The 72,089-nt window shown below is 34.7% G+C and overlaps 6 protein-coding genes across 15 annotated transcripts; 4 read left to right on the top strand and 2 right to left on the bottom strand.

Moving 5' to 3' along the window:
* The first annotated feature begins 2,097 nt into the window (after positions 1–2,097).
* On the top strand, positions 2,098–4,590 carry LOC110691444 (zinc finger A20 and AN1 domain-containing stress-associated protein 8-like). 2 transcript variants are annotated; one of them, XM_021868381.1, is made up of 3 exons: positions 2,098–2,279; positions 2,554–2,642; positions 3,827–4,590. In XM_021868381.1, exon 3 carries the CDS (start codon positions 3,841–3,843, stop codon positions 4,351–4,353), a length of 513 nt encoding a protein of 170 aa, XP_021724073.1. In that variant the 5' UTR covers positions 2,098–2,279; positions 2,554–2,642; positions 3,827–3,840; the 3' UTR covers positions 4,354–4,590. The 2 variants fall into 2 exon arrangements, with proteins under 2 accessions (XP_021724073.1, XP_021724072.1); XM_021868380.1 differs by lacking the exon at positions 2,554–2,642 and having other exon boundaries at positions 2,103–2,279.
* A 9,031-nt stretch (positions 4,591–13,621) lies between these two features.
* On the top strand, positions 13,622–16,865 carry LOC110691443 (probably inactive leucine-rich repeat receptor-like protein kinase At5g06940). Its single transcript, XM_021868379.1, has 2 exons — positions 13,622–16,142; positions 16,273–16,865. The coding sequence occupies exons 1-2, from the start codon at positions 13,859–13,861 to the stop codon at positions 16,653–16,655; spliced, it is 2,667 nt and encodes an 888-aa protein (XP_021724071.1). The 5' UTR covers positions 13,622–13,858; the 3' UTR covers positions 16,656–16,865.
* A 5,808-nt stretch (positions 16,866–22,673) lies between these two features.
* LOC110691441 lies at positions 22,674–28,733 on the bottom strand. Of its 9 annotated transcripts, none has more exons than XM_021868378.1 (9): positions 28,337–28,356; positions 26,714–26,768; positions 25,589–26,344; positions 25,192–25,480; positions 24,826–25,035; positions 24,511–24,684; positions 23,686–23,877; positions 23,473–23,586; positions 22,674–23,249 (listed from the first exon to the last, which is right to left on the bottom strand). In XM_021868378.1, exons 3-9 carry the CDS (start codon positions 26,302–26,304, stop codon positions 22,911–22,913), a joined length of 2,034 nt encoding a protein of 677 aa, XP_021724070.1. In that variant the 5' UTR covers positions 26,305–26,344; positions 26,714–26,768; positions 28,337–28,356; the 3' UTR covers positions 22,674–22,910. The 9 variants fall into 9 exon arrangements, with proteins under 9 accessions (XP_021724070.1, XP_021724067.1, XP_021724068.1 ...); XM_021868375.1 differs by lacking the exon at positions 28,337–28,356 and adding an exon at positions 28,139–28,300; XM_021868376.1 differs by lacking the exon at positions 28,337–28,356 and adding an exon at positions 27,404–27,563.
* A 16,214-nt stretch (positions 28,734–44,947) lies between these two features.
* On the bottom strand, positions 44,948–45,572 carry LOC110691440. The gene has a single exon (XM_021868368.1). The coding sequence runs from the start codon at positions 45,486–45,488 to the stop codon at positions 45,150–45,152; it is 339 nt and encodes a 112-aa protein (XP_021724060.1). The 5' UTR covers positions 45,489–45,572; the 3' UTR covers positions 44,948–45,149.
* A 19,571-nt stretch (positions 45,573–65,143) lies between these two features.
* On the top strand, positions 65,144–69,343 carry LOC110691439 ((-)-germacrene D synthase-like). The gene is made up of 7 exons (XM_021868367.1): positions 65,144–65,335; positions 66,001–66,274; positions 66,422–66,794; positions 66,892–67,110; positions 67,195–67,333; positions 67,410–67,658; positions 68,644–69,343. Exons 1-7 carry the CDS (start codon positions 65,234–65,236, stop codon positions 69,010–69,012), a joined length of 1,725 nt encoding a protein of 574 aa, XP_021724059.1. The 5' UTR covers positions 65,144–65,233; the 3' UTR covers positions 69,013–69,343.
* A 1,492-nt stretch (positions 69,344–70,835) lies between these two features.
* On the top strand, positions 70,836–71,222 carry LOC110691356. The gene has a single exon (XM_021868274.1). It carries the CDS (start codon positions 70,836–70,838, stop codon positions 71,220–71,222), a length of 387 nt encoding a protein of 128 aa, XP_021723966.1.
* Positions 71,223–72,089: the final 867 nt, after the last annotated feature.

Genomic DNA, 72,089 nt, shown 5'->3' with positions numbered 1-72,089 from the left:
TTAGGGTAATCCTATTGATTGCATGTTAATTAAAAAGCGCATATGAATACGATTAGAATAAAGTAGAGGCCTATTATTAGGGCAGGTTCAATCTCTTTTAGGTTGGATTTGTACCTTTATCCCCGAACCCTTATTTGGTTCAAGACCTTATGGAGTTGACGATCTCTTGGATCGTTAAGGGGTGTAACCTTCACCCTGTGAACGGTTTACAAGTTCCTAAAAAAACTTGTTGGCGCCTCTTTTGCTCTATCTTCTTCCCTTTTGAACGCCACCGTACTTTAGTGTATGATCACAGTGGGGTTCAAGCTAGGGGATTAACGTTTGAAATTTATTCCATACACCTCCCCTACATCATTATATCATGTGAACCCCACATTTCTTAAATACCGTGAAAAAATGTGTGTTGCATCTAAAAGAAAACGGAGGAAGTACAACCTACAATAAATTAGTGGGAAGCCGGGATACAATCTGGGCCCCCCACTCTTCTAGCTATAACAAAGCCTACCATAATGCATTTGGTGGGCCATAAATTGAAAATAACATTAATTAATTAATATACTTTAAAAAGTTTCACCATTGGAAAATTAGACTTCTCATAAGTTGCTAAATTGAACAGTAGATTGGGATATCACCCTTAGAAGTAAAAAACACCTCATCTTCAATTTCAATACTCAAAGTTGAGTCTTTCACCAATAAAGATGATACTCCCTCCGTTTTTAAATCTGTGCTCCACTTTTCTTTTCGACCGTTTTAAATACTTGCTCCATTTTCGTATTTGGAAAGTTTTTACAATATTTAATTCAATTTTCTTTTCACTTAGTCGACCCAATATAAATCATATTTTATTAATATCATATTTTCTCTCCTTCAATTCTCTCCACTAGTTTTGCTTTTTACAATTTTTTATTATTCCACCTATTCCACTACCTCTATATTTTATTACTTTTTTCAATTTTCCTTAAAATCCCGCACATGAAAAAATGGAGCAAATATTTAAAAACAAAGAGAATAACAGAATAAACCTGATAATAAAAAATCAAAATCATCAAAACAATGGGACTATGAGAGGAGGTAATTCGAGAAGCTAAATCATCACAATTAACAATCACAGGTAGGGGTGTACAAAAATTGGCCCGGACCTGAAACCGGACCTGAACCAACCTGAACCGGACCGGACCTGATCCGGACCTGTTGATTCAGGTCCGGTCCCGGTTCTTAAAAATCCAGGTTCCCGGTCCCGGTCCGGACCCGGTCCAAACCCGGGGTTTTCAGGTCCGGACCTGAAACCCGGGAAAATCGTAATTAAAAAAAAAAAAAAGAAGAAAACCAAACTCTGAAAAATTGAAACTGAGTTTTCGTGGACTTATTTGTATTTTCGGTGGACTCATTTGTATTTTTGGTGTTTGAGAATCGAGACTTTATAGACTTTATGTAGTTTTGTAATTGATAATTTTGGTTTGTATCTAATTATTAAATTATGCAACAGGTCTAAAAATCACAAAACAGGTCCATATGCAGGTCCAACAGGTTTTGTATTAAAAAAAAAACGAAAAAGACACAAAACATGTCCATTCAGGTCCAAACCCGGACCGGACCTGATTTTTCAGGTCTGGCCCGGAACCGAACCTGTTAATTCAGGTCCGGTCCCCGGTCCTCATAATTACCCAATTCAGGTCCCCGATCCAAAAAGGTCCGGTCTGATTTTGGACCGGTGTACACCCTAATCACAGGTCCCCAACTATCTCATGCCTACCCCTAACATCGTTCAAGGCTCATGAAATCGTATCCCTTACGAAAACCACCCACCAATTTTAAAAAAATCGGTCAAATGAGTCGGCGAGTTGCCGACTAACTCAAACACTAGGCTCACGCTAACTCGGCACCAAAACCAACCACAACAATACAATATTTTCTCTCTCCTTAAACTTTACTCTTATCATCATCCTTTTCCCCGAAATGTCCCTATCATTCTTAATCATCTTCCACTTGTGAGATTTTTCTTATGTTTTTTTAAGATTTTTCCATTTTCATCTACTAATACTACTCCCAACTACCTTTTTCTTTTTATTTATACGTTTTATAATAAAGGATTCTACTCTTTTTTTTTTTCATCAATTTTAATACCACTTCTATTATTAATTATAACTACCAATATTATTATTAATATTTACCTTATTTTTCTTTCTTTCTTTCAAATTTTGAAATTATTAGTTTCCTAGATTATCTCGATCGTCCCCAAACCCTAATTATTTTCCCCCTTTTCCAGATCTTATAACCAGGTTAATTCTCCCCTTTTTTCCTTTTTTTTTTTAATCATTATAAGTCTCCGATCTATATGTTGGTTGATTTTTGTAAAATTTTATTTTATTTTCTGGGTATGTTTTTAATTTTAATTTGATTATATGTTGGGATTTATGTTGATTGTCTATAATTTTGATGGATGTTTTGATTTACAGTTGAATATGGACTGTTTGTATTATTAGATGTGTTGAGATTTTTATATTTTTTTTATTTGTTTGTTGTTTGATTGGGTATTTTTTGTGGTGTTTTCAGTATTATTTAATGGATTTTTGGTTAGGTTCAAGTTTACTGGATTTATCATGGGTTCAAGCTTAATAACTGCTGATGCTTCAAATTCAACTGTATGTTGATCTGGGTTTTCAGAAACCCTTTGTAATTTTTTATTTTTATTTTTTGTAATTTATTATCCTTTTTAGAGGGTGAGGGGTTATAATTATTTTAATTTTTTTTATTCCCTATAGTGAAATTATTTATCTTGTGTATTCGAAGAAGAGGGATTTTAATTAGTTTTTTTTAATTTGGTTTTAAATTTTTATTCTTAAATAGTGAAATTATAATTTTATGTATATTTGAAAGAGGAGTTTTAATTAACTTATTTTTATTCCTTATAGTGTAATTATGAATTTTGTGTATTAGCATAAGTGGAAGTTAAAGCCTTCTACAGTCTTAATTAAGTTATTAAGATACATATGCTGATATGTTGAAGTTCATTTGGTTTAGAACATGCTTTGTAATTTTATTTTTGGCAAACGAGGAATCTCTATGCGTTAATTGAGTTTCGTATGCTGATTTGTTAAAGTTCTTAAGTTTAGAGGATGCTTAGTTAACTTTTTGGGGCTATTAAGAGCTAGGAATCTTCGTGGCTTAATTTTGATTCACATAATGATATGTTGAAGATTTTAGGTTTAGTACATGCCTTGTAGCTTGTAAGCTTATTTGCTACAAATTTTGATAATATTTATGGCTCACGTAATAAGATTCTTATGCTGATATACTGAAGTTTCTTTGGTTTCGATCATTCTTTGTACACTTTTGTGGCTATTATAACTATTACTTAATATTTATATGCTGAGATGTTGAAGTTCTTTGCTTCCAAACATGCTTTGTAACCTTTATTGGCTACTGGGATTGACAAGAGCTAGGGATTTTTGTTGTTTATTAAGATTCTTATGGTGATGAGTTGTAAGTCTTTAGGTTTAAATATACTCCGTACTAGTCGGCAGCCAGGATTGTTAAGAGCCGGGAATTTTCATGGTTATTAAAATATATGTGCTTATATGTAGAAGTTCTTTGGTTTTGAACATGCTTTGTAGCATTTTGGTATATTGGGGTTGACAAGAGCTTGTAGGTTGGTTTCTAATACTCTGTATTTATCAGCCCAATCAAGCTCATGTAGCTTCTTAAGCACCAGTTTTTAAATTCAGCTGCTGGTGTTTGATTAATGGTGTTAGATTCTGGCAGGTTTAAGATTGTTGGGTGTTCTGAAATCTGAATTTGATTGGTGTTGAATGTTCTTTCTCAACAGGAAAAAATAAAAAGATGGATCATGATGAGACAGGATGCCAAGCACCAGAACGCCCAACTTTGTGCATCAATAATTGTGGCTTCTTTGGACATGCAGCCACAAGGAATATGTGTTCCAAATGTCACCGAGAAACAGTGCTCAAGGATGAACAGGCAAGATTTGCAGCCTCTTCCATTGAAAACATAGTGAACGGGAACAACAAGGGCAAAGATGCTATTGTTGTGCCTGCTGCTTCTGTTGATTTAAAGTCCGGAGAAGTAGAGACAAAAGTCGTAAATGTTCAAGCTGCTACTGAGTCAGTTGTTGGACAGCCTTCTGAGGAAAAGAAAGCGGGTCCAAGTAGATGTTTAACTTGCCGTAAGCGTGTTGGTTTGACTGGTTTTAGTTGCAGGTGCGGTAACCTGTTTTGTGCCGCTCACCGGTACTCTGACAAGCATGATTGTCAATTCGATTACCAGTCTGCTGCTCAAAATGCCATAGCTAAAGCTAATCCGATCATCAAGGCTGACAAGCTCGATAAGATCTAGAAGCATGATGACAAGTCACCAGTTTCTTTCTATCGTTGTTTTTTCGCTTTTAGTATTGCTGCTTTCCTTGTTAGAAACTATTATGTCTATAAATGTATGGCAGGGGGCAGTCACAGGGGTGCACTCACCTTGTTTGCCAACAGGGTTGGCCACCTCTGCACCAGTTTGTAAGTACTTATTTGCTGGTTTGTGGCACTTTGATAATTAATTTGCGAGTTTGGGTATTGTCTCTACGATCACTTTTGCATTTCTTTTGATTTCACAAAATTTGACGTGTTGTTTGGGTTATTGTTTTTTTCTTTCTTTTTTCAATACTTGAGATCACCATCATTGCCGATTTTGAAAGTGTTGTGATGAAGAGAAATTTGAAGCTCCATTCAGAAGGTAGAACGTGATCAATAACTTTTGGTTCAAATAAGGTAACTGATTGTTGGGGGGTGGGGGTAGAGTTTATATCTGCAGGGGAAGTCTGACAATGCCTGTGGTAATGCTACTCTATCTCCAAGTTTGTGCTGATATATATTTTTAATATAAGTATATATTGCCACATTACCATAGTGGGATTGATCATAGGTTAGCATCACCACAGTCATTGTCATGGTACTTGCAAAACTGCATGGAGAATAATTACATTACTGCCACTTATTATCATCTCCTTAGTTTTTTAGTCATCTAAACAGGCCTCGAGTGTTTTCATCTATTGATATGAGTTGTTTAGCTGTCAGTACTCAGTACGCCAGCCTTGCCAGGAACTGTAATTTTAGAAAGAATAGGTTTTGTTTTTATGAAATTGCAGGTGTGTTGATATTCAGTGTACACAACCTTCAACAACGATTTCGTTCTCTTTTTTTTTTTTTTTTTTTTTTTTTTATTATTATTATTTTTTTTATTTTTAATTATGATACAAAATTCACTTTCTTCATTATGTTATTTTTACAGTTGCAACTGCTCTTGCTATTGGGGTCTATGGGCTTAGCTCATAAATTAGTGTGGAAGGGAATTCTGTCTTGTTGCATTCTATGTTCTTAAGAGCAGAAGTAATTGACCAATTGATTTAGGATTCCCTAAAGGCTGTTGACACCTTTGACAGATGCTAATTTGTGATGTCGTTTGTGTAGTAGGGTATCGTGTATCTCTTTTGTGTGGAGGTTTAGTTTTAGAAATACTTCAGTTATACTGAAGTCTGAGGATTTGATGGTTAAGCTCTTGTAGTTCTGTTTATCCAGGATTGTGGTTTTGCCATTTTATTAGGTGCTGAGCAGGCTGACAAATGATAAGGCTATCAGGGGTGAGGATATATATATGGATGTGAAAGGAGGAACAAGTGATGTGGATTGTTGAAATTGTAAATGCCGATTCTTTTCTGGGGTTATTCTTATTGTGGGCAGGAATGCTGTAAGTTGAGTCGTTTGGGTGTTGGTGAAGAGGGGAAGGACTACCCGTAGCTTTAGGAAGATGGTTATTATTTAAGAATGATATGGAGAATTTGAAGTCTAAACTGGCTTGTGATGATGTGGGAAAATAACATGCTGTTGCTTCTGGTTTCCTTAATACAGGGTATCAAAGTTGAGTAGTGTGTTTTTCCCTTATTTTGGACTAATTCCGGTGAGGCCGTGACAGGTAGGTAGTAGGTTGATCCTGTTTATAGCGGTGGTTTATGCAATCATTTAGCATTTTGCTCTTGGTGTTTCTTGTGTGTGCACATAATACATCGGAAAGGTGTTCCTTTTGGCTTGTGGTTTACTTGTCTATGACTCTAATTCTGCAAGGTTAGAATCTTGCATTTGGCAGTCTTGTATTCATTTTTTTTGGATGTTTTGGTATTTATCACATTTTTTTTTTTTTTTTTTTTTTGTTTCCTGTGACCGTTGATCACTGCTAATCACCACGAGGGTGAAACCTATATCTTCAGTCCCTTCATATGGTTTTTTTTTACTGACGATCATTGCTCATCACCCGCAAGGGTGAAGCGTAGATCTTCGGTCGTAATATTTTCCCAATTTTGTTAGCTGGTTGATATTTTCTGCTCTGGCTACAGTAGTTTAGGAAAGCATAGAATGGAAACCATAGCAATGTTGTTCTTGTCTGTCATAGGTTTGTAGTGATCTACGTGGAGTCGTTGTGCAGTGATTCACAGGATGGTGAGACGAAATATCCATAGTGTGCAAGTTTTGGGGTATGCTACATGTAGAAATGATTCATGCTGTAGTATGCAGACGTCATGAAATGAAGAGGTCAGTGTGTTCCTTCATTTGTGTACTGCTGATCAATGACACTTCTGAGTTCTAACTGACCTAGTTGGATCAGGAATTGACTATTAATGTTTGAAAAATGCTACTTCCGTTAAATATTAGTTGCAACTTTGGGGTATTATTTGCGAGATGTAAAATATTCAAAAGTCACAACTAATGGAGGTAGCACAAATTTTAAATAAGATGCATTGCCATGATAAAACTACATGTATGGTTTGGAAACAAGCTAACGCAATTACCACCTAAGTTAAGGGAAGATCTATTGAGATTAAATATAACATGTTTTTGTTTTGACCATTGATTACAAACTATACAAGTACTTTTGCCAGATTTCCTCAAAAAGAAAAGAAAAAAGTGCTTTTGGCAGATGTATTGATGTAACTTTGAATTTCATGTAACTATGAGGTTACAAGTTCAAGTCTTTTCATTTACATTTACATGTGTTTCGAGTATAGGATATTATATTATCTTGCCCTCTTAATATGTTTATACTTGTCTTCAATGTGATGTACCGGTGAATACACTATTATATATTATCTCCGTTACAGGTTATGTGCAACGATTTGACATAAAGCTGAGAGGGAAAATGTCTAATTGTTGCACATAACCTGTAGCGGAGGTTGTAAATATTATGGCAAATTGTTGGACGTAACTATGATTTTTTTTTATTTTTTTTTTGTGAAGGAAAGACGACTAAATTAAATCAAAGGAGTGAAAAAAGAGTTTGTAAACAAAATAAGATTATTTAAGGATAAATGTTATTTTATGCTTTAAGTATGGACAATTACAAAATAACTTAACACTAAATCTTGAACAAACGAGATTAATGAATGGAGACGAAGTTGAGGCAACAATGGACAAAATTAAACTCAATGGATGCTTCACTGGACCCATACCCTCTGGTGTTGACCATACCCTTAATTTCTTTATTTTTCATAAGGGTTTAGTTTTAATTCGGTGGCGAAGTTGCGATCATCGTTGGTGGAGGGTGGTGTCCAAAATGTTTGAAAATGTAAACAACGGTGGTAATTGTGATGTTGGTGGAAGGTGGAAGGTGGAAGGAGATATCTTTGATGGAGGCCGAAGCATTTGACGGAGGACGATATATGTCGTATATATTGTCACTTGAAATCAAAATATTGATGTAAAACACTAACTTGAGCAACAACAACATATTGTACTGCCAAGTTATTTACAAAAATGATTATTAGATGAACAAGATATGTTTATTATTATAATCAATGGTTGTGGCCTCTATCCTAAGTCACAAGTTCGAATCTTTCCATTGACCTATGTTTTAGAGTAAGAGATTTCCCTATACGCGTTCTTTATTATCAATCTATTGTGTACTTGTCTGGATCCTATAAGAGGTGTTAGTTTAAACGAGCTACAGTAAAAAAAAACTTTGTACACAGAAATTTGAAATCCATTGACCTATTGATGTTTGTTTTTGTATCCCTATTTAATTAGTTTGCACGAGCTCAAAAATTTAGGCATATTATTTAACTGTAGTACTCCCTCCGTTTTTAAGTACTGCTCCATGCGTGGAGTTGTTGTTCATATTACACCACCTCCCAATTACATCAACATCAATGGTCCAGAAGCTTCTTCAGTAAACTGCACTCGGATTGCTAGCTCAGCTTAATCATAACATAATTATGTTATAGATTCTTTGTAACAAACTTTATTTTTAGAAGCTTTGTTTGTAATATATAAGAAGACGTTTGAGGTTGTTAGAAACTAATCATCAAATTCTATTTTGTGAAATGAAATCTAAGCTTCTCTTTTCTCTCTATTATTCTCTTCCTTCTTCTGCATTTTTTGATGAACTTAATTCATGAATTTTATTAGGGTGGTTTGGCAGGGTTTTGATGTGGGATCGAGTTGGTTAGATGGGGTTCGCAGGCATGGGTTTGGGTAAGGTGGGGTCGCCGGCTAGGGGTAGGGGGTGGGGCGCGGATATGGGATGGGGAGGGAGTGGTTATTTTCGGTAGGGTGGGAATGGGCTAGGAAGGGGAGGGAGGGTCCGAGGAGTTTTAGTGGTTTTTTTTTAGACTATTTAAAGTGTAACAAGTTGCAATTTACAAAAAAAAAAAAAAAAAAAATCATATTGCTTTTCATCATTGGTCATTTAGACTTTTTTAAGAAAATGTTTCTCAAAATTGGGATTATTTAGGAATAATCTACTTTAGTTGGGATAAATGACTAAAATTAAAGTTGGGATTATTAAATCAATTTTTCCAATTAAAAATTCCATAGAAATTACAAGTTTCAATTTAAGAACTTCTCAAAATTAAGGAAGGATATTAGGGATTTGGAGTTTCTAGTGTCCCTTTTTCTGTTCTATCTCTAATTTCCATGAAAATGTAGACATTAGAGCATGAAGTTGACCACATTGGAGCATGAAAAACAGCTAATATCAAATTCTTCAGTAGAGGTTTTTCATTTTTCTAGACTAGAATTAGTACAGCTTAAGAATAAAATAATGCTTAACATTCCAAAATTAGATGATAAACCATGTTTCGAGAATTGAACACGTACGTTCTTGACATGTACAAATTCCTCATACAATGCTAATGTTATGGATTAGGAACTCCGTATTACTTTTTTTTTTGAAGGGAGGAACTCCGTATTACTTAGATTATTGTTTGTTCAAAGAATAATATACACAATTTTTTTGAAGAATTACGCAAAGCCAGCAAAAGCTACTGTTTGGACGGCTAATAGGAAGACTGGGGTTAAGTGTACAAATGCACTACTAATGAAGATCAAACCTTTTTCTGTTTCCCTTAATTTTTTGGTCATTCATAAATTAGAGAAAGTACTAAATGGATTGATTATTGATTGGTTTATATAATATTGATCTTAATATCCGTACTCATGTTTCTTGTTTAATCATGTTAAAATATATGTAAAGAGGTTTTGATTCAAGTTATAAATTCAAAATTTATTATAACAAATTTGGTTGATGGAGATAGTGGAGAATACGCCCTAAAATTACAAGATGATAAAAATAAAAGATATTCGTAATCAAAATAATACCAGTAAAAGACATTTGGATAGTCTCCTCAGTCCTCACAAAAGGAGCTTCTAATGCATAATACTCCCTCCGTTTTTAAATACTTGCTCCATTTCTATTACAAACAATTTTTTTTAAAAGTTTACTACGAGTAGAGAACTAGAGGCAATTACAGACAAATTTTTTTTTGGTGTTTAGAGAACCACAAGAGCGGGGGGAAAATCGATCTTAGGATCTTCTGAATCGAAAGTAAACCTCTAACCACTTGACCTATCCCTCAATCTCTTAAATATATGACTTATGTAAGACCTAGAATAGGAGCAGCATTTTTAAGTTTATAGAGCGACGTGACATAAGTTGATTCAGTTGTTAGTTTACTTAGATACGTCTAGAGAGACGTGACGGAGGAAAAATGAATAGGATTATAGGAGTGCTGTAATGTCTGTAAATAAATGCTTTTTAAAAAAAAATAAATAAAACGGAGTACTGTATAACAAAAACACGGGAAAAAGTGAGTAAAAAGTTTAAATATTGAAGGTCAACTACTGTATAGAGAAACTTTCTTTATTTAGGCTTTTACTCTGATGAATATCTGAAAGGTAAAAGGAGCATCTATCAGTTTGCTGCTCTCACTCAGACTGTTTATATGCCTTTTCAGCTGTCAAAATTTTATTTTATTTTATTTTATTTTAATTTTTTTTTTTGCATTAATCAGATTTCATATTAACTCTTTCACATGTTGTTTAAGGTTGAAATTAGAGTAAGTAAATTCCTAGAGTAATTAAGTTTATTTTGTCTGAATATTTGAACTTGCAACGCGTAATCTGTCCTGCTGAGAGCTTGTTCAATTTATCTTAATTTTAGTTTAGTTCAATTCTATTCAGTTTCAATAAGTTCAATTTCTAATTTCCTTCTACCATCAACAATTCATTTCAGCTATATCCAGTTCAGTTAGGTTGTTTTTAGTAAATTGGAACTAACCTTGGCACACACTAAAATACTGATCGGATAATTCCTGATAGAGTTACCTTGACTAATCGAGTAACCGCTTATTAAATAACCATTAGATATTTTAAACTCATATTTTGTGTCAAATCGTTGCAAATAATATAAAACGGAGAGAAGTTAAAAACAAATCAACCGATTTCCGATATAAATTGTTGGAACAACAAGTGTGTAGTGTGTGAATTTTGTGAAAAAACTCAAAGTCCCACATTGGTGGGAAATGAGAGTTTTACTCTCTTTATAATATAGAGAGTGGGCTAAAAGGGTGTGGCCCTTGGGCTACCAACATTTTGTGGAGAGGGAGGACCTATATGGTAAACCATATATCACACACGCGCGCCGAACCGAACCGAGCCGGGCTGGGTCGGGTTTGGGTTATTAAACAAACTTAATTTTTGTTACCGGTTTGATTAATATTCAGTTACAAAACGTTTTACTGTTTTGGTTTAAATTTTTCCGTTACATTGCTTGATTCTCGTTGCTGTTTTACTGCTAAACGTTGCACCGTTACACTGATTTCATGCCTTGATTCTTGCTTAACGGATACACTAATTGCAGTAAACGTTGCTAATCTTTCTCCCGTTTTCATGCTTAAGCTGTTACGTATCTTTACCTATAAAAGGACGGTTCCAGCTTTGTTTTTAAATACACGAAAAAAATACAAAAAACCACTTTTGCAAAATATATTTTCTCTTCCTCTCAAAACAGTCGAGCAGTTTCTTTCTGATTTTCTGGTGTTCCGTTGTCCGGTGGTTCGGTGCAAAACCGCCGGTATTTTATACTTGTGAAAGACTGTTTTATCCTGGGGGCATCCGGTTTGGTACGAGCTGCTTGCACAAGTTTGAGGCAGTGCCGCGAATGTTCTAAAGAGAGCGACATAGTCCGCGACTCAGTCTTATTCTCGGTAACATTGTTCTTACTATTTTATTTGTGCAATTCCGTTTATAACATAAATGGTCTGTAGAAGAAGACATGTAATTTGCCTTTAATCAAGTCAATTTCCTTTGTCATTTAGCAGTAGGTTTACTCACGGGTTTGTCTTCAATAAAGCCGATGGAATCTCTTCAATTCGTCCACATATACATACTTCACATTGTTTATACAGTGTTGTAAACAGACCCTTAAATCATTAATTGTATTACAAATTTACAATAAAACTCAAAATGGGTGCACTAGTTGACAGTTACTTAGGATTCTTATGCAAAAATCAAAGAATTGAAGCAATATGTATGAAATAGAATTAGAGATGAGAAAAAGATAGTAAAGTCTCTCCGGTAATGATGAAGCAAAAGAAAGGAAAAATAAAGGTGTACGACAATACACAAAGTCACTGGTGGGGCCCGGGAGGATTAAGTTGTTTGAAACAAAAATGGACAAAATCTAAACCCAATTCCAATTTTTCTGTTTTATGGAGTCTTGTCTACAACTACTCCGAAGCTCACTCCCATCTCTTTCTTGGCAAGTGGAATCACTATACTGTATGCAAATACTAACAATGGGTTTTCAAGCAAATACTTATTGCCTGTTCTAATAGACTGAAATCAGCTGAATTGAACTGAAATGAACTGAAATAAACTGAACTGAAATAAATATTTTATAAGAGAAGGAAATTAGGAGCTAAACTGAACTGAAAATAAATGTATGAGAATAGGCCCTAACACTTTGACATACTAAGGGTCTGATCTCTTCAGATTATTTTCAGTTCAGTTCAGCTCTAATAAGTCCACTTTAGTTCTTAATTTCCTCATCTCATAAAATATCCAGTTCAGTTCCAATAAGTTCAATTCAGTTAAGTTCAGTTTCAATAAGAAGTTCAGTTCAGTTCAATTCCGATAAGAAGTTCATTTCGGTTCAGCTCATTTCAGTCAATCAGAACAAGCCCTAACAATTACTTCGTATACAGTTTAGAAGTTGTCGTAAAATATGCCGATTTAAGTATAATAATTACGAAGTATAAAATATGTTACTACTAAATGTAATGAATGTAAAACTTAGGGGGACGATTGTGCTAATAACTTTACATTCCTAAATACACACTACTTATAACAGTTTGATTGACACATTTTTCAATACATAAGTTTGACCATATATGATTTTTATTTGTTGTGTAAAAAGTCAAATTATTGCATTGATACAATCTAATAATAACATACTCTATTTTACAATAACTTTTATATCAAATTTAAAAGAAATAAAATGTCGTTAGAAATTAACTCTATGTATATAAATATTTTATGCAGTATAAATGTCAAAGTGTTGCAGTATTAAGAAACGGAGAGATTTTACAAAATTCACCCCGCCATGATTTCTCAAATTTATTTTTTTTCATTTAAGTGCCAAAAATCTACGTTTGAAGTCGAAACATTACGTCGGAGTTCATAATTACGGTGTAATAATTATACTTTCTCCCCGAATACTTGCACCATTTACTCTTTACACCTGATTTAAAGTTTTTTTTTTTTTTTAACTACTTACACGTTACATGTCCTCTAAAAAAACACTACTTACAACATGTAGCATTGGATCACTTTTTTTTCCTTTTTTTTTTTTCAATTTTTACGGAGTACTATTTTTCTCTCACATTTACAACTCTTCTTAAAACTTTGCATAAACTTATATTGTTGCTGCTAGGAAATAAGGGTGCAATTGTGTTTGATTAATTCGGAACAAGTCAATGAAATTAAGAACAAGTCAATGAAATTAATATATATATTCTTTTGATGATATAAATTAACACTTGTTAAGTGTCATACTTGTTTAAACATAATAACTTAGTTTGTATATTTTATATATTAATAAAATATATTATCAAGTTGCTCAGGAGCTTATCAAGTCGAGTCGAGTGGAGCTATAACTTGAGTCAAATTTTAACCATGCGTTAATCGAGTCGAGTTCGAGTTGCTCGCGAGCTGCTCTACTCAATTAGCACCCCTAATACAAGTACTTCTTATAACAAGAGAGTAATCTCTATGTTGGTTCTTTAAACATGTCACATGTGCTAGCATTTTGTCAATATCTCAATACATATTACATTCTCCAAAGTCCTTAAAAAAATGTCAAACAAATGAACAATAGTAGACATTGGACCCATCAATACCTCTCTTTACTTTACACTCCCTCCTAAAACAAATTTCAACATATTTATCTACCTCTCCTACTACTTCTAGCACTACTATAACCAAACCAAACACTTACTGCCAAGCTCACTCATTTCACTCACTACCCTCCAATGGCTACCTTCTTCTGCAACTTCATCACCATTTTCTCTCTCCTCTTCACCATCATTAACTCCTCTTCAACATCCTCTGAATCTGACATTCTTCTCTCTTTCAAATCCACCATTAAAGACCCTTCCAATTTCCTTGCTTCTTGGTCCAATACTTCACTTTCTCATTACTGCAACTGGACTGGCATCATTTGCTCCAATAATAGTCCCTCTGTCACTTCAATCAATCTTCAAAGTTTCAATCTTTCTGGTGAACTTTCCCCTGTAATCTGTCAACTTCCTAGTCTTTCTTCCTTTAATCTTGCTGATAATCTCTTTAATCAACCAATCCCACTTCACTTTTCTGACTGTGATTCTTTGGTAAGCCTTAATCTTAGCAGTAATCTCATTTGGGGTACTATCCCAGAACAGATTTCCCAGTTCTCTTCTTTGGAAGAGATTGATTTTAGCAAGAATCATATTGAGGGTAAAATCCCAGAAAATATTGGGTTGTTAAAAAAGTTGCAAGTTCTTAACTTTGGTAACAATTTACTCTCTGGTAATCTTCCTGGTGTTTTTGGGAACTTCAGTAATCTTGTTGTTCTTGATTTGTCTGAGAATCCCTTTTTAGTGAGTAAGATTCCTAGTGAAATTGGTGATCTGAAAAGGCTTGAGCAGATTCTTCTGCAAAATTCTGGGTTTTTTGGTGACTTTCCTGAAACCTTTTTAGGATTAAGTAGCTTAAAAGTGCTTGATCTTTCTCAAAATAATCTAACAGGTGAGCTTCCCAAGAAACTTGGTGCTTCATTTGTAAATTTGGTGTCTTTTGATGTTTCAGTAAACAAGCTTAGTGGGCCATTTCCAAATGGGATATGTAGTGGAAAAACCCTAACAAGCCTTAGTCTTCACACTAATCACTTTACTGGGTTATTGCCTGAAAGTGTCAACCAATGCATTAATCTTGAAAGATTTCAAGTGCAGAATAATGGGTTTTCTGGGAATTTCCCAAATGGGTTATGGTCATTGCCTAAGATTATGCTAATTAGAGGTGAAAATAATAGATTTTCTGGTGAAATTCCTGAGATTATATCAACTGCTATCAAATTAGAGCAAGTTCAGATTGATAATAACAGTTTTACTGGTAGTATTCCTAAAGGTCTTGGGTCAGTAAAGAGTTTGTACAGATTTTCTGCTTCAAATAACCATTTATTTGGTGGACTTCCTCATAATTTTTGTGATTCTCCTGTTATGAGTATTATAAATCTTTCTCAGAATTTGCTTTCTGGTAAAATTCCTGAGGTGAAGAAGTGTAGGAAGCTTGTATCATTGTCTCTTGCTGATAACAGTTTCGTTGGCGAAATCCCACATTCACTTGGGCAATTACCTGTGTTAACTTACCTTGATCTTTCTGGTAATAATCTCACTGGTTCAATCCCAGAAGAGCTTCAGAACTTGAAGCTGGCATTGTTCAATGTTTCCTATAATCGATTGTCGGGGAGGGTACCTTTCTTGTTAGTAACAGGCCTCCCTGCATCATATTTGCAAGGAAATCCTGGTCTTTGTGGTCCGGGGTTGCCTAAATCTTGTTCAGATGAAGGGGAAAAGCACCGAAATGCCGGTCTTACTAGAATGGGTTATGCTCTTGTATCTGTAGCTCTAGCAAGTGCTGTGATCATGGCTGTTTTCGCGCTTTTCTTGATTCATCGTCGTGCTAAAAACAAATCTGAAATGGGTGTTTGGCATTCGGTTTTCTTCTATCCTTTGAGGATTTCTGAACAGGATTTGGTTATGTCAATCAATGAGAAAACTGCAGTAGGCAGTGGTGGAACTTTTGGGACAGTTCATATCATAAGCTTACCAAGTAGTGAGCTTATTGCTGTGAAAAAGCTGGTAAATTCTGGTAGCCAATCAACAAAATCTTTGAAAGGCGAAATCAAAACATTAGCAAAAATCAGGCATAAGAACATTGTGAAAATCCTTGGCTTCTGTTGCACAGAAGATTCAATCTTTCTCATTTATGAGTACTTGTCAAAGGGAAGCTTAGGCGATATACTTGGCAGGCCGAACTTACAGATGCAGTGGAATGTTAGGTTGAGAATTGCAATTGGGGTTGCTCAAGGATTAGCATATCTTCACAATGATTACTCTCCTCATCTACTGCACAGAGATGTGAAATCAGCCAATATTCTTTTGGATGCTGATTTCGAGCCCAAGATTACAGATTTCGCTCTTGACAGGATCGTGGGTGATTCTTTATTCCAGTCTACTTTGTCCTTTGAATCTCCATTTTCATGTCATGTAGCACCAGGTAATTATACTAATCATGGTAAATTTAGTCTCCAAGTATTTGTCTTACAAAATTCTATACTATTGACTGTTTGAGAGCTGCTTGATTAACCTTGCACATTATGCTCATTATACTGCTGTTTTGTTTGCAGAATGTAAATACAACAAGAAAGCGACTGAACAAATGGATGTGTACAATTTCGGCGTGGTGCTGTTAGAACTAGTGACTGGAAGGCAAGCAGCAGGATTAATAGATTCAGAAGAATCATCACTTGATATAGTGAAGTGGGTTCGAAGGAAGATCAACATTGCTAATGGGTCTGATCATGTTCTTGACCCTAGAATATCAGTTACCTCCAAAGAAGAGATGCTTGGTGCTCTAGACCTTGGTATCCAATGCACTAGTGTAATGCCTGAAAAAAGGCCCTCAATGACTGAGGTTGTAAGGGCCCTTCAAACTCTTGGCTCCAAATCTAGCTCTCGACGTCTACCATTTACCTCATCCTCCTCTACTGACGGGTCACTTCCAGTTTGAGAAATTAACAGCAGCTATGACAAAGTGTCAAATTTTAAGTAATGTTATGTAAATCGAGCTCGATTTACTTGCTGCTTTCTTTAGTACTTCTTGCTAAGCTCCTCACTTTTCTGATTTTGGAGGGGTGCTCTGTATGAGCTTGTACCTATAGTAGTATATACTGGTTTGCGATTTTTTGATGGGTTTGAATACAAGTTACAGTTATACCTATGCTGCTGGTTCTACTTAGAAACAAAAAACCTATATTATGCTTTTAATCTGCATAATTTTTTTTGACTATTGAAGTAATTAATGATCTTCTTTAGGGTGAACTAAATCTTTCAGAAAGAATTCATCAATACCTTCTGAATGCACTAACATCGGGTCTAATAACCACAAGCTTTATGTTACTTATTGTTTTGACAAATATTGATAAATGATAATGCTTGAGAAATATTAAATGAGAATATAGGAGCATCAGAGTATTATGAATATTGAATAAGATTATTTAATCGTGTTAGGAATATAGGAAAATATATTATTCTGATATATTTTCCATATAGATTTCATAATATTATATTTAGGATAATAATATATCTTAGTGATATTCTAAGATAGATTTATGGAAGCTTATATGATAGAGTTTATATTGTGTAGGTTATCTTTTGTAGGCTATAAATAATAGCCAAGATCATCAATACAACTCAAGCTATTCTCTCATAAATAATTTGTCATGGTATCAAGAGCAGGTTAAATTTTGGGACCGTTCACACAAATACTCCCCCTGCCGGTGGGTTAGAATATTAAACCCACCGGTGGGATTCATAAATTTGCTTCCGCTATGCAATAGTATTGCTCTTTGAAATTTCTATTTTTTTATTTAATCCTTTTTTTTTTGGAATAACCATGTGATACGTGGGTTATTATTGGTGTACGTGATCAATATGAATGATCATATGTGATTTGGTTAGGTTGTAGCGTTTGAGTGTGCTTCCTCCATTATTGCATCTCCATGGAGATGAAGAAAAGCCACGTTTGGCGTATTATTTATTATTTAAAAAAAAAATGCAAAAGACCACGGACACCAGCGAAGGGCCTGGCAAAGAAGATCACGGACACCAGCAAAGGGCCGTGGCAAAGAAGACCACGGACACCAGCAAAGGGCCGTGAAAGAAGACCATGGACACCAGCAAAGGGCCGTGGTAGCAAAAGTTCGTTTTTTTTTTAAATAAAAAAAATTGAAGGCGACATCAACATAGTAGTGCAACTCAATCGACTTCAACAAAGTGCGACTTTCCAATCGTAACGTTCGTGTTACTGCCGTTACGATTGCGGGAGGGTGTTAGGAATATAGGAAAATATATTATTCTGATATATTTTCCATATAGATTTCATAATATTATATTTAGGATAATAATATATCTTAGTGATATTCTAAGATAGATTTATGGAAGCTTATATGATAGAGTTTATATTGTGTAGGTTATCTTTTGTAGGCTATAAATAATAGCCAAGATCATCAATACAATTCAAGCTATTCTCTCATAAATAATTTGTCAAATCGGGATGATAAAAAGAACATGTTGTACATGAAAAGGAACATTAATTAATCGGGATTACATAAATAATCTTAAGCGCAACAACAAGTGCAATTTTGATTAGTTTCACGAAATCCCTTGATACATGAATAATAACATAATCAAAGGAACTTTCAAACAATACAACAACTCATATTATATAACGATCAACTTGCTTTAACTTGATACATCTCGAAGCTACTAAGTACATAGTGTATCAAAATCAGTCTTAACAACCTTGGAATTATCCAAAGCCCTCTTCTTAGAAAGCTCCCAATTACAACGACATCTTGATACATTCGGCAACTGAAACCGGCATAGAGGACAAGTATCATGACCACAATCCTTCACCCATCGATCAATACAAGTCTTGTGGAACATATGATGACATGACACTGATCTCACTACTCGATTATTTGCACAACAATCCGGTTCCTCTTCTTGTCGCGCCACTTCTTGGTCATCATCATTTGATCTCTTCCTCTTCTTCCCCTTATTTTTTACCCCATCGAGACAAATAGCACACGTAAAACCCTCACCCTCCGTAGGCAAACCCGCTTCCTTAACCACCTCCATTGCGCGCCGTGGTTGAGGTTGGTAATCAACCCAAGTGATCAACCGCTCTTTGTTACGTGACTTACAATGTCTCAATATTGTTCACAATTTCATACACGGCATAAGTCCCGCACACTTTTTTCGACGTACCAAGCCTACGTACAAGACTCGAAACCTTGTCGTATATGTCTTGTAGCACTTTATTAGGGTTAGGGTGAAACATGATCGATGTAAGATAATTCGATAAAAAAACTTTTGCATGATTCACAATCTACGGGATTATAATTCCCTAGTAACTCTTCCGTAGTTTTGACATACGGAGACTTTGTTTCATCTTGTTGTTCATCACACTTAACCATACGTTCCCACTCTTCGTATCGTACGAAAATCTCCATATCTTTACAATTTTTAGGCTTTCGTGTTGTTGCTTGACGATGCTCACAGTCGATCACAACGTTGTTTACTCGTACCTTCCCCATTTACACAATCAAAGTATTTTCACTCTATAAAACTTGCCTTCAATTTTGTAATTTTTGTTAACAACAATTTTAGAATAAACTAATTAACCTAAACTATAATATAATGGGACCATGATTCCTTAGCTTGAGGATTAAGCTACACTAAGGCCCTGTTTGATTCACCTTAATTTGGCTGAACTAAAATTATTTTTACTGAACTGAACTTATTTTTACTGAACTGAACTTAATTTTACTGAATTGAAATTATTTTTACTGAACTTAAATTATTTTTACTGAACTGAAATTATTTTTACTGATTTTCTATTATAATTCTTCTTTAAGAAAACTGAATTTTACTGAACTGGACTTATTTTTACTGAACTGAAATTAATTTTACTGAACTAAACTTATTTTTACTGAACTGAAATGATTTTTACTTAATATTATTTTTTTAAGGTGAAGAGAACAGGCCCTAAATCGGCAATTGCAATTTTTGTAAATTATTTTATTTTTGAATTTTAATTGATGAAACTTTCCTAAACATAAAACTTGTACTCCGTATTTGGGGTTTTTTTGGGAGAGTACCAATCTAATTTAGAATTTCATTAAATTTGTTTGTACTTTTGAGTTTCGGCACAATTTATGTGTCCATTAAAAAAAAGGGTATTTGCGTCATATAATTTGTATTCCACTTGCCCTTAAAAAAAAATTGTACTCCGTATTACACTTCAACTAGATGAAACCCGTGCGATGCACGGTCTGTTTGAATTTTTTAAAATAATTTTTTAAAATAATTTTTTTACATATATATTTATGTGCTAAAAATTGTTAAATATTTAGATAAAATTCCTGATATTAAAAGATAATATTTTATATTTAATTAATTTAAACTGGATAATCTCATTCGCCAATTTGCTTACGTGTCAGTTAAATTATTTAATTCTAAAAGAAATTAATAATCTCTTATTTGATTGGCTACCACTAATATTTATTATCCTACGTGGCGCGCTGAAAAAATTAAATCCTTCGTGGCTCTCTAAAAACTCGTGAAAAAACTCCCCTTTATATATATATATTTGATTGATAGTCCCAAATGACCAAATCTTAAAAAGAAAATACTGTATTTTTCACAAAATAAAAATAGGGGAATATGGATTATGGAGTGATATTCAGTTTAAAAATTGTAAAAACAAATTGCTAGCTTGTTATAGTTTATTATCCTTTATTCTCATGCTTTATGATAGTATAAATTAAATGAGATAAAAAAAATACTACAATTTTGAATTTGTAGTGAAATTTCAAGAAATGGATTATATGAAATTATCAACAATAATCAAGCAAATCAGTATTAATCTAGCACGTATATGTGTTAAGTATATCAGTTTGAATTTCTATATAAAAAATTCCACATAAATATTGAGTTTGAGCGCATAAAATTGACAATTATTATCATTAAGACATAAACTAATTTGTGGCTCAGGCGATGCCCCAGTATTGAAATAACATTAAGGGCATGTTCTGATTTACTGAACTGTGCTGATTGGAGCTGAACTGAATAGAGTTAAAATGAATTATTTATGAGAGAAGAAAATTAGGAGCTGATTGATTGAAACTAAAATGAAATTAAGCTGAATAGAGCAGGCCCCTAGATTAAAATAATATTTTGAAAATATTACCTTTAAGTCTAAAATAAATTTTAAAAATAGAAATTAAAAACAACATATAAGAAAGAGGAATGCAATTGTATACTTGTAAATATTACTATGCATAATTGCTTAATTGGTATTGAATATAGAAAAATAGCATCCAAGGAAATATCATTAATATGTGATTGATTTCTTACAAATTAAACTGTAGTTTAATATGCAATTATTTAAAAGTTACATTTTAATGAAAAATTAAATAGGAGAGTTACAAATATGAATAGTTTTGAGTAAAAACTACATAAGGTGACATATAACAATGATGTGGCGCCAAATTACATTGAGGAAGCAGTGACACATAACGATAGCATGTTGTTAGGGGTGTCAATCGGGTTTTCGGTTCAGTTTTAGGTTCGGTTTATCGGTTTTCGGTTTGTAATGGGTCGGTTTTAAATAATTTCGGGTCGATTCGGTTTGGTTTATTTTTATTACAGTTTCTTTTTGGGTCGGATTCTAATCGGGTCGGGTTATAATTGGTTCGGGTCATAATTGATTCGGGTTAAATTCAGTCGGTTTAAAAATGGGGTTTGTCAGTTTAAAGCGGGTTTTGGATCAACACATATCGGGTCCTAATCGGGTCGGGTTGTAATCGGTTCAGGTTGTAATCGGTTCAAGTTGAACTTAGTCGGTTTGACAACTAGTTTTGCCAGTTTTAAACGGGTTTCGTTAATGTATATCATCTATTATATCCTTTTTTTTAATTAGTTATTCAGTAGATCATATGGAGATGTCCCTTTTTGTATAATGATTTTAAGGATCAAATAATAATAACATATCTAGAGCTAGCCATTGATTTAGATTTTTGATTTTTTTAATACAATATAGTGTTCCATAAGTCATTACTCGTTAGAGGACGATAATATTGTAGCATAAGAGTTTCAATGACATCAAAATTCCAAACCTTTACAATATAAATACTTTATAATTCAAATTAAACCCTTTTGTTTTACTATTGATAAAATATACCAAAAAAAGAGAAAAAAAAATATTCTACGATCATAACGGGTTACGGACTTACGGATTATAAACGGTTCGGTTATAACCGATTACGGTTTGTAAACGGTTCGTTCATAACTTATAACGGATTATAAACGGTTCAATCCTAACCAATTACAGGTTGTAAACGATTTGGGTTTATCAGGTTTTTGTTGGGTTTAAACGGTTTCAGTTTACAATGGGTCAGGTTGCTATTGGGTTCAAAAGTACTCGGTTCGGTTGTTCTCGATTTCGGGTTGTATCAGTTCGGCTTGATATCGGGTACGGTTCATTAACGGTTCTCAAACATTCGGATCGGTTCAGTTTCAGGTTTTTAAAAATCAGGTCGGGTCGGTTTACGATTTTAAAATAATAGGTTCTTAGCGGTTCGGTTCCTTTTCGGAACACTTCAAAACGGTTCGGACTCACCGGTTCGGGTCGGTTTTTGACAGCTTTACATGTTGTCCTTTGTGTTTTAATAATACTATAGATGAATTTTGCCTCCATTCAACTAATAAATAATGATTTCGCTCCTCCCCTCCAGTTAAGTGGATCTAATGGTTTAGAAATTCATGCTTAGATCCACCTCCTAAAACACTGTCACAGAGTCTGGAGCCTTTAACTTGTCGGGCTGAGCAACTGATATTTACTTTGTCAATAGATATTGTGCCTCGTCTATTGATATTCTCTCAATAGACGAGACACAATTGTGTTCAGAAACAAAATCTGCGTTGCAGCTCCTAATAATGATCAAAATACCGAGACAAGCTATGAAAAACTAATTGATTCCGATATAACAACTTCTCTTTACTGAATTTCCCAGGTAAATTTATTTTCTTTACAAGAAAGTAAAGCTAGAATGCTTCTAAACTTACAGTGTAACATACATTATATGTTGCAGATTCAGAACTTTTTAGCTTCTATCATTTCAGATCATTACATTACATTACGTATATAACTAAAAATGAAAAGAAAAAAGGAGGGGTGGACATAAAGCACCAACGGAATCTACAAAGACCAAACTTCGCGGAGAAGCTCATACCTTGAGTTCCCTCCGCAGCCTGTTGGCTCCATAGATTTCAGACCTGCATTCCCATTTTGCATTGTACGAGGTGATGATTGCTCGATGAAGGATGTTAGTGGGGAATCTAGATCGTCTAATTCTTCATCACTCATATAACCTTTCTTCTGTACCATAGATGCATTCCTTTCAATTTGAGGTTTCCCTCCTGCCTCAGCTACTTTCTCTGAGACTTCACCCGATGATGGAGGGAAATATGAAACAACAGGAGCTGCATATGGGAAGCTTCCAAAAGCATCTCCAGCTATTTTCCGCTCAACGAAACTCTGCACAGACAAATTGTAATAGGTGATTTAGATACTAAGTTGTTTTTCAATACAAAATCTTCAAACAGCAATCCATCCATTTTTAATGAAGAGGCTTAGCTTTCCCAGCATTTAAGAATACAATTATTATGGTAGTAAATAGTAGTTGTATTCTGACTCTATTGTTTAAGATATCTCGGATCATCCAATGTTGTCTACTAAAAAGAAACGGAAGGAATTTTACCTCAGCGTTCAGTGCCTCCAAGACTTCTCCAGGAACTGGATCTGGACAAAACTCATCTGGAGTGAAGTAGCACAATATCCGTTTAATAACATCCAGATTAACTGAAGGGCATACCTGCAGAAGTAAGATAAATCAGATTTGATGAACAAATAATACTAGGTGGTATGAATGTCATGTAGTATGTCATAACTCATAAGTGTACTGAAATTGTACCTCATTCCTAATTGAACGGTCCATAAGCATATCTTTCGGAAGCATCAAGAGATCACTCAATTCATTAAGGAGGAAAAAACACTTAGTTTGTGTAGTTTGGGGATCATCATTGTAGGTTTCAGCATCATCGTCTGGGACAGAGTCCGTCTCCATGCCAAGCTGATTAGAAAACCACATAGACCAATTGCCAACCTGAAAAAATAATAAATTTGCCAAATATTTACCACAACTAGAGAATTTTCTCAAAAATAATACTAAGGGTCTGTTCTCATTGAATGAACTGAGCTTAACTGAAATGAATAATTTATGAGAGAAAGAAATTAGAAGCTGACTGAACTTATTAGAGCTGAACTAAACTAAACTGAAATGAAAATAATCTAATCAGATTAGAGCCTAAGTAGGTGCAAAATCTTTCTAGGATGAACAATTGACATTCTAGTAAGTTGTATTGAATTAATTTACTTGTTCAGAAAAATAACAGAAACTAATGCTATCATCTCTAAGCCATTGTACGAAATCAAATACGAATTAATGCTCACTTTTGGAAATAAGTATACTGTTAGAATTTTAGGTCAAACTTGAGAAATATTATAAAAAGACACATTAGTCCTTTTTTTTAAATAGATAAGTTTCATTGAAAGAAAATAAATTTTGGTGCTTAGAGATAATATTCAAGTATTAATCATTATCATACACAATTACACATTGTTAAAAAAAATACAAAAAAAATAAAATAAAATAAAATTGTGAGCACAGAAATCAATCCCGAAACATGACTTTTTCCAACTGGCAGAAGTAAAAATAAGAGTTAAATGTGAAGCATACAGTATTCTTTAGTTGTGCACCAGCGCCAAAGCTGAAATCTCCAGCTGGAATTGGTAGAACTCTTGAGTCTACTATAGGATCTGAAACTGGATCAGTGGGAATCTGATGTGCAGATTCCCTTAATATGGCATTGAACATAGCCACATCTAACCTTCCAACACATTGTTCCATCACCTATTCAAGAATTCAAGAACAAAATCTTGCTTAGTAAACAAAAACGTTTAAATATAAGAACACAAGAATATATCTCATGAGATGCACTAAAAGAGAAGAAACAAAGCAACAAGCAAAAAAGATGCTGCATTAATCACATACCATCCTTGCCAATACTGGCAGACAACCACATTCATGCCCTGCAGCACGAACAGGACAAAGCCTCTCGAAAGCACCCTGGAATGCATTTCTCCACAGTTCAATGGAGAAAGTTCCTTGCTGCTGATCTCCCAAGGAGGGACCTAACAATTTTCCTATTTTCTTTTGGCTGATCAGGTCCTCAACAGGCGTTTGCATATTTGGCGTTAGTGCCTAAAGGAAAAAAGAAAATGAAATTCGGGAAAACATTAAATTACTGCAAACTGTCCCATAAGCTAGAAAAGAAAATATAATTCTGAAACTAATTGCACACGCGAAATATACTCGTGAATCCAGAACTTTAAAAAGCTAAGCCAATAGTTTAACTACCTGCCACCACACTGACTCGACAACCCTAGAGAAGATCCACGACTCTATTTTTTCTAAAGCAGAAGTGAATGTACTAGTCTCTTCCCAATCTTCAAACAGCTGGGTAGTCATATTTACTTGATTCCCATTAGAATGTCCTTTCAATTTCAAAGAGAAAGCATTTCCCTCGCTACTTTTTCTACTACCATTTGATGCACCAAACCTTGCTGGGCTTGTTTGGCTAGAGATGCCAAATACTTGTGAGATAATTTCTCTCAGAACAACAGTATTTGAGAGCCAAAAGGTTAACCTTGAGCATCATAAATGAAAATTTTCATCAGAATACAAGTTAACACAATATATAAATGACAAACAAAATATCCTCAATTACGCAGAGAATCCACATTTCAGCACTCACCTTGCAACATCATTTCCGCAAGTTCTGCTAACCAAAATAAGCCCTGAAACAGTATTTTTAGCAATAGTTGCTCTCTTACTTCTAGTCCAATGTTTGCATGCATGTATATAAAGCCTAGAAAGACGTCGAGCAGGTGTATGTACTTTGTGAGCGGAGCTCCCATGCTCTGGTATCACAGAATAGAGCGATACTTCAAGAGCAGCAACCACTCTAAGCTCATCCTCTAATTTCTCAATCCTATTTTCCATGACATCAGCTTTCTGTTTCAAGGCAGCTCTTTGCTGCTCTGAGTATGCATTACCTTCAGGCCCAACAGTATCATCATCACTTCTTATACTTTTTATGTCACTTGAGGCCTCATCAAATATTTCTTGGTTTGTTTCCTCAATAGGCTTATCCTCAGTTCCTTCAGAACATTCAGATGATGAATCTTTTGGAGCTACTTTAGAGCCACCGGATTTCATGGTCTCTCTTGGTGAGGAACGAGCTTGTTTTATACCTGAGTTACTCTTTTCATGAGTAACCCTTGCCTTTGATACACCCTTGTTCGCAATTTTCTTGGAAACATTTGTAGCTCCTATTTTCACATCATCAGCAGCCTGGATATCATCCTGAGAAGATGTTGAGCCTTTTAAAGATTCATAATCAGAATCATCTCCCTTCTTACCCAACTCACTAGAACAATCCTCTAGATCGTCATCCTTGTCTCCAGTCATGGTATCCTGCTCTTTAGGACCTTGACCTGCATCCCCTGACCTGTATGCATCATCCACATAATGTATAACCACGTTTTCATAAACTTCAGGGGCCTCTGCACCCACATTTGTATCACTTAAAGCACTATTAGACGCTGGCTTGGCACGTGAAGCCTTAGATTGAGATTCTTTTGCATTTGATGGTTTACGGACATTCTCTTGAACCGGTTTACTCTCTCTTCTAGGTGTTCTCACAGATGGTTTAGTTTGAACGTTTTTTTGAACCTTTTTCTTCTCTGCCTCCCTCATATTGTATCACCTTACCTCACTCGTTCAGTAGTATATACAGAAATATTGTGCAATCAAAATATGACTTATAAGTTCCTTGGAAACAGAAGAGTAATTCCAGACACAAAAGAAGGTTTTGCACCTTTAATGTAGATTATCAGGCAAGTCTTCCAGCACAAGTCAGGTCTATATTTAATCTGCAAAAGAGGTATAACTTATGATCAGCCAACAAACTCAGAAGGTTGAATAAAAGGCATAAAATGCACCAACTAAATATTCACATACTATCAATTAATAGACGCGATGATAGGACATAATATCATCAAGACAAAGGAATCACATAGAAGAAAAAAAAAACAACATACATGTAAGTCAGAAATTTCATAACACAATGTGAGAGCTGTGAAGCTGTGCATGTTCAAAATGAGCATTATACACGACCGATTTCTAAAAATAGCAAAGAGAATACACTCAACAAACTTCGGAACGCTAAGTTGTCAAAAAAGAAATTTGATAAAGGTGGAGGTAAACCAAATGAATCCAACCACAGAAGATGAAAAATAGAAAAGGACAAACATATGTGGTCTTATGGAACAACTTCTTCTAGTCCCCCACAAAAGGGAATGTATTCTTCAAAACAATATCAAACTTTTACCACATTCAAAACAAGACATAAGATTTACAAAGTACAAACTACATGTGATTCAAGCCCCTTGATTCACTTCCTACAAAGTGCATAGCAAGATTGCAATAAAAGTAACTATCAAGTTTCGACATCATGACTCGAAAAAGGGACTACTCGATCAACTACTGTACTTTTCAAATAACGTACTTATGAATGATGATATGTAAGCAAAGATTAGCACCATTGGACTAAACCTCCCTCGCACCTCGAATTTGTGATGCATTTGCTAAGTAATAACTTCTAAACAATTATTTTGCCCAAAAAAGATCAAAACAAAGAAAAAGCAAAAGTACCATAAAAATTCTCATAATAATTAAATCCTAATTTTTTAATTTAAATAAAAAAAAAAAAAGAAAAAAGATTGTAGTATGAAGAACATGATTTTGTTTTTAATAAAAAAATCATAATCAAAAGTAAAAAAGGAAACTTCATCAAATCTGGAAAGCGATTGGTCTCTAGATGCAGAGTGATATTTTAATTGCCATTTGAACCAAAAAAAAAAAAAAAGAAATGACGACAACAACAACCGACGACTATGAAACTACACTAACCAGTTTGAATTAACACTTCAACAACCAAAAATTTAATGTTTTCATACTCAAATGTAGAATTGCTTAATCTAGTAACGTAGTAACTAAACCGATGAACAATTCATTAAATGCATTGCAATTTGTTAAGATCATGTATGATTTTTGAGTATACGATACCATTTGAACTTTGTTCTATTCAACTTATTTTGACTAAACTTATTACGAGTAATCCGGTAGTGTAAACTCGAAAGCCAAACACACACACATGAATACATGATCCAAGCATAAAAACATTGAATCAAACATATTACAATCATACAATAAAAAATAAATAAATGAATGAACAATTTACCAGAATTCAAAATGAGAAGTGAGAAAACCAAAGAAGATCAACCCAAATTGCCAAAAAAAATTTGTTTCACCTAAAAAAACACAAATTTATACCAAAAAAAACACACCCAACAACAAGAAATGAAAGTGAAAGGTATCAGATTAAGACATATAATTAAGCAAAAAGTAATGAAGAAAACGTAAAATTCAAGAATTATACAAGAACCCAGTAAAATAGAAGCAGGTTGAAGAGTAGTCAAATCAAGAACAGATAGAAAAAGCGACAATACAACAATGATAGAAATAAAAGGATGAAGAAAATTACAGTATAAATTTAATTTAAGGGGGTCACTTTCTAAAAACAGGAAAGAGAAATAATTGGGATTAGCAGCATTTATGGTTTTAAGTACCTCGATTTGAGTGAGAAAGAAGAAAGAAAGAGAGCACGTTTTCCATGAAACTTCTGGGTTTGAAAGAAAGTTACTAAAGAAGAAGAATGAAGTGTGGCAGTAAAAATGGAAGTTGTGGGATTATTATTAAAAAGTGTAACTGAATTTTTAAGAGAGAGAATTAGTGGGGGCCAAGGAGGTTACAATTGGATATTCATCGAGGTGTGGCCGGGAAATGGGTGTCGGTGTGGGAATATATTATTGTCTATTCTCCCTTTTGTCACCCCTTCTTAGGTGTCTTTTTGGGGCCGTAATTAAAGATGGTTGTGGATTGTGTTGAGGTGATGTTGTGGTGAGTTTATGTTTTTGGGAATATTTAGGTTCGGTTCAAGAGTCGTATGTTAGGCTTGGACATGCCAACATTGGCTCAAGTTAAGGGTGGAACCATGGAAATGAGCCACATTACAAGTTTGTTACAGTATGAAAGATATGTTGGTGGGCCATAGACAATGCATACATTTTATTTTAAAAAATTTGGCACGAGCATGATGGGTTGGCCTGCATTTTTTACTTCTTATTCTTTTACTAATTTACCAAAATAAAATATATAAATTGTTAAGTGGCTCACTGTGCATAGAATGTACGGCATGTTGTGTATGAACTCTTTTATGAAAGATTGGTATTACATGACTATTTTTTGGCTTGTTCTAAGCACAACTCTCTTAAGCAATAGGGACGATGGCATGATGAATGGCCCTACACGGCATGACCCATGCCCATCTTTAGTCCAAGCCCATGTGTCACTGTTTAGTAGTTTTTGAGCAGGGCCGTCCCAACCTTTTTGGAGGCCCTGTGTAAAAATAGAATATTTTGGCTTATGAATTTTCTCTACTCACGATATATTTTTTAATACAAAAAACAAAATCGTTGTTCTTCACAAATATGGAATATTTAAAGTTTATAATTATAAAAAGGGTAATGATATACATAACCCTAAAGGGCTATATATAAGCATTAAAAACCATCTTGAAAATTGTACGGAGTATAAAATTAGGAATTCATGACAAAAACACGCGTAGATCAGTGTAATTAGTGTGCTTTTGTCATGATTTTCTAAAAATGAAATACTTTGTAAATAGAGTTTAGTCATTTATTACATATGGCAGAAAAAAGAAATGCATTACTGGTTTTGGAAATAGTAAACATTAAATAAGCATAGGCATTAAATACATTTTGCAAAAAAGAAAAAAAAATACATTTTGTAAAAAAAAGAATTTAGTGAGAATTGAACCAAGGACCTCTTGCAACTTTGCAAGTGAAGATGGTAGAGCTCATGAAACTACTAAGTCATTATTAATATACATGAATAATTTTACAACATATATCAGTTATACATTTTTAATGATCTGAGGCCCCAACCAACCCTAATGTGCGGCCATGTTTTTGAGCCGTGACTTGTCATGCATCTCTTAGAAAAGGCGGCTTAGGCTTGATCCAGAACTTTGTGTGCACACTAAAGTGCTCGTGTCAAGCTTATAACTTGTACACATCATGCCTAATTAAGTCAAATTTCACTATTGTTTGCATCATCCCGATCCTATATGATTATACGAACCCTCTACCAAAATTAAATGTAATAATGATTTGTGGCATCTACCATACCAATAACTAATTTATATTTCTTCGTATTACTATAGATTTACACCATATGAACAAAGGATCAACCATGCAAAATCTATGAACCGAAGCTCCAAGTCATACTAAAGTGTCTCATCAAACACAATAATTCATTAGCAAATGTTATTCACTTTAGAATGATCCGGCCGACCAACCATGCATTGATGCACAATCTATGAACCCAATTATCCAAGTTGTCACCTCAGATCACCTCACCTCATGCTTTGCTATATATAAACCGTCTCAAATTAAGGCTCCGTTAATACACTTGAAAATCTAATAATACTCCTACCTTAATTTCTCTACATTCTACTTCCGTTTTTTTTATTAGTTGACACGTATTCCTCTTTATGAATTTTTTTTAGTTGACACGTTTTCTTTTTGAATAAATTTTATACCTCGCTTTTTAAGTGTACCCCACTTGTTTTATCATTCTCTCTCACACTCTCTCATCTCCTTAATATGTGTGCTTAAAGTCAATTAAATAGAAACTGAGGAAGTAATAAACTAATTATCATAATATTTGCTGCATTATTGTTTTTAATAACGAGTTCTTACTATTCTCTTTATCCTAACTCTTGCGATTACCCTGTCTAACTATTTGTAGTTCTTTTTGTTTTCCTTTGCTATTGTCGAAAAAAAAAAAAAAAAAACTCTTGCAATTACATTTGTTCCTCACATCATTTTGGTGTTACATAATTTCCTTTCTTTAATACTATTTTTAGTTTTAAACAAAGTCTTTATTGAAGCTATTTCGTTAGTGTGACCAGTCATTATTGAAGCTATTTCGTTAGTGTAATAGGGGTTACTTGGTCAATATTATAGGAGTTACTCACTTACTCGGTCAATGTTATAGGTATTATTTTGTTTTTTTATAAATAGTTACACAGCGTGACCAACCACACACAAGACAGGCGGTTTATTTCATGTTATTTACGTAAAAGCATGCAATTTTTAATGTTATCCTTTTAAAGTGAATTATTGCAAGTAATTAGTGAAAATTTATATACAATTATGTTAAACTTAGAGTTTCCACGAAACCTTGTATGCATAATTTTACTATTTATTTATGTTTTAGCAACAAACTGAAATGTTTTATGCATCACTTATTACTTATACTCAAGTAAGATCGATAAGGACATGTTTAAAATATCCTTTTGTTTTATGTGTAATAATGAACAAGAGAAGATTATTGTAAGGTGTATAAGATTATATAGAGGGTCCATAATGTTTGACAACAACTACAACGTCGTTTTAATTTCTTCAATCACCAACCTTGGTGAGCTGGTGGCAACTGTAGATTGTCATCACATATTTAATAGGCAACTGGGTGGTTAACGCCAAATTAAGTAATTTGACAACTTTAGGTTATACACTTATATTTAATAATGATTTTAGACTTTAATTATGTGCTTGTGTTCAACTAGTACAAGTATATATCATAAATGATTATAGATGCATGCCCCGATTTCCATGGTATTAATGAAGGAACCTAGTACGTTTTCAATTAATGAATAAATAGGTTTGAATTGGAGTTGCGACTAAAAAAAAAATTTGGATGTACAAGAAATGTTAACCACATTACACTAGAGATGATCATGGTTGAATACTTGAATTTCGACCAAAAGGTTGACTTAGGGCCTGTACTGAACTGAACTGAACTGATTGGAGCTGAACTAAACAGAACTGAATTGAAAAATTAAAATGCATAAAAATATATGAAAATGTTTTGAAAATTAATAATAATATATATAGTGGATTGTGAAAAATATAAAATTATTTTATAAATAACTCTGTATTTTAAATTAGGTTAATTTTTAAATTACCACCCAAAAATGTAACCATTTTCGAACTAACCACCCGTTTAATTTTTTATTTTAAATTACCACCCCTTAAATTAAATAAATGCTCAGATTACCACTCATTTAAAAAATCCGGTAGATTTTTCGTCTGTAGACCCCACCTAACACTTATTTAAACCCTTTTGACTTATTTTTTCCCCGATTTTTTTCTTTAAAAACGCTCTCTATACTTTAATTCACATTTCCATCACCAAATTCAACCAAATTTCAAAGAGAAAAAATGTGAATTGAAGTTAGGAGCGCTTTTTTAAAGAGAAAAATTGGGGAAAAAATCAGTCAAAAGGGTCAAATAAGTGTTAGGTGAGGCCGACAAACGAAAAATCCACCGGATTATGGAAATGGGTGGTAATCTAAGCATTTATTTAATTTAAGGGGTGGTAATTTAAAATAAAAAATTTAATGGGTGGTTAGTTAAAAAATGGTTACATTTTTGGGTGGTAATTTAAAAATTTTACTTTAAATTATTATATTTTAAATTATTAAATTTTTGTGTATTATATTTTAAATATATATATATAAATAAAAAGTAATCTTCAATATTTTACTGTAGTCAATCGTTGCTTGTTGTACTCTACACAATTTTGTTCGTTTACATGAACTAGGGATTCCATTCACGCACCAAGTTGAAGTCATGGGACTAACAGAAGATCATACTATGTACGATGATAACAGAAAAGCAGCTATGGATATTGTACGAAACCAAATAACTGATCAGATATGGGAGTCAATTCAGAGGAATACCGAGGTAATGGAGCAACTTAATGAAAAAGAAGAAGACGAAGACGAAGAACTAACCGATTATGAAAGCTAGTAACTGTTGTGTAGTACTCTCATTTTGTCAGTGAGTTCAACTATAAAAAAACATGTGACTATTTTGAACGACGAATATAATTTAAAATAATAATAATAATAATAATTATTATTATTATTATTATTATATTATTATTGTTATTGTTGTTGTTATTATTATTATTATTATTATTGTCGTTGTTGCACTAGTAGAAAATAAGTGATGGGAAGCCCCAAATGGCAAGCGGTTTTTAAAATCCGCTTGCCATTAACCTTTTTTTTTTTTTAAAATCTTGTAATTTTAAATGGCAAGCGGTTTTGGCGCGAACCGCTTGCCAATATATATAATGACAAGCGGTTTGGGGTTGAACCGCTTGCCATTAGATATATTGGCAAGCGGTTCAACCCCAAACCGCTTGCCATTTAAAAAAAAAAAAACCTAAATGCGCGCAATTCACCTTCCCCTTCTTTTATTTCTCTCTCTCCTCTTTCTTTACTCAGCTCTCTCTCTCCTCTTTCATTTCCGCCGAGTTCCATCTCTCTCCTCCTTCATTTTTACTCCCGTTTTTCCTCTCTCTCCTCTTCTCTTCCTTAATTGGCCCCTTTCTTCTCTTTCACTTTCTCTTTGTTCTTTCTCATCTCCTTAAATTCGAACCAAAACCAGGTAATTTCGAGCAAAATCGAACAAAACCCCAAGTAAAATCGAGCAAATTTCGAACAAGATCGAGCAAATTTCGAACAAGATCGAGCAAATTTGTGCATGTGTGGGTGTTCAAGTTTTATAGGTCAAATTCGACCATGAAAACCCTAGATCTAGATTTTTTATGGTCAAATTTGACCTTTAAAACCATAATTTCAAGCCCAAATCGGCCTTTTCTGGTCGTTGTGGTTAGATGGTATGTTTTTTAAGGTGGGTCGAATTTTTTTTGTCCAAATCGGCGTTTTCTAGTCGTTGTTTGGGTGGGGGTGTGGTCGTGGTGGGCGGGGGTTGTGGTTTGGGTTAGGGTCGTGGTGGCTGTTGTGGTTTGGGTTAGGGTCGTGGTGGGTGGGGGTTGTGGTTTGGGTTAGGGTCGTGGTGGGTAGGGGTTGTGGTTGTGGTTTGGGTTTGGGTTTAGGTGGGGGTCTGGTCGTATTTTCTACTAGTGTTGTGGTGGCTGTTGTTGTGGGTGGTGGCTGGTGGTGTTTGGTGGCTGGTCGTATATTTTTTTTTGTTGTTGGTGGTGTGGGGTGGTGGTTGGTGGCTGTTGTTGTTGTGGGTGGTGGCTGGTGGTGTTTGGTGGCTGTTGTTGTGGGTGGTGGCTGGTGGTGTAAATTAAATAATATTATAACAATTAATTAATAAAAATATTAATGTTTTTACATTTGGATTGATTATGTATCAATTTAATTGAAAAAAACCGAATTATTATTTTTTTTTTATTTTTAATACCCCTAATGGGCAGCGGTTTGGCGCCAAAATCGCTGCCCTTTCTTTACAATTGGCAAGCGGTTCTAAACCGCTTGCCATTTTAAAGACCAATTGGCAAGCCCCCTAAAGGCATGCGGTTCAGAACCGCTTGCCATTAGGGGATTTGAACCGCTTGCCATTATGTATTTTCTACTAGTGTTGTAATATGTTAAAACATCTAAAACAAAAAAATTAACAACTGAGCTGAACTGAACTGAACTGATTGGAGCTGAACTGAACTGAACTGAACTGAAAATACGTAAATATGAACAGGCCTTAGGGCCTGTTCTCTTACATTGAAGTTCAGTTCAGTTCAGCTCCTAATTTCCTTCTCTTATAAAATATTTATTTCAGTTCAGTTCAGTTTAGCTCAATTCAGTTCAGCTTAGTTCAGTTCAGTTCAACTGAGTTCAGTCAATGAGAACAGGCCCTTACACAACAAGAAATGGCCCTTTTACTAACAGTCGAAAACTATTATGTCAAGGCTTGTTTGGCATCATTTTTGGATTATAGTTTTCTGTTTTTTGAAAACAAAAAACCAAAAACATGAAACAAGAAAAAGGTGTTTCAACTTTTTTGTTTTTAGTTTTCAAAATTTTTATGATTTTAATAAGTTTAAATAGTTTTTGATTTATTATGTAGCATATATTATATAGTTTTATACAACAAAAAACCAAAAAACAGAAAACCACAACAATGCCAAATGAACCCCTAATTTTTGGGTGAGGATATTGCCTAAGTTCATAAGGACAAAGCTTCATTCGCATGAAAGTTAAATTAGTTGTCTAAAAATATACTCGTATTATATATTGATAACTTCGTACCAAAATCTTAATACTGCCTCCGTTATACATTATTTGCAACGATTTGACATAAAGTAGAGAGGGAAAATGTTTAATCGTTGCAAATATGTAGCGGAGGTAGTTATAATTGAAAGTTACTCAAGTCAGATACATGTTTAATGGTAGGAAATAAAATGCCCAAACCTAAAAAATGAGGTAAAATTAGTGGTACGACAATACTTAAAGTTGTCTTTGTAATCATGATAGCTAGTTGTATTTGTAAATAAAAGGTTACATTGAATGAAAATGCACTAAACACCAATGTCAAGATAAGTGATTTGAAAAGAGGTTGAAGTAAGGTTAGACCTAGTAATTTAGTCCTGATCATGTTGTTTGTTTATTGTCAAATATCTTTAATATTGTATTACTAATGTTAGATGTTTGCAAGATACATTTAATGTTGTTGTAGTTTCTTATAAAAAACCAAATTCAATCACATGCAATTATATTCATATTTTGTGCCATACTTGAACTAATTTTGGTTAAAGCAACTTATTATATTTTGGTTAATGGAATATAGTCTTAGTTATTATAGTAGAAACAAATGAAAATTGCACATATTCTCAATCAGAAAACGCATATAGACTTGTCCTATTGCTTGCTACGGCAGAGACAGAAATCACGCACCGAATCAATTCTCTCATAATTCTCCCAAATTCTTGGTCAACTCTTTTAAAGGGAAATCAAAATGTATGTTAAAGAAAATCTAAGATATAAAGAGAGAATTCACCGACACACTTGCACACCGACGAATTGAAGTTAGTAGGAAATAGTAATACAAATAATTGTTGAATTATTAGGATTATATTATGCTTAATTAATTAATTACTCTAAAACATTGTTCATGATTTGTCGTGTTGGCTGTCATGATCAATTGTCCCATTACATGGTGGCAATGCAAATCCTACATTGGATACTACTAATTTCTTAATATTTTACTAATTTCTTACTTACATATTGCATTGTATTCCGTACTAATCTTTTGGATATGGAAATCCTATGGAAATAATAATGCATTGAAGAACCCCTTTGTAACCATTTGACCATGTCACAGTGTCCCGTGAGTTAGACTTATTTAGGCTCTGTTTACTTCACCTTACAAAAAAAAAATATTTAGTATAAATATTTTCAGTTCAGCAAAAATAATTTCAGTTTAGCAGCAAAGATAATTTCAGCTCAACAAAAATAATTACAATTCCGTAAAAATAATTCCAGCTTAATAAAAATAAGTTAAGTTCAGTAAAAATAAGTTTAGTTTAGTAAAAATCAGTAACTTTAGTTCAGTAAAAATCATCAATACCTTCATTTTAGTAAAAAAAATATCACAGATAATCCGTAAAACTAATTTTAGTTCAATAAAAATAATTTAAGTTCAGCAAAATTAATTTTAGTTTAGTAAAAATAATTTTAGTTTAGCAAAAATAAGTTCAGTTCAGTAAAAATAATTTCATTTCAGCAAAACTAAGGTGAAGTGAAAGGGGCCTTAGTTCAGCTTAAATAAAAAAAAAGTTTAGTAAAAATAAGTTCAATTCAATAGAAAAAAAATTTCATTTCAGTAAAAATAAGGTGAAGTGAACAAAGCCTTATAATGAAATGCAACTATGCAAGTAATGAGCAAAAAAAATAATGATAACGAGTCATATGTAGACCGAATTCTTGTGGATTTAGATTCATATTCTATACATTGAACTTGAATTAGAATTTTGATTGAAGGATCCAATAATTATAAAGCTAATGGCGTGTTCGGCGTTAGCTATTGAGTAGTTTTCAGATAGTTTTTAGTGGTTTGACCAAGTCAAGTCACTACTCAACAAAAAATGTGAGTGCTCGGCAAAGTAGTGGTTAGGGTAGCTTTTAATGGTGGAGGTAGCTTTTATGAAAAGTTAAAAAAGATTAGCTTTTGAAATTAGAGGTAGCTTTTGAGGTAGTTGTTGAAAATTTAATCTATAGTTTTAAAAATAAAATATTCATTTCTATATGTAACAGCTGGTCAACCGCTCCTTTACCGAACACTCATATCTAAATTATTTATTTTCACAGTTAATAGCTTGTTGATAGCTAACAGCTATCTACACAACTAACAGTTAACTCCACAACTATAGCTACCTTCACAAAAGAGGAGGCCACAGCAGCAGACTTCAATTGCATCTCCACATGATACGCACTTTTAACAGAGAATTCCCCATTTTTTGTATAGTGCCACAACCAAACATCCGTCCCACCATAAATATAGTCTCATACTAAAATAGAAGTGTTACGGTTTTTTTTTTTTAATTTTTTATTACACAATGTTACATGTATTTTGAAATAGACAAAAGAGCCTAGTGTTGTACTCCGTAGCTAATCAAGAATGGAGAGGATATTAAAAATTATATTCCAAATTAGGTATTGTTTAGTTCAACTTATTTTAGAAAAAATAAGTCAGTTTAGAAAAAAAATAAAAAATAAAAAAAGGTTCAGATCAAATCAAATCATAAAAAAAATTCATATCAAATTATTGTTTTATGTGCAATTTTTTATCACTAAATATCTTTAATTTTGTAATGAAAAAAATTTATAAAAATTGCATATTAATAAAATACACATTGTTACGAATCTAACAAGATCTCATTTGAAATAATTTTGTTGATTATCGTACACTTAAGGTTAATGTTTGGTCAAATTAGAAAATAAGATCATATCAAATCAGATCAGATCAGATAAGTTCAAATAAATAAGGTGAACTAAACAGACTTATATTTAAAATATTTTACTGGATATTTTGATACACCTTCATCTTTCATGGTTTTTATTTGGGTGATAGCAATGTTGCTTGGAAAAGATTGGGAAATTTTGCATCAACTTTTGGTCACGAGTTTCTTTTAATATTTCTCTGTGTTTCTATTTGTGCATGTCATCAGAGTCATTAGTATAGTTGGTTGCTTGTATCTGTATCTGTGTTGTATTATTTTTTATATTACTACTTAGATTAATTTTTAAATTACCACAAAAAAATGTAATCATTTTCGAACTAACCATTCATTTAATTTTTTTATTTTAAATTGCCACCTCTTAAATTAAATAAATGCTCAGATTACCACCCATTTTAAAAATCGGGTGGATTTTCCGTCTGTAGGCCCCCACCTAACACTTATTTTGACTGTTTTTTTTTTTCCCGATTTTTCTCTTTGAAAACGCTCACTAAACTTTAATTCACATTTCCTTCACCAAATTCTACCAAATTTCAAAGAGAAAATGTGAATTGAAGTTAGGAGAGCGTTTTTAAAGAGAAAAATCGGGGGCGGGGGGGAGGGAATCAGTCAAAATAAGCGTTAGGTGGGGCCCACAGACGGAAAATCCACCGGATTTTTGAAATGGGTGGTAATTTATTAATTTAAGGGATGGTAATTTAAAATAAAAAATTAAACGGGTGGTTAGTTCGAAAATGGTTACATTTTTGGGTGGTAATTTAAAAATTTTCCTACTAATCAGATATTGTTAAATACATTACAATTACGTAATACTTCCTCCGCTCTGTTATTATTGCAACAAGGAGGAAATTACGCATCCCAAAACACATTTTATATGCTAAATATCTATAATTGTGTAAGAGTAAAAATTATAAAAAGTTGATATTGCGAAAGTATTAAATGAGACGAATCCAACAAGATCTCACTTGACTATATTTTGCTTAACGTATAACTCATATTATATGGTCAAACAAGAGTGATGAATAGTGCAAAAAGTCCATTATTGCAATATTAATAGAATGGAGGAAGTATATTGTTCATTTTGAATTAATGTATTGAATTCTAGGGTAGCAACATATCTACTTCGTATCATACATCCGAATGTATTTAAAAAGTATTCAAAATGTTCTAGGTATAGCCAAAATTTTCTCATAGGATTGTTGATGGAGTTTCGATGCCAGATGCAACAAAAGTCGAAACTAAGGGTTATATGGAGTGTTTACAAATTACAATTAGGATTTGTAGAAGCTAAGTTTCAATCTTTCCAGAAAAGCATCAATTTGGCACATTATCTTTGTTTTCTTTTTCAATTTTATTACTACTGTTAAATAATCATTATGGTCTTCTTGTATATTGCACGTTACAACTTCATGTAGCATAAGCATAACCATTGAATTTGCCTTAAAATTAAGATGTTTACAAAATTACAAATGGAGAATTGTTTTGGGCAACACTATCATAGGTTTACAGGCCATCTACATATGTTTTAATGATCAAGAATCATGAATTTATGATGATTATACACTATACAGGTTGTCAATATCCAACTTCTTTAAGTTATTGATTATCAACTCCACTTTAATCAAGTTGCTCCAGCTAGCTACCACAAAACTTCGACTTGGTGATACAACACACTCATCTTTGGTTCCTCTTCTGTTAGGTTGATTAGGGGACGCTACACGCGAGGCGGCTAGGGTGGTTTCGCGAAGGGTTTGTAAAATAAATTCCTTCCGCCACTCTAAGATAGCATCAATTTCTTTCTAATTTGTTGCATATCGCTTGTGCCTTGATATATTTGGCATCATGGAAAGTTTTCCCATCCCACTTATAAAGGACCACAATTTTACTCTTACACGCACTATTTTTAGTCTCACTAATTTGTCTCTGTCATCAACTCCATCCAAACAAAACTTTAAGTAATCATATTTTAATAGAGCAATTTTAGAGAGACGGAGAGAGCACTCCCTTTTAAATAGTCCATTGAGAGTTTGTTGGTAGCTTTATTATCCAACAAAGTATTTTGCCAATAGGTTTTGATCATATTTAGATTATTCACCTCTCTAAAAAAACATATCACAACTTCTCTTATATGAACTTTTTTGACTTTTTCCATACTATAATGAGTATAATCTTCCTCCATTTCCACTTAACTCCCAACTACCTGATCCAGTGTAACCACCACCAAATCAAACAGCATTGGCCGCAGCCATCCTCAGAAGGCGGCTTAGAGCAGCCGGGTGAGGAGCTTGAAAGAAAGCTTACCTGCTAAGAGATGGTTGTAACTTGTAAGCTCTCTATGACAGAAACAAAGTGCTGCTACAGCATCTATGTGCAAGTGCAACCCTAAAAGAATATGAAGAGAAAAGTAACCGCGAAAAACTTCTCTACAATATGCTCAACCAATTGTTATTTTTCCACATTTCCCCCCAAATTTTAAGAATCATATAACAGTCTTGGGCTTCTCTGGTTTTCTTTACACTACAAGTACAAACAACTCTCATCCAAGGACATTGGGACACAAACAGCTGATTGAAATGAGGCCCAAGCCAAGATTCACTTTAAAAAGGAGAGAAAATGCATAAAGACCTTAATATTTTTCTTCTGAGTATGGACTGAATGCAGCTCCAAATACCGCGGCAACATAACCTAAAAAGTTATGCTACTTAAAAAGCTCAGTTAAGGGTTGCGCAAAAGATTCAGTTTTGCAAGTAATAAAACTGACAATTGTTCAAGCACTCCCATAGACTTGCCATCGAGTAAATTGACACTCCTACAATATCTCAGCATTAGGATCAGTGACGAGTACTAGTCCTCAACCCCCAAATTTCCAGTCGACTAGAATGTGAAGTTCAGTATGACACATTCAGATCTCCCAATATCAGTCTAAATTTTGGTAATAAACATAATAGAAAGACACCCCTGCAGCCTACCCATACGCCCCCCCCCCCCCCCAAAAAAAAAAAAAACCCGCTTCTCTTCTTCGCAATGTATGTAGGAAAAAGAGTAATTACATGTGATTTGCATCGTTAATTCTTTATTCCGTCTCTTTCTCTCTCACCCCAATGTATGTAGGGAAAAGAGTAACTAACAAGAGGTTAGCTTAGACAAATTCTCTATGCTTCATGAAACTGAAGGTCAGCAGTAGAATCGCCACTCCTTAGCAACACCCAAACTAAGATTTGAGAGGAAAACAAAATTCATGAAAATTTTACAAAATAAAACTGTCCTACATTGCTACATTCAAGGACAACTTCCATAATATAGTCTCACTTTCCTCACCCTTTGTAAGCTAAAGAGGACAAAACCTCAGTATTTGATTAAAATACTTGTACATTTTAGCACTGAGGCTCTGTTTGGCACATCATTTCAAACTGCCTATTGGTTATTCTAAATTCGGCATTTCTTTACTAACAACTTTTTAGTACAGGATAAAAATTGAAAGGAGATCAAGAAAGTACAGGATAAAAATTCTATGTACACACATCTATAACAAATATTGATAGTGAAAAAGAGAGAACAAAATCAAAAGGCAGGAGTATCTATCTTCCATCAAATTGAAAGTAGATCAAGAAAGTACAGAATAAACATTCCATGTACATACATGTCTACAACAAATCTTGACAGTGAAAAAAAAGATAACAAAATCAGAAGTCAGGAGTTGTCCATCGCACATTATAGTCAATATATGAATGTAAGGTCGGTCAGTCTTTGCATTATAAGGACGCTAACACCAGTTAACTTGACCACAAGAATCAAGCCTTAAAAAGACAAGTTATATCTTAAAACACACAACTCCCACAAAATTATTATTAAACCATAACGAGCCTCGTCCATAGAGACTTGCATGAAAAGAAGCATCCCTTACCTGAGCTGAACCCTTGTAGTACAATGCCCACTTGACCAGCTACCTCTCCTCCACAAGGGGCTACAAAGATACGAACATAGAAAATAATATCCCTCGAATCCTCCAATTATCTAAAGTGCTCAGCAAATGCCTTGATCTCTTTGGATCTTTCTGTAAATCTTCCATAATGATATAACCATCTACTTCACCTATAATAAAGTAATCCCAAAGCAAGTATATTGGCAACCCGCTTCACACTTGATTCCCTCATCTTTACCCCATAGTAAGTTGATACAAGCTTTAAACAGATTCAGCTAAATCTGGTAACCATCCCTGAACAAATTAGCAAACCATACTATACAGTACTACCTCATCTACCTGATTGTAAGTCAACATAGATTGTTACTGTTAATAACTTAAGCCTTCCAAAATCATCCCAATAGTAAGCAGAAGATAGAATCAGGCAATGCTTCTGAAAACAATTATTTAGCAGGGTACTTTGAACCAAACGCCTACTAGATTAAAAAAAAGTTGGAAACAACGTTCAAAAAAATAAAATAAAAATAATAATAGAAAAAAAAAGTTCTGAGGAAATCAGCAAAGTAACACTTAGGAAAGTCAATAAGCACATGGCCTAACCTAAACTATATGATACTGGTACAAGATCACCAATATAATTGATCAAAACTCTAGACTACACTCCTGATTAAAGAAGGCATACCAAGCTGAGTTGAAAGATCTAAAGTAATCAAAAGGTTGCTTCAAATATCTAAACAAATAATTGATTGCACATTAACATTAACGACAACTCTAGGATAATTTCGTTCCAGTTCATCAGCAAAGGCATACATCTTCCATAAAAATCTGATTCTTTCATCTTTACCCTGTTATAAGTTGCTACAACCCTTAAACAGATTCAACTAAGTTAATAATCATCCCAGAACAAAATTGGCAAACCCATAATACACTAAACTCCTTTATCTACCTGAATGTAAGTCAATGGAAACATTTAATCTACATAGCCTACTAAAATCATCCCAATAATATGTCGAAATTAAAAATGGGCAGATCTTTCAAAATCAATGCATTAGCAAGAGAAGGTAATTTGAACCGAAAAGCCTGCTAGTACTGTAGTAATAGATAAAGAATTTAGAACATTGGCAATAAAAAATGCCAGACAAAAAAGAAAAGGGCAAGGATTTCAAAGTATATCACAAAACGCTTCACCCTCTTATGAGTCATACACATTTCAGAAGTGTTTGGAAAGACAAAAATATCAGAAATTAGCAAAGAATTTGTTAAAAAGGTCCACAGGCACACAGTCTAACCTTAAATATTTGATATTAGTACAGAATGACCAGCATATGTGTAATAGACTGATATTACTCGATGTAATAACAGTACAACGAAGAGGAAACTCAGAAATTTGATTAAACAAATTAATGGTTTTACAAACGATAGTAGTAGGTTTAGCCTACAAAGCTCCAATAGTGACTTTAGGTCACAACTCTCCTAAGAAACTACTCCAAAATTCTGCCTACCTTCCTTCTACCCTCTCTACCAATTTATACTAATGCTAACAACTACTAACCTAATAATACTACACTTCCCATATTGCCCATATTACATTTGATAATTACTAACATACTAAACTACCCATAATACCCTCCCCTAAGTCAGTTCATTACAATATGATCAAAATTATAAGACTGCACTATAAAATAAAGCAAGCCATTCAATGCTAACCTAAGTTGAAATGTCCGTAGTAACCAAAAGGATGGAGAAATTAACAAATAGAACTACAAATACTTCTAAATCTAAACAAATTGTGACTATGATTTAGCATCGATGATCATTCTAGTTCATCAGCAATGCATACATCTTGCATAAACATGAAGTCCACAATAGGTAATTTGATAGACCTGACCTCAATAACAAGATTTAAAAGTCAAGTTCTACTTAAAACACACAACTACCATAAAATTATCAGTGAAGTAATGAAACCATATTGAGCCTCATCCATAAAAAAAGTACATCCATTTACCTAAACTGAGCCCTTGAAACACAATGCCACTTGACCAGCTACCTCTCCTCTACAAGTTTATAAAATATATGAAACAGAAAAATAATATTTTTCAAATTCTCCAATAATCGAAAGTGCTCAATGACTTCCTAGAGCTTTTTGGCTTTTCCTGTAAATCTTCCACAATGATATAAGTATATAACCATCCACTTCATCTATGATCAAGTAATCCCAACATAAACATATTGCCGATATCGGCAACCAATTTCATGCTAGATTCTCTCATCTTTACCTTATAATAAATTCCTAAAACCTTAAACAGATTCTGCTAAAATCTAATAACCATTCCTAAAAAAAATTAGCAACCTACACTATACTCCCTCATCTAACCGGTTGTAAGTTAATGGAAAAGCTATAATCTATTTAGCCTTCCAAAATCATCCCAACAATAAGCAGACAATAAACATGAGCATCATGCAAGGTACTTGACCCAAAGTCCCAAACACCTGCTCGATGAAAAAGTTTGAAACAACATAAAAAAAAAAATATCAGACAAAACAATTGCGTGGATTTCTCGGAGTATCACAGCATCTTTAATCCTCCTATAAGAAACACATATTTGAGAAGTGTCTGGAAAGACTACAATAGCATGAATTAGCAAACAACCACTTAGGAAGGTCCATAAGCACACTGCCTAACCTTAATCGACCAATATTCAATATAATGACAAATATTATGAGACTAAACTCTTGAGTAAACTATTAAAGCAGGCAATTTTATACCAAGCTGAGCTGAAAGACCTAAAGTAAGCAAAAAGATAGGAGCATTAACATAATAAACTACTTCTATAACCTAAAAAATAGCTTACTACATTAGCATGGATGGCAATCCTAGGAATGTTAAGTTCTAGTTCACCAGCAAAGGCATACATCTTCCATAAACACAAGCCCACATGAACTACGCACGCAGCTGCCGGTATCATCTAATCATACCCATGAACAATTATCGAACACTACTTCATTGATTCACATTCTTATTCTTAAATTCACTAATTATAGAGAATGATCAACTGGCAAGATAACAAATTCGCAACATTCGGGCCCGATTAGCCCTAGCAAGAATCCAACATTTTGCACAATTACAACATACCCACCCTAAAAGCTCAGCAACAATCAATCAAAAAACAAGCATTTCAAACAAACATCCACCAAATTAAACAAAACAAAAAATAGAAGAAAGCAAATCATATAACCAAATATACTTTGGATAAACTCCAAAATTAATAAAAGGGTCAATTGTTCAAAAACCCTTATTTTTCTTCATCAACTACAACCCCGTTATATATCAACATCATCAAAATTCAAACCAAAAAAAAGAAACCCTAAACATTATCCAACGATGAAACGAAATTGAAAACAAAAGGGGCGTAAATTACTCAGAAGAATCAGAAACTTGTTGGGCCTGAAGACGTTCAAGGGCTTTCTGATGGGCCCAAGTCTCGAGGGTAAGATCGGGCTTAGCACTGAGCCCAACACCAAGGATGACGATGGTGAGGAAACTGGTGACGTAGCAGGGCAATTCCCAATCTTCCCATTTGCGAGATTGACCAGGTGGTGGAGGAGGGCGGTTGAAGAGGTAGCCGTTGGGTCGGTCTTGGTGACCTGGGCTGGTCCATCGGTCGAGCCCTCCGCCGCCGCGGGTTCGGAGGGTTTGGGTTAGCCTGGATCGGAGGGTTCCGGCGGCTGTGGCTAGGTATTTGGTGGCCACCATGGTTGTGTTGAGGAGAGAGAAAGAGGATGGTGAGTGTTGAGTGAGATCGATCTATATTCTTGTTTTAGCGAGGTGTTGGTTCATTGAAATTGCTATACGACGTCGTTTGTTCTAAATAAAGGAAATTAGTAGAGTCAAAAACTTGCAAGATCTAGGAGAAAATACAAGTTCCTCAAATACGAGAAACATTATACTTTACTAGGAATTTTAAGGTGCAGGCGGCTGTATTTTGCTTGGCACAGTCAAAAAATGCAAAAAGAACATGTACCTATTTTGTAAAGAGCATACAGTTATTTTGTAAAGAACATATAGTTGTTTTGTAACGAACATCAAATTTTATATATTTTTTTCATATCTAAAGAACATCTGTGATATTAATAAAGAACATGATAATATTATGTATTAAAATTTATCTATATATAACCACCCTAATTTGAAGACAAAATTTAATAAACTTTTCACATTAAGCAATGATCACTATGTTGCAAATAAAGTACATTACACTGATTGATCAATGAACATAAACATATGTTCTTTTTATTTATTTTTTTGGTGCAAATATGTTCTTTTTACTCTAGGTATATGTTCATTACATTTTGATAGTATGTTATTTTTACTTTAGGTATATGTTCATTACATTTTAATAGTATGTTCTTTTCTATAACTTTATGTTCATTACTTTTATATATCATGTTCTTTCCTACAAAACGACTGTACGTTGCACCGTACAAGCGCCTGTAGGAACCAGCTATTGGTACTTTACTCCCTACGATTTTTAAATGGATATTTTCATCTTTTCGGTCAAATAAGCATAGTTTTTTTTTTGTGTCATCTAAAGTTTTTTGGTGCATCAGGCTGCCAATTTAGTAAAAATAACGAATTTAAACGCACGCTTAACGGGGTTATTATTCACGCGCATAACGAGGAAACTGATTTTGTCAGGGTTACCCGTATTTTTCAGGGGTTATTTGTATTTTTTTTCAAGGTTTACTTGTATTTTTTTTACCAGGGGTTACTTGTATTTTTTTTCAGGAGTTACTTGTATTTTTTTTTTGGGGGTTACTTGTATTTTTTTTTTCAAGGGTTACTTGCATGGGTTAATTCAAGGATTACTTGTATGAGTTACTTATTCAGGGATTACTTATATGAGTTACTTCAAAGGTTACTTGTATAAATTACTTATTCAGAGGTTACTTATTATTTATTCAAGGGTTGCTTGTAGGCCTCGTACCAAACCAGTAACACCCTACAAGTAACCCTTGACCAAAACCAGTAACATCCTACAAGGCTACAAGTAACCCCTGACCAAACCAGTAACACCCTATAAGTAACCCTTGACCAAAACCAGTAACACCTTACAAGGCTACAAGTAACCTTGACCAAACCAGAAACCCTTGACCAAAATCAGTAACACCTTACAAGTAACCTCTGACCAAACCAATAACACCCTACATGTAACCCCTGACTAAACCAGTAACACCCTACATGTAACCCCTGATCAAACCAGTAACACCCTACAAGTAACCCCTGACCTAACTAGTAACACCCTATAATTTTTGACGTAGAATGTTTGATCTAAGATTCTATGAAGAAAACGAGCTCAAATTTATTTGTTCTCATCAATTTTACTACTTCAAATGTTGTTGATGATTTTAAGGATAATTAACCACAATTTTTCACAGCAATTTGACACCAAATTTCTACAATTTCGGGCTTTAATTGCAGCAATTTGGCAAAGAGGAGAGAGAAAATGGGTGGAGTAGAGATATGATGGTTGGTGATGTGTGGTTTGGCTTGAAGAATAAGCTAAGAAAAGAGGAGAGAGAAAATAGGTGGAGTAGAGATATGGTTGTTGGTGATGTATGGTTTGGCTTAGAGAAGAAACTAAGAAAAGAGGAGAAAGAAGAGTTGTAGTATTTAAAAAAAAAAATAGTGGCTGGCCACACCGTGTGGCCAGCCACATACAAAAATTTGTGATATACTATACTAAAACAGGGTACACTAGCTCTATGGCTACCAAGTGTCCCTGTTTTAGGTTTTTAATTCTTTTTATTTTCTGGTAATATATATAATTGTCAAAGATCCTATTATTAAGGATACTTCGAGATAATATCTTGACTTGCTTAATATTGTTTGTCAATCAATGTTATTAATGGATTTTCAGCATATATTCAGTCCATATCATTTGATTGTAGATTGCTTAATTCAAGGATAATATATTCTGTTATATTGTACTTCGTACATTGTAATATCTTGACTTGTTTAATTTTGTTTATCTGTCAATGTTATTGATGGATTTTCAGCATATATTTAGTCCATATCATTTGACTTTAGATCTCTTAATTCAAGGAGATTATATTTTGTTATTTTGTACTTCGTACATTATTGTAAGGAATATTTAAGCAATTAAATTACTTAATTTGATGCCTCGTATCTCTTTCTAATAACAAAATACACGCGTTAGTAACTTTAAGAAAAATATTAAATAATTAAAATAGAGATTTGGGACCAAACCCTCAGACAGTATCAACCCTTCACGTCTAGGGCGAAGGCAACTTCGAGCTTGGATAGGTGTATCTAGAACTTGTGAATGCGGTATTTTGTTTGTAAAAGCTAGCTAGAAAGCGAGAGGGAGAAAGAAAAAACTATTGCTTAAGAGAGGAAGAGAGAGAATTAGATTATTACCGATGATTGTACACGGGGAATATGACCCTATTTATATATAGAGAAAATAATCCGAAAACGATAGAAAAGAGATCGAATCCGACTCGGAATAAAACGGCTCATGTCGGGAACTACAAGCACTAGCGCAAAACGACAGGAATCACGCATGGCGACAGGGTCTGTCGCCGTGCGACAAGGCTGTCGTTTGACGCTGATTAAAAGATAAAACGCGCTTTTGTACGAAATCTTTTTTCTAATATAATTAAGCAATTAGACTCCGCGTTTATCAATTATAAAATCAGATTTATCATAATACTTATTTATTCGAAATCAAATTCTTTATCTTCTAAAAAGATAATTATCAATCCTAATTCCAATATAATTTAAAAGAACCTTCTAGATCATCTTAGAAGATTAAAAATAATCCTAATAACTTTAGGAATAATAATTAATGGGCCCTCCACTAGTTCATTTGGCCATAAAACCATTTCAAGCCCAACTTAGTATTTAGGCTATAACTTCCTCATTATTCATCAGAATTGGGCTTATAATATATCATTGGAATGCTCTTTTCGAGCCCAATCCAACTACACTATTATTGGACCCTTATCATGGACCAAATTAAATTGGACTGACTTATTTTCATAAATAGAGTAGATTTTCAAAAACAGAAAGAAGGATATTTTAAGAAAAACAACCGCATCACTTAGACTTTTCACACTTTCACTTCGTTCGATAATCAATGACGTAAAAAGTATTCATCACTAGGTTTGGTTTTTGGGGAGACACATTTGGATGTCTACAATTATATTTTAGCTTTCCTTATTAGTAGTGGCGAATCTTGACATTTTTTTTTGGGGGGGGGGAGGGCGAATTAAAGTTTAGTTTCTAAACTTAAACCATAGTAGACACTAATAACAATATAAAATAGTAAAACGGTTGTAGACACCCATTTGTGTCTCCCCAAAACCAAACCCAATGATGAGTACCTTTCGCGTCGAATCATAATCGAATGAAGTGAAAGTGTGAAAAGTTTAGTGTTGCGGATAGTTTTAATTTCTTTTCTCTTCTCTCTGTTTTTGAAAACTTATTTTAAGAAAACAGCCAATCCAGTTTGGTTGGTCCATGATATGGGTCCAATAGTAGTGTAGTTGGATGGGGCTTGACAAGAGCTTTCCAACGATATATTATAAGCCCAATTCCGATGAATATTGAGGAAGTTATGACTAATTTACTAAACTGGGCCCGGTTTGAGCCTTATATGCGGCCCAATGATCTAAAGGAGGGCCTAATATGATTTACCATTCCTAATGCAATTAGGAATGGTTTTAGTCTTCTAGATTCTTCTAGAAGGTTCTTTTCGTTCCTAATTCAATTAGCATTGATAAATTGACTTTTGTTGACTTTTTAGAGTTTTAATTAAAATCAAAGAGCATTTTTGAGGGAAATACGATTTTATCCTCCTGTACGACATTTTTTTATCTAATTTTAGGAAAACGCGTAAATTTCCAGGTCAGCGCCAAACACTAGCTGTAGCGCCTGGCGCCAGGGTTAGCGTCTGGCGCCAATGGCCTGCGTTGGCGCCAACCTTGTTTCATGTGCGCCAGACTCTGTTTTGATAATTTTATCTTTTTGGCTGATTTTCTCTATAAATAACGTCGTAAAAACTCCGTTTTCATTCACCTACAACCAGTTTTCATTCTCATTCTCTTCTAATCATTCGCCAACTCTCATCAATTTTCTTTTCATTCTCTCTCTCTAAACTAGCTTTTACATACAAAATTCCGCATTCATTAGATCTAGAAACACCTAGCCGTATTCGAAGTTGCCTTCGCCCTAGACGTGAAAGGTTTAATTTCTGAGGGTTTGGTCCCAAATCTCTATTTCAATTATTTAATTTAATTGTTTTGTTTATTATTTTCCTTGAAGTTACTAACGTGTGTATTTTGTTATTAGAAAGAGGTACGAGACATCAAAGTAAGTGCTTTAATGGTTTTTATTGATGTTATGATGTAGAAATCATGTTTAGATTGTTATTTTGATTCCTAGTATCATGTCTAGGGTAACTTTAATATTAAATATGATTAAGAGTATGATGCTTCCTATGTTTTTCCTTTCTAATATTCATGTTAGTATCATGTTAGGGTTAAAGATTTGATTTTTATTGCTTAGTGACATGCTAGGGTTTGTTATTAATCTTGTTAGTATCATGCCTAGGATCTTGCTATGCTTTAACATGATTATTATTATTATGATTATCATTATTAATTATGATTATTATTTTTAATTATGATTGTTATGATTATAATTATAATTTTATTTTTATTATTATGTTGCTTGATTATATATATTGTTATTGCTTGATCACACCTTTCATGCATGTTTAAAGGGAATTTGGTACTTGTAATCACGCTTAATAAGATATTTAATAATCTTGTTTAGAGTTAATTTGATTATACTTCAAGTGATCGCCAATAATAGTTTTATTTGTACATTAATATTCAACCAACATAGATAAACAGGTTTAGGGTTAATCTATTGATTGTATGTTAGTCAGAAAGCGCACATGAATACGATCAAAATAAAGTAGAGGCCTATTATTAGGGCAGGTTCAATCTCTTTTAGGTTGGATTTGTACCTTCATCCCCGAACCCTTATTTGGTTCAAGACCTTATGGAGTTGAAGATCTCTTGGATCGTTAAGGGGTGTAACCTTCACCCTGTGAACGGTTTACAAGTTCCTAAAAAACTTGTTGGCGACTCTTTAGCTCTATCTTCTTTCCCTTTGGACGCCACCGTACTTTAGTGTATGATCACAGTGGGGTTCAAGCTAGGGGATTAACGCTTGAAATTATTCCCTACATTTTTTTGGCGACTCCGCTGGGGAGGATTTCTATTTTAATTCCTGAATTTGTTTCGGCAATGATTTAGAATGAGTGGATGAGACTCGAAACATTCTAAGTATTTCATGTGCGTAATTTTAATTAACATTATTGTCATATGCATAAAAAAGATCTCATTGGAAAGACCATTCGTAATGAGTTAAAAACATAGGATTTTACACGTAGGAAATTTGAGAAATATCTTTCACAACTAGGACCGAAATAACACCGCGCGAAACTGGAAAATTTTATCGAGCACAGAAAGCTGCTGAGGCATGTAGGAATTAGCGCCAGGGGCCAGAGCATTGGCGCCAGATTTTTAACTGTAGCGCCAGATTTTTAACTGTAGCGCCAGACGCTAGCATTAGCGCCAGGCGCTACAGCTAAAACCTGGCGCCAGTCTCTGTTTGCTGGCGCCAAATTCTTCCAATACCGAGCCAAAAATGTGCGTTCTAATTTCGACCAGTTTTTAGTATTGTTTGCTCGATCCTACTTCCTGATTGGATTTTTTCTCACTTTTCTGAAACCCATATGTGTTCTACATATGGACTTCGCCCTCTGGGAATTCATGCTCCATCTACCTGATTGAACACTCTGAGCAACAAAGGGTACATCCGAGATTGTTGAATTCACCAAACCATGGAAGCGAGTTTTTTCTAAAACTCGCGGTGTCCCATCCACTCGCGGCAACCCTTCATGGTTAGGCTTCCGCGCGGTGCATCCGGACAATTAACCATGGACCCTTTATTGACTAAACCATATCCCGAACTTTAGAGAACTAGAGCCATGGTTAGGTTGCAAACTCATTGCATCATATTGTGCCTACTTGACTAATTATGCATTATTTGTTGTGCATATACTCTATGTTTTCTTAACCGTTTGTTTGACTTGTGTTGAGATTAAATAAATTAATGACTTAAAGAACTTTGCCTAATTAATTAATTAATTAATTAATTTGTGTCAATAAAGTCTATTTTTTTTAATCAGAATTGACCTAGTACGACTTTAGGCATACCCCCGTTGATTAATAACACCGAAAATAGTCCCAGATTGAAGCTCCAGCATTGGCGCCAAAGTCTAGACTGTAGCGCCACTCTGTGGAGTGTGGCGCCTGGCGACAGCTCTGTCGTCTGGCGCTACGCTATACAGTGCGACGCCAGTCCCGTCGTTTTGCCGACAGTTCGGATTATTGGTCGAGTCATCACCTAGTGTCTAATTAACCAGTTTGCTAATTAATTCGGTTAAGTTTCGCTGTCAATAATACCTTGTTGAGTCATTAATTGAGTCTAGTCACATAGTCTAGCCACATGGTCATGACACGAGCCTTAACATGTCACCTACGCTCACTAGTCTTAGCACACACTTTGAGCACATGTCACCATGACCATGTCTTAGGTTCATGCATGAGTCGGTTTTTTTCGTCATTTAAGTTGGGGGTACATCCTTTTCCTAATTCTTCATATCCCTCCATCTACATCATTTTTCTTCACATTCTATTCCAATCTTTCTTCACTTCCTCCATCCATTGCATGTTGAATAAAGTTTGAGTCAAATAATTAACAATAGATATCCCCAAATTCCTTTTCCACAGTACTTGGTCGAGGAGAGAAGGGCGATTAATCAAGGACAACCTCTTTATTCAAGTCTCACTTTTCGATAAACCGATTCGTCAAAAGAGGAAAGCTAAGACCATAATGGCAACACAAGAAGAAGTCAATGAGCTTAGGAACCAACTGGTTACCATGACTGAAACGCTGAAACTCCTCACACTTAAGGTCGATGATCCCGTGAAACAACAACAGATGGACCTCATGCAAGAAAGTTTGAGAAAGCTATCTAGTGACTACAAATTTCAGGGCATGAGTTCACAAGGGGTCTCGCTAGACAAGGAACATCTTCCGCATAAGTTCAACGCCATTGATGATGTGTCTATTTTATATAGTATTTTACCCCCGTCCCTTGGTCGTAATTAGTAGTGTTTTTGGCTCTTTAGAGCCACTTTTATTAATAATTGGTGTTTTCTAGTGTTTTCGTAGTCTTTGTTGAGTTTTGTAGGAAATTGCGCCTTTGGAGCATTTTCTCGGGATTTTCATGGAGCGACTACGGGAATTAGAAGTGCACGACCATCTTTGAAGCCCAAGGCCGGTTAGAGTCATCGAGCCGGTGATTAAGGGCTTGGTAATTGGGATCCCGAGGTATTTGGACCGAGTATTCAAGACTCGAAGAGAAAATCCGGATTGGGCCGAGAAACCAAGCCCAATCGAAGTCCGAGCCTCAAAGTGAAGCAATGGCCCGATCAGGCAACCTCTAGCACGATCGGGTGCGGCGCTGCTGGTGCTGTGCGTGGCTCATAGCGCGCCCGATCGTGCGAGCGTCTAGCACGATCGGGCAATGCTGCGGAGGAGGAACGCGAAGAAAAAGGCGTGAAAAGCTTCGCCCGACATTTCTTTTCCTTCACTCGATTTGCGCCCGATCGGGCAACCTCGCCCGATCGGGCGAAATTTGCTCGACTTCCAGCCCTCCTTTCGCGCCCGATCGGGCGAATTTAAAGCTAAAAAATTCCCTTGGTTGCGCGCCCGATCGGGCCCGTGCCCAGTCAGATGTCCTTAGCTCTTCTTCGATTTCGTTTCTTCTTCAAATTTTTCTAAGTCTCTTGACCTCTCAAACCTATGCTTGTACAAAAACACTTATAAATGGTAAAATTTCACTCTCCTTGCCTCTCTAAAATAAAAATAAAAATAAAGAAAAAGTAAAACTAGTCTAGAAAGCAAGAAATACGGGTTGCCTCCCGCAAAGCGCTGGTTTATCAAGGTCCCGCACGACCTTCTTACCAAGTACAATAACTAGGACCCTTGGCCTAACGCTTGATCGGGTGGTTTCTCACCCGGTCTAGCGGTGTTTAGGTTGCGATGCGGCTTTCTGACATACCTTGTGGGACGCCAAATCACCTTATCTGGTGGATCCTCCTTAACTTGGACTAGGGGATCTTCAATGCTACGCACTAAAAATCCTTCTTTGATCGAAGGTTGCTTCAAATTGTGATTGCGTTCAACACTTGCAACTCGATTTGATGGAACACTTACCGTAGGCTCGATTCGCACAACTTGCTCGATCGGTTCCACATCTCACCCCCACCCCGGCTTGCCTGATGGTGTTACAATATTGACAATAGTCGGCAATGTGAAGATTTGGGTCTTCACCCTTGGCTCCACTGAATTGCTTCCTCTCTATCATCGTTATAAATTGAGGTTTAATTTCAAATTGAACCCCATCAAGAGCCGGAGTGGGGGTGAGATGTGGAAAATCCGTAAGCTTTGGTTGTGAATAATCACTAAGCTTCTTTGGAGCCGTCATCTCTGATTCTGCGTCTGATGATACCTCTGAATCGCTAGAACCAGTTGGAGGATCTCGGTGATTATTGTTATTATCACCAGAATCCGCCAGCATTTGCTTGTAGAGATTTTTCTGTCTATGGAAGGAACGTTCGATCTCAGGATCGAATGGGATGTAACCTGATCTGGAACACCTGGGCATAAACAAAAACTAGAAGAAAATATGAGATTTGCCTCAGAGAACTAATGCTCTCTGAGACAAAAGGAAAATAATCTAGACTACAAAAACAATCAGAAATAAAAATAAAACCGTTTCCTCGGCAACGGCGCCAAAATTTGACAGGGTAAAGTCGTATCCCCTAATCAAAAATAATTCCTAAGTCCTCTAACTAAAGCAGATAGGGAAGTAGGGTCGATCTCCACAGGGAAACAAGTCTTTTTCTCCTAATTAATTATTATAATCTAAATTATCTAAGTAGCCAATATTTATATTCGAATAAGAAACTAAACTACTAAGATTGAGAATAGGGAGAAAACAATATATAAAAGGATCTAGGGCATAGGTTCACCAATAAATAATACTCCAGGGTAAAACATAGTAATCAATCATTGACATTGCATAAATAACACGATTAACAGGCTCTTGCAATTTATTAATCAACATAGATCTAACAGGCTCTCGCAATTTACTAGATCTAAGTTCTTATTGAAAATAGCCTTTAATATCAAATCAACATCTGCTCGATTCATCGATTCAATATTGCTATACTTTTACAAGCCGCAATTGTAAAACGTTAAAACAATTCAATAAGAAATTATCATGCACTACCAACAATAATCAATAATAGTCAATCATCAATGCATCAATTAACCAGATTGTAAAGGGCTTTCGCTACGTATTACAATCACATAATTAATTTACCGGCATTAAATCTCATCTCTCAAATCTCGACTTAACCATTTATAAATTAACTTGCCTATTGTAACTAGACCTAAACATCAATTCTCATCTGTCGAATCTCGAATCAATATTGTCAAACTCATGCATAAAAGATCGGGCCAAATCTAGTCACAGAGCATTAAATCAATCAATAGGAAATTCATCCAGCATTGATAATTAACAACAACAAATTACCCCTTCATATTATTTAAGGATCCCCACAAACCCTAGAGATAGAACTACTCACACATAGTAGAAACTAAACTAATCAAAGCAATAAAACAAGTCATGATGGAAGGAGTAAAATAAATAACTAAGATTAAGAGAAGAGAAATCGTTACCAAACTAATCTGTATTAATGGAAATAATCAAGAACAAGGTCTGAGAGAAAAGTTAAGAGAGAGAAACAATCCTAAGTAGAGAGAGAGAGTCTAAGAAAGAAGATCATCCAAATTCCGTACAAAACTCGTATATAAACGTTTCCTAAAACAAAATTAAAACTAAACTAATCAGGCTATATAAAAACACGTGCCCGATCGGGCGAAGGGCCGCCCGATCGGGCTCGCCTTTTTCTTCGCGTTCCTCCTCCGCAACATCGCCCGATCGTGCTAGACGCTCGCACGATCGGGCGCGCTATGAGCCACGCACAGCACCAGCAGCGCCGCGCCCGATCGTGCTAGAGGTTGCCTGATCAGGCTATTGCTTCACTTTGAGGCTCGGACTTCGATTGGGCTTGGTTTCTCGGCCCAATCCGGATTTCTTCTTCGGGTCTTGAATACTCGGTCCAAATACCTCGGGATCCCAATTACCAAGCCCTTAATCACCGGCTCGATGACTCTAACCGGCCTTGGGCTTCAAAGATGGTCGTGCACTTCTAATTCCCGTAGTCGCTCCATGAAAATCCCGAGAAAATGCTCCAAAGGCGCAATTTCCTACAAAACTCAACAAAGACTACGAAAACACTAGAAAACACAAATTAGTAATAAAAGTGGCTCAAAAGAGCCAAAAACACTACTAATTATGACCAAGGGACGGGGGTAAATTACAATATAAAATAGACACATCACCTAACTTTAGTGTCACTTTCACACACCGCACAGATACATGACCAAATAGTCTTTCCCTTAGGGACCCTTTGTCATGAATTCTTAACACAACGTTGAAGCATGTCTTGTCACATCAACATCACTCATCAATCATAATCATCATTGCATATCCAAGTATGAAGTGCTTAGCCTCCGTGCCTAAGTTACCCAAATGCTTTCATCATTAAGTCAACAGTTGAGATAGCCTAGGATGGGTTAATCCTTGCACTTTGAGAGATAGTATCAAATGACATTTGGCTAAACTCATTCAACATGCACCTTCAAAAACTTCGATCCTTTTTTCGCGTCTTTGTTTTTCAGGAGAAAGTTGGTACCCTCAACAAAAATGACGGAAAATTTTTGCTTTTTTGCATTTTTGAGTCGCACAATCAACACTATGCACACACGGGTCATGAGTCACACGTGTCATTTCACTTTGAGTCGAGTCAACCTCGAGTCAATCACAAAGAGTCAAGTTTATACCTTGAGTCGTGTCAAGTCAATGAGTCAAGCGACATTAAACCTTAGGTCAACCCTAAGATGATTAAAGAGATTGGCAAAGTTCTATAGTCAAAAATAAATATAGGTGCAGCAAAACAGGGAAGACCCTACTCCAGCGCCGGACGAGAACATCTAGCGTCTGGAAATAGATTTCAGCACTTGGCGCTAGATCACAGCGTCTCGCGACAGAGTCAATTCTTGGCGCCAGAGATATTTCAGCAACGACAGAGCTTGAAGCCTCTCAGAACAGCAATTTCGGGTTCCTTGGTACGCTAGTTAGCCCCTGTAAAGCAATTTGACATGATTGAGTAGTCGGTTTGATTACAATCGAAATAAGTGATCGACCTGACGAAAGAGCGTCTCACTTAGCTTAAAGCGCCTAAGAATTGGCTCATCACGGAGACACCGACATACTGGTTTTAACGGAAGCAAAGTTCAAGTGAGCTTTAGAGATCGGCGAGCGTTGGTCTTCGATAGTTTTCTTCGGAATATTATCGCAACAACTGAGGATGACTTCAAGTAAAGTTATTTTCGACAGCATTCGCTAAGATTGTGGAAGTTGTCACCTAAGATTTGAGAAGATAGCACGAGATGGGCGGTCTTCGACAGCATTCGCTAAGATTGTGGAAGTTGTCACCCAAGATTTGAGAAGATAGCACGAGATGGGCGGTCTTCGACAACATTCGCTAAGATTGTGGAAGTTGTCACCCAAGATTTGAGAAGATAGCACGAGATGGGCGGTCTTCGACAACATTCGCTAAGATTGTGGAAGTTGTCACCTAAGATTTGAGAAGATAGCACAAGATGGGCGGTCTTCGACGGCATTCGCTAAGATTGTGGAAGTTGTCACCAAATATTTGAGAAGATAGCACGAGATGGGCGGTCTTCGACGGCATTCGCTAAGATTGTGGAGGTTGTCACTAAGATTTGAGAAAAGATTTGAGAAGATAGCACGAGATGGGCGGTCTTCGACGGCGTTCGCTAAGATTATGGAGGTTGTCACCAAGATATGAGAAGAGCGGTTCATGATGAGGCGGTCTTCGACGACTTTTCCTATGATTGGAAAGGTTGTCACTATGATTCAAGAAAAGGCTCGAGATGTAGCAACATTGATCGACGACGTTCCCTAGATTGCGGAAGATCGTCAAAAACAAGCAGCAAGATGGCATTCCATAGATTGTGGAAAGTTGTCAAAAAAGCAATTGAAGGTGATTTCAAGCGAAGTTGTCTTCGATCATGTTCCCTTAGACGTGGAAGATGGTCAAAAGTGGAAGAAGATTATTTCCAGCGAAGCAATCTTCGACAGTGTTCCCTTGGATGTGGAGTATAATCATAGCAGGAGAGGATTGTTTCAAGCGAAGCAGTCTTCTATATTGGAAGCAGTTACAAGCGTAGCGGTTTTCAAGCAGGATGGCATTCTCAAGCTTGCAGGAGGTCATCAAAACAGAAAGCAGCAGCAAATCGGTTACTTTCAGAGACGTGTGCTCGACGGTGCAAGATACGAGTTTCTTAGCTCTTTTATCTGTTTAACTAACGCTAGTTTTGCAGGTATCGGCGTTACAATAATGGCTTAGAATCGCAGAACGTTCTGAATCATTCTCCGTCCCTATCGATACTTTTACTTTTGTTTTCGAAACTTGCGTTTTTCCAAACTCAGTCAAAGTGGGGGCTTCTGTAGACACCCATTTGTGTCTCCCCAAAACCAAACCCAGTGATGAGTACCTTTCGCGTCGAATCATAATCGAATGAAGTGAAAGTGTGGAAAGTTTAGTGTTGCGGATAGTTTTAATTTCTTTTCTCTTCTCTCTGTTTTTGAAAACTTATTTTAAGAAAACAGACAATCCATTTTGGTTGGTCCATGATATGGGTACAATAGTAGTGTAGTTGGATGGGGCTTGACAAGAGCTTTCCAACGATATATTATAAGCCCAATTCCGATGAATATTGAGGAAGTTATGGCCAATTTACTAAACTGGGCCCGGTTTGAGCCTTATATGCGGCCCAATGATCTAGGGGAGGGCCTAATATGATTTATCATTCCTAATGCAATTAGGAATGGTTTTAGTCTTCTAGATTCTTCTAGAAGGTTCTTTTCGTTCCTAATTCAATTAGCATTGATAAATTGACTTTTGTTAACTTTTTAGAGTTTTAATTAAAATCAAAGAGCATTTTTGAGGGAAATACGATTTTATCATCCTGTACGACATTTTTTATCTGATTTTAGGAAGACGCGTAAATTTCCAGGTCAGCGCCAAACGCTAGCTGTAGCGCCTGGCGCTAGCCTTGGCGCCTGGCGCCAAGGTTAGCGTCTGGCGCCAATGGCCAGCGTTGGCGCCAACCTTGTTTCACGTGCGCCAGACTCTGTTTTGATAATTTTATCTTTTTGGCTGATTTTCTCTATAAATAACGTCGTAAAAACTCCGTTTTCATTCACCTACAACCAGTTTTCATTCTCATTCTCTTCTAATCATTCGCCAACTCTCATCAATTTTCTTTTCATTCTCTCTCTCTAAACTAGCTTTTACATACAAAATTCCGCATTCATTAGATCTAGAAACACCTAGCCGTATTCGAAGTTGCCTTCGCCCTAGACGTGAAAGGTTTAATTTCTGAGGGTTTGGTCCCAAATCTCTATTTCAATTATTTAATTTAATTGTTTTGTTTATTATTTTCCTTGAAGTTACTAACGTGTGTATTTTGTTATTAGAAAGAGGTACGAGACATCAAAGTAAGTGCTTTAATGGTTTTTATTGATGTTATGATGTAGAAATCATGTTTAGATTGTTATTTTGATTCCTAGTATCATGTCTAGGGTAACTTTAATATTAAATATGATTAAGAGTATGATGCTTCCTATGTTTTTCCTTTCTAATATTCATGTTAGTATCATGTTAGGGTTAAAGATTTGATTTTTATTGCTTAGTGACATGCTAGGGTTTGTTATTAATCTTGTTAGTATCATGCCTAGGATCTTGCTATGCTTTAACATGATTATTATTATTATGATTATCATTATTAATTATGATTATTATTTTTAATTATGATTGTTATGATTATAATTATAATTTTATTTTTATTATTATGTTGCTTGATTATATATATTGTTATTGCTTGATCACACCTTTCATGCATGTTTAAAGGGAATTTGGTACTTGTAATCACGCTTAATAAGATATTTAATAATCTTGTTTAGAGTTAATTTGATTATACTTCAAGTGATCGCCAATAATAGTTTTATTTGTACATTAATATTCAACCAACATAGATAAACAGGTTTAGGGTTAATCTATTGATTGTATGTTAGTCAGAAAGCGCACATGAATACGATCAGAATAAAGTAGAGGCCTATTATTAGGGCAGGTTCAATCTCTTTTAGGTTGGATTTGTACCTTCATCCCCGAACCCTTATTTGGTTCAAGACCTTATGGAGTTGAAGATCTCTTGGATCGTTAAGGGGTGTAACCTTCACCCTGTGAACGGTTTACAAGTTCCTAAAAAACTTGTTGGCGACTCTTTAGCTCTATCTTCTTTCCCTTTGGACGCCACCGTACTTTAGTGTATGATCACAGTGGGGTTCAAGCTAGGGGATTAACGCTTGAAATTATTCCCTACAACAGTATAACCTTATTTTTTTAAAAAAAGAAGCTATAAAATATAATTCCATATTAAATAATAATAATTAAAAAAAAAACTATTGTATAATATAGTTCATAATTCTATATACTCCTTAAGTTATGTTAAAGTGAAAATAAATAAATTATAGATAACAATTATGAGTAGCAAATACAGTATATGATTATCATTGCTAATTGCATAATTCTTTAAAAATGAATAATGTAGTACTGTATTATTGTTTATATAACATTTGGTTTGGGGTTTATTTTTTTGTGAAATAATTAAACAATTAAGGGCAAGCTTAAGCATCCTTCTAAGGTAATCTATAGCAAAGGTTACAATTTTTGACAAAAAAAAAAAAAAAAAAAACTATTCTAAGCAATGGCTTTTTAGATGTGTAAATTTTTTTATGTGGAAGATGCAATATTTGTGTGGTGATGATGTTGATTAGTCATCTGATAAAATTTAACAGGTGATGAGACAAGATAATTTCAAATTTTTATCCTCCACGAGTGAAAGAAAAATATGAAGTAATATTTACATATACATAATAAAAATACATTAACTTTTTGGTGCAGCAGGGCACATACTACTACAAAAAAAAAAGCCTAAGAGACTCGTTAAATTAAATAGGCCAAAGACACCTGGTCAGAGGAGGTCTCTAGCATTCCTAAACTGGATGTTCTTTATAAAATAGTTATATGTTCTTAATATTATCACGTTCTTTACTAATATTACAAATGTTCTTTAGATTTACAAAAAAAAAACATATAAAGCTGGATGTTCTGTATTAAATAGCTATATGTTCTTTACAAAACAATTATATGTTCATTCCACCTTTTTTTTTTAAAGAAAACCGAATGACCAAGCATGGTGCATGGTGCATCCGCCTCCACAGAAAAAATTTCCAACACAAAATATTCAACTTAAAAGTGGGGGTAGATGAAATTGAACATGTGACCTTTATTTCGTGTTGTCTCTTAGCTTGATATCATATTAAATGACTAATTCAACCAAAAGTTAAAGTTGATGGTTGAATTCTATGATCAATTTATAGACTCTATCACAAACACATTATGTTGGTTCATTAGCAAATGAATGATGTACACACACGCTTAAATGACTTGATTAATCAATTCCCTAAGTTAATATTAATCTGTGGTTGGTGCACCCGGAAAGAACATTAGCTATATTTAAAAGAACATGGGCGAAAAAAAACATTATAGATATTTATAAAGAATGCAAGCATAATATGTTCTTTTAGTTTGATTATTATTTTCTTTGAGTTTATGTTCTTAACATTATACAATATGTTCTTTAATATATGTACATAAAAAATATCACCTGAGTAACCCGGAAAAAGAACATGTTCTTTAATGTATTATTTTATTCTTTTTGTAAAGACTTTTATGTTCTTTGGGTACTAGAGATGATCAAAGTTAGACCGGCCCGGCCTGATTTTGGACGGGTTTTGGGAAGAATTTTTTCGCCCCCAAAATTGGGTCGGACCCGGCCCGTAATTTAATTTTTTGAGCCGGTTTTGGAATGCGTTTTTAAGCATTATGGTTGATTATTTTTTACTCGACCCGAAAAGCCTGCATGGCCGGACCATTTTGGGCGGGTTTGGGCACAAAAATTTCAACCCAAAACTTGGCCCGACCCGATAAGTGAGCTGATTTTGTAATCTTGGCCCGACCCACCCAATGATCATCTCTATCTTTGTCAAACACAAGCATGTTCTTTTTTGTCAAATATAATGTTCTTTTTCAAACACGTTCAACCGCCCGAGTAACCATGAAAATAACATGTTTTTTTTGTAAAGACTATATTTTGTAATGTCATGTTCTTGTCAAACACAAACATATTCTTTTGTCAAACATAGGTATGTTCTTTTTCAAACACTAGAATATTCTTTTTTTTGGCCCATACTTTTTAAAATATGTCTAATGTTCTTTTCGGGTGCACTATACTATTTTCATAGTTTATACTCGTATTTTGATTGAATTATGATTGAATTAGAAATCACTCCGTAGTCCGTACTAAATAATAAATTAGTGAAAGAACCATCTCTCCCACTTTTGTACCATCCTCACAAAAGTTGTCCATATAGCTGCTTTCAGCCCACGTCCAGCGGCCCCCTGAGTACATTGCAAAATGCATGTCTGTCTCATCAACTTAGATATTTTATCAATTGGCTCAGAATTTATCACCTGCCGACATAAATATTTAGAACATGTTTAAAGTTATTAATAAACCATAGTAAATAAATGATAGGATTTTTTGGTGAAAATTACTCATTAAACTCTAAATTTTACGAAAAACTACCCTAGAAACAAAATATTGTAATTAACTTCCTTATAAAGTATAAAATGTTATAATTGACTACCTCTCACCGGAATCTCACATTTGACTTTTATTTTCCGACGTTGACCTTCACATGACCCTCGCCTTCAAAACAAAATGTTGTAAAAAACTTTGTTCAAGACCCAGATGAACGGGTCGGGTCGAAAAAAAAAAATCCATTGTCAAATTCAATCTTTTTAAATTTGTCTCATCGTGTACTTTCCAAATATACATATAAATTTCATATAATTTTTAATACGCAATAATAGACATTTAGCAATAAGTATATATAAATTAAAATAAAATTTCCGGTCTAATCTAATCCGAATATTTTTTGTTTAATTTGATTTATTTTTAATTTAAATAAAAAAATAGGTACAAAGTAACAAATATCTTAAGTATGTTTAAAAGAAAAATTCCTAAACAAAGTACAATTTATAAAAAGAAGATGATGACAACTATGCATATAAATTGTTGTACACACCTAAATTCTTAAATTTTTAATAACACCCATCAATTCATAATCATTTTTCTTGTATATGTTAATCATTGAAAATCTTTAATTTTTTTTTTAAATGGTTGAAAATCTTTAATATCACCTTAGCAATAAATTATAAACATTAAATATTAATAATATACCTTTTTAGTTTAATCAAACTAGACTATATATGACTAGAGCTGTCAATTCGGGTAAACGGGTCGGGTTTGAGTCGGGTTAGTGTGAGTCGGGTTAATAAGGGTTAATGTCATAACATATGAGGGTCGGGTTCGGGTTGGGTCATGCTTGAGTCGGGTCACGTCGGGTCATACATCTTATCGGGTTTGGGTCGGGTTTAGGTCGGGTTAGTAAAAGGTCGGGTTACATTCGAGTCGGGTGAAGAATAGGTCGGGTTAAATTTGGGTCTTTACTAGTTTAAACGAGTTAGGGTTGTTCTCGGGTTTGAGTCCGGTTCGGTTCAAGTCAATTATTTGCGGGTTATAATCAGGTCGGGTCATTCTCGAGTTCAAGTCGAGTTCGGTTCAAGTCAATAATTTGCAGGTTATAATCAAGTCGGGTCATTCTCGGGTTCGAGTCGGGTTCGATTTAAGTCAATAATTTGCGAAAAACATGTTTCGTCCCTGAAATTCGTCCCTAAAAACATGTTGTGAAACTAACCTCTTAAAATTCAAAGTAAAATATTGAAGGAATAGAATCAGGATTCAATTTCCGTTACAATACCAACATGAGATAACGACCTATACATATTGATTCAATAACAAGTCGGGTTGAATTTGGGTCGGGTCAATAACAAGTCGGGTTAATTCGGGTCGGGTTTGTTACAGGTCGAGTTGAAATTCAAGTCGGGTTAAATTCAGGTCGGGTTAGGAACAGGTTGGGTTGAATTCGGGTGGGGTTAGGAACAGGTTGGGTTGATTTCGGGTTTTGACGGGTTAAAACGGGTTTGGGTCAATTTCGGTTCAGGTCGGGTTCGGTTCAAGTCAATAATTTACGGGTTACATTCGGGTCGGGTCGTCTCTAGGTCGGTTAATGTTCAGGTTCGGGTCTCAAATACTCGGGTCAACTCGGGTCTAGGGTTGGTTTCAGGTCGGGTTAGGGTCACCATTTTATTCGGGTTCAGACAGGTCGGTTAATAGGTCGGGTTAAGGTTGATATTTCGGGTCGGGTCAGCTTTTGACAGCTCTATATATGACTATGTTTGATCTTATATATAGAGTGGAATTTAGAAGATTTCCTCTCATTTTTAAAACCTAAAGATTCCAAATGAAAAGATCAATAAAAAACAGATGAAAGTAGGGATGACAATCCTGGCTGAATCCGACCCTACTCCGCTCTAATCCGAGATAAAAACTCCACTCCGAGTCCGAGAAAAAAGTAATCTGAGTTCGACTCCGTTAAAATAATCCGACTCTGAGTCGGAGGAGGGTTGGAGTCGGATCCTACAAAAAATTCGAGAAAAAAATCCGACCCCGATAAATGTCAGACTTTGACGGATAATTCAACTCCGACTCCGATAGATCGTGGATTTTGGTGTGGGTGATGGTGGCATTGGGTGTGCAGTGGGTTGTAAAGGCCTAAATAGCCCAATTTCTCAAAGTATATTAAATACCGAAAAAAACTCGGAGTCGGGTCAGATCGGAGTCGGAACCGGAGGTCGGATATTAAAGTCGGAGTCTTATTTAGCCTCCGACTTCTTGTAGGGTCGGAGTCGGATTTAGCATATTCCGCTCCGAGTCTGACCGTTGCTATCCATAGATGAAAGACAAATTTGTTTCCTTATAAATTAACTTTGTTTGACTTCAATAATTCTTCATAAAACCAAAAAACACTCTATTTATCATAAAAACTTCAGATTTCTATATAGATAAATTGTAATTGAGTAAATATGCAGTGCTCGATTGAGGAAACAAATGTTGTTCGTCCTCGTGCAAATTATCATCCAGACCTTTGGGGCGATCGCTTCTTCAACTATACTCCTCCGGATACGGTATATTTACATTTTCTCGGAACGTAACATAATTATTGCTCGTAACATACTTTTTTTTTTTTTGGGTAGTCTTTTGTCTTTGTGGATATATGTTCAGTTCACCTGATTTGATTTAATAAGATTCTAAGATTTAACCGATTTTTGACTTTAATTGAATATAGAATTGTAAGATTATAGATTACTAAAAACTTTTCAATTATAAAATTTCATATAAAATTCGATCTAATGTAGTTTTGTTAGTTCTAACCTGATTGTTTCTTTAAAAATAAGCAAATGTTTCGTATCAACTTAAATAAGTTAAATTGAACATAACCTTTAAAGGTGAAAGGATACTGTCTAGAAAAATCGTCCATAAGTAGAATATGTTCAACCTTTTTGTTAGTGGACCAACTCAACCAAAAGCTTAAACTGATGGTTGAGGCCCAGGAATATGTTTTATACTCTATCACGCCCCCTCACACGAGAGCCCGTTTGGGCTAGAAGTGTGGATGCAGCATGGACCCTCCTCATACCCAGCGCTTAATATTCCACCTGAAAGTAGGGGGTGGATGAGATTCGAACCCGTGACCTTTATGTCACGCTGGCTCCGATACCATGTTAGTGGACCAACTCAACCAAAATATGTTTTATACTCTATCACTTTTCTTCTTTGACTATTGGCTTAGGTTATCCAAGGACAAATGGAGCAAGCTGCTGTAGTGTTTAAAGAGCTAGTGCGTCAAGAACTTTTGGTCAATGACAAGGACCCAAAAGAAAGGCTAGCATTTCTAGATGACGTACATCGACTTGGAGTAGCATATCACTTTGAAGATGAAATTGAAGACATCTTTCAAAAATTCTATAACAAGTTTTATGTTGATAGTTGCTATGAGGATGATCTTCACTATGTTTCATTACGCTTTCGTCTTTTACGACAACATGGATTCTTTGTTTCATGTGGTATGACACCATCTTCATCACAAATTCACAATTACATTGTACTTGCATAGTTTTTTTTTTTTTTTTTTTTTTTTTTTTTTTTTTTTTATGTGTTTAATTTATTAACATTTGAAGATTATTAATTTTTTTTTTTATTTACTAAACAAGATGTATTTGAAAACTTCAAATGTGAGGACAAAGGCTTTAAGGATTTTCTAGCAAGTGATGTGCAAGGCTTATTGAACTTGTATGAAGCATCATATCTAGGAGTACATGGAGAGAAAACACTCGACGAAGCTCGTGCATTTGCTACTACTCATCTAACCTCCTTTGCTACACAATTAAGCTCTCCCATGGCCGAACAAGTAGCCCATGCCTTGAAACTACCCCTCCAACGACGTAGTATAAGACTAGAATCACGGCATCAAATCTCATTTTATGAGTCAAAGCTTTGCAACAATGAAACTTTGCTTAAATTTGCAAAGTTAGATTTTAACTTGCTTCAAATATTGCACAACACGGAACTTAGAGATCTTACCAGGTAAACATGATAGGTACCTTAATATATTTGGATACAATTATTCAGAAATCTAGCTACTTTTTTAAATACGGTTTATTCTACTTAACAATACATACAGGTGGTGGAGAAGCGTAGATATGGAAAAAAAATTACCTTTTGTACGACATCGATTGGTAGAGGTTTACTTCTGGATTTTGGGCGTGTACTATGAACCTAAGTACTCGTATGCGAGGATGTTGTTAAACAAATTGTGCAAAATTTTATCTATTGTAGATGACATCTACGACGCTTATGGAACTATCGAAGAGTTAAAATCCTTCACAAAAGCAATTCAAAGGTTCGTTAACATGAATATATACATGAATCTAAATATTTTTTTTTTAACCTAGCTAATTAGAATTTTGACTTCATGAAATATTAGGTGGGACAAAAGTTGCATCGACCAATTTCCGAGCTACTTGAGAGAAATGTATCAAGTTATCTTAGACACTTTTCAAGAAATTGAGCAAAATTTAGCTTTGGAGCAACGATCATTTGGTGTTTATCTTCTCCAACAACAAGTACATACTAAAGCTTTATCTACAATACATAGATTTGTTTTGCTTGAGAAATTATTTAACTAAATCTATGTTATAGATGAACGTTACATGTCAAGCTTACTTGCATGAAGCTATGTGGCGTCATGAAAATGTTGTTCCTACATTTGACGAATACATGAAAAATGCCATTGGAAGCTCCGGCTATTTGTACGTAATAACTGCCTCTTTTATCGGCATGGGGGAGTTAGCAACTAAGGATGCCTTTGAATCGGTCGACCGAACAACAAAGGCTCAAAAAGCTTCATGCATACTCGCCAGGCTCTTGAATGACATTGCTAGCCATGAGGTATGTACCGACCTATAAAAGACTCTAGTTTGGTATGACACATTTTTCTATATACATACATATATATATATATATATTAATGAGTAAGCTAACTGTGCTTGTGCATAAATTTACTTCAAACTATGCATAATATTTCTCCATTTACTCATCAGCTTTAAGACCCTTCGATTCTCTCCCTCATCCTCTGTTGTTGCACGTATTAAGCTAAATGTGCATCCTTTTGAAATAAATATGCAAAATTTAGCAACAAGAATACTAATTTTGAATTCATCTAGTTACAAGTTATTTAGGAAAATGATACAACTACTCACAAAAATATATATTGGAATAATACTTGCTTTTTAGTTGTTACTCTATATATACCTCCTTGTTGTGGCTCTATTGACGGCATTCGCTTGAGAAATTTCTCCAGATTCGAATAAGAAACACGAGTAAAGCTAGAAATTTAGCGATTATAAAATTAAGGTTCTTGATTAATTCCAAAAGTTATATACAAATTTAAACTTAGCTTTGAAAAGAAGTGGGAGATTTGAGGTGTGAGAAATACAAAAGTTATGGAGGTGTGTTGAAAAATGAAGCAATAAAAAGAGTTGTACATTGATGAAGCTAGCAGTAGATGATATCGGGCTTTTCAGTTTTTTTTGGTCTAATTAAAATTAGGCTTGTTTCCAGCTTTTGCATGGTCTGTTAGATTTTTTTTTTACACTATTCTATATTTTTGAAGGGTTAGGACTTAGGATGTCTTCTCATTTTAATATCCTTTTCATTGGATCACAACTCTATTTATATATATTATTATATTAAAAAATATCATCTTTTGGTATATGCTGCAAATTTACTTTTATAAATATTTTCTTTGATGCTCTAAAAAACAACATTCACAACCTTACCATGTCCATAACTTATTACAAATTTATTTTTCAACGATCATAGCGGTTACTCAATTTCAATATTATTCATTATTTTTATTGGTGTTTTTTTTTAGTTCGAGAAGAAAAGAAACCATGTTTCGTCTGCAATAGATTGCTACATGGATCAATTTGGAACCTCCATCGAAGAAGCTACGAGGGGGCTTCAAGCACACATTGAGGAAGCATGGAAGGACACTAACGATGAAATACTTGAGCCAAAAATCGTGCCAAAGCCTTTGCTTTTGCGAGTCATCAACTTATCAAGGACATTATATGACATGTATCACAACGCTGAAGATGGCTATACTACTAGCACGTTTACGCAAGAAAAAGTTGCCAAAGTTCTTATTCATCCTATTGCATCATCATATATATTGGTTTTATGTGTCTCTTTTACTACCTTAGATTTTACTTTTGTGTTGAGAAATTTACCTTTGTGTTAAAATTAGTGCTTCAAAGTTAGTCTATTTTGTTTTTACTATTGTTACTTAGTAAAATTAGGGGGTTAAGTTGACTAATAATGGGCTATAATCATGGAGCAGTATCGACAACTACTCCATGCATGATAGGCACGTTCATCCCACGTAAGATTGCATGTTTTTTAATTTCTTATTTTTTAGTGAATTCCTTCCTATTGTAAGCCTATATAATAGGCACCTTTGTTAGTTTCTAATTGAATGATAATGCAGTTTTAATTTCCTACGCTTTTATCCTTGTGTTTTGCTTTCGTATTTCCAACACTTTGGTGATGAATAAATATTTGCATTGAAATGACGGTATAATTTCTACGTTTTTTTTTTTTTTTGAAATCTATACTTTTAGGAAAATTTGTAAATTGCAGCCATTTAAAGTTCGTATTTTGCAAATTGCAGCCACTTAAATTTTTTTTTTGCAAATTGCAGCCCAAAAATTCGTATAAATTGTAAATTGCAGCCCGATTCAATTTTTTCATCGGTTTACATGTTGAAAAATCTTCGGTTAAGGTTTTAGGGGTCATTTTAGACCTTAGGGACCTGAATTGAGCTCGGAATTAGCAAAAAAAACGTAAGTATCTCGTTTTGCGTAACAAAAATGTATCGATTTGTGGGAAACTGTAAATATAAGACACTTACGTTATTTTTTTGCTAATTCCGAGCTCAATTCGGGCCCCTAAGGGCTAAAATGATCCCTAAAACCTTAACTGAAGATTTTTCAACATGTAAACCGATGAAAAAATTGAATTGGGCTGCAATTTACAATTTATACGAAGTTTTGGGCTGCAATTTGCAAAAAAAAATTTAAATGGCTGCAATTTGCAAAATAAGAACTTTAAATGGCTGCAATTTGCTAATTTTTCATGCTTTTATATTAAAAAGCATTCTTAAAATCGTTTATGTGTCACGTTGTTCCCCTCTATAGCATTGTGTCACATCATCACTTAATGACATGTCATTACTCATTACCAATTAACAAATTATTGCAACTATTACGGATAGATTAATATTAAAAAACATTTGATGGGTTTCGAACACCAGACCATGAGGATACAAGATTTAACTCGTTACCATCTTAGCTAATAATAATTCATGTCATCTATACAAATAAATATAACTATAAACAACACACACCAATTAAAAAGAAAACGAGATAAGCAGTTTGAAAAAAATTAAGAGAAATAAAATCAACATTTCTCAAACAATAGAGTATTAAAAATTGCTTTATATACTCTTTGTTAATTAGTAACATTATGTTTAACATTTTTGCATAACATACATAAGGGATGATAATATATTTCATAAATAAACAATTTGATCAAAGTGGTAACCCGGTGCAATGCTCGGGCCGCACACTAGTTACCTATCATTTGGGTTGGGTTGGGTTGGGTTGGGTTGGGTAGGGTAGGGTGGGGGGGGGGAGTTCAAACATGGAGTAATTACAAATTGAAGGTACTAACGTTTGCCAAAAGTTGCAGTTAAGTTACTAAAGTTTTAGAAGTTGCATGTAGAGTACTCAACAGAAAAATAACCTTCTACAACAGGTTGCCAAAAAAAAAGGAAATTAAATTTCTGACATTAAGTCAGAAGGTACTAATGTTTGCAATTGTTCAATGTTTTGAGCGGTTAAAATATAGCCGTTACTACTCAAAAAATAAATGACTTCCATTTATATTGCTCTCCATAGCCATCTTTTTCTACTGAGATACCTTGCAGAAAAAAAAAAAAATCAGAAGAAGCATTGACAAAAATTATAGGCAAATTTACTTTTTTTTTTTTAAAGAATTTGTAACATGTCAAGGCTAAGCAACTCTAGGAGTAGATGTCACTGTGGTTTGTTGGTGTCTAAGAGTAGGGCATGGACAAGAGATAACCCTGGCAGAAGGTTTCTTGCTTGCCCTGACTATGATGCAAAAACTGATAAGAGGAGCTGCAAATTTTTTAAGTGGGACCCCAATGCATGGCAGACTGAAGTGATATTGGGGCTTATGCAAGAGAAGCAGGAACTAAAGAATGAAGTTATGTCTATGAGGAAGGAATTGAAGCAAGTAAACAAGTATGCTAGGAAGATTGAAAGTGATTATGTTATGCTTAAAGTAAAAAGAGCTGCTAGGATGAATTTGGGCATTAATTGTGACTTGTGGAAGGTTGTTATTGTGCTTCATGTGCTAGGAATTTGATATGCAATGAAGAACTGATCTAGTGTAGCCTAAAATAAGTCTTAGTTTGTACATGGTGTATCTACTTCCTGCTGTTTCTCTTCTTCCTAGCTAAATCCTGTAATAATTAATGCAATTAGTGTATGAATTATAATATTAATGATTGACTAAATTTTATAATTTGAATGTTTTTTATACCTGCAATGCTTGACTTGAAATGGTGTTGTTGTTTTGGCTTTGTTGTTGGCTTGCTATAGGGTATTGATCTTGACTGAATGAGTACACAGTCTTCTCTCCTTCAATATCTATGTAAAATGCCCTGTGTGGTTGCTGTTGAGTTGGCTTGGGATTGTTTGGAACCTCCTATTTAGGAAAAAAAAACCAAGTTAATTGAGAAGTAATGTAAATACATTTCAGGAATTTTAAGAATTATATTTACTTACTAATGCAACTCTCTGATAGCCATTAGGATATTCACCCCATATCCCCTCATGTGCATGGGGACAGAAGTGTTAGATGCATTTTCAGGCTCTTCTGTTGTGGATGTGTGCTGAGGTGCTTCTCTTTCTTTTTGAGCATTCTTGCATCCCCTTTTTTTATGTCCCTTTAATCCACATAAGCTGCAAGTCTAAGGGTTTCCTGTCCTCCTCAGCTTTCCAGTAGTTGTTGTCTCCCCTGCCTGATACTTCCTCTTTGTCTTTGGTCTCCCCTGAACCTTTTTCAATTTTGGCGGGATCACAATGACTTCAGTTTGTGGCCATTCTTGAGGACCATTCAAGGGCTCAAGAAGGAAAGCATATGCCTTCATGCACTTCTCTTTGGTGAAAACCTCATTCACATAGTCTTCAGGCTGGTCTGCTTTATTCCAAATAGCTACCACATCATGCT

This window comes from Chenopodium quinoa, unplaced genomic scaffold (assembly GCF_001683475.1).
Source record: "Chenopodium quinoa cultivar QQ74 unplaced genomic scaffold, ASM168347v1, whole genome shotgun sequence".
Classification (NCBI taxonomy): domain Eukaryota; kingdom Viridiplantae; phylum Streptophyta; class Magnoliopsida; order Caryophyllales; family Amaranthaceae; genus Chenopodium; species Chenopodium quinoa.
This window is presented reverse-complemented; position numbering and strand designations above follow the sequence as displayed.

Bases quoted from the DNA above. Each gene is read 5' to 3' on its own strand.
- LOC110691444 (XM_021868381.1), top strand. From the start codon at position 3,841: ATGGATCATGATGAGACAGGATGCCAAGCACCAGAACGCCCAACTTTG.
- LOC110691443 (XM_021868379.1), top strand. From the start codon at position 13,859: ATGGCTACCTTCTTCTGCAACTTCATCACCATTTTCTCTCTCCTCTTC. The intron at 16,143-16,272 runs GTAATTATACTA...TTTTGTTTGCAG, and splicing joins TTCATGTCATGTAGCACCAG to AATGTAAATACAACAAGAAA.
- LOC110691441 (XM_021868370.1), bottom strand. From the start codon at position 26,592: ATGAGGGAGGCAGAGAAGAAAAAGGTTCAAAAAAACGTTCAAACTAAA. The intron at 24,685-24,825 runs GTATGTGATTAA...ATTCTTGAATAG, and splicing joins TGCCAGTATTGGCAAGGATG to GTGATGGAACAATGTGTTGG. The intron at 23,250-23,472 runs GTAAAATTCCTT...TTGTCTGTGCAG, and splicing joins TGGAGGCACTGAACGCTGAG to AGTTTCGTTGAGCGGAAAAT.
- LOC110691440 (XM_021868368.1), bottom strand. From the start codon at position 45,488: ATGGTGGCCACCAAATACCTAGCCACAGCCGCCGGAACCCTCCGATCC.
- LOC110691439 (XM_021868367.1), top strand. From the start codon at position 65,234: ATGCAGTGCTCGATTGAGGAAACAAATGTTGTTCGTCCTCGTGCAAAT. The intron at 67,111-67,194 runs GTTCGTTAACAT...ATGAAATATTAG, and splicing joins TTCACAAAAGCAATTCAAAG to GTGGGACAAAAGTTGCATCG. The intron at 67,334-67,409 runs GTACATACTAAA...TCTATGTTATAG, and splicing joins TTTATCTTCTCCAACAACAA to ATGAACGTTACATGTCAAGC.
- LOC110691356 (XM_021868274.1), top strand. From the start codon at position 70,836: ATGTCAAGGCTAAGCAACTCTAGGAGTAGATGTCACTGTGGTTTGTTG.